Genomic DNA, 72,089 nt, shown 5'->3' on the forward strand with positions numbered 1-72,089 from the left:
TGATTTTACATAAATGAGTGAAGTGCCCTTGTACTACATAGTACATGCATAATTACTATGAGCAATGCATAGCCATGAATAAACCAAATTCTCAAACTATCATATGGATAAATTATTTGTATCGTTATTATTATTTATTTCTTACAGAAATTAAAAGCAGATAAAAGTGTCCTTTCTGGCACAGTCAGCCTCCTTGGTTCCATCAGCTGCCAGTGCCCGCTCCCCTGGGACCAGTTGCTTAATTAAAACAGGCCACCTTTTCAAAGCAGAAGGCAAAAGCTCAAGTAAAAAATGATTAAAGGAAACTCTATTTGCTTGAATGGTGCTACCAACAATATCTTAGCAGAAAATTGCATTTTTAATTGGACCGTAATGTCTGCTCATTACTCCTTTATATATTTAATGTATTATTATTATTATTATTATTATTATTATTATTATTATTATTATTATTATTATTATTAAAAACCAAGTCATAAAAGATGCCTACCTTTAAAAACATTCCCTTTCTATTACTCTGACTGGCCCAGCTTGCTATGATGCAGAATTGTAAACATGTATCTGATTCACAAGCTGCTTCCTTCTGTATGGCTACACTGCTATTTAGATGACCTTTAGTCAGAACCACAAGAGAAACAGGCAAACACCCCTGAGAAACAATTACCAGCTGCATACCTGCTTTACCCATTTTTCTTTCTCATCACACCCAAATGCAAATCACCTATTATCCTCCCAAACATGTTATATATGTATTTTATTATTACAGTTCTAGTATTTTAATGGAATATAAAGGACCATTTTGGGATAGGAATATGATTTAAAATAAAGCATATTTCTAGTAAAACCTGAATGAAACTACTCAGAACAGGGATTGAGCAGCACAGTTGGGTTGGGGAGCCTTTTTCTTGCTAGTTTCAAAGCAGTTTTATTCCTCTCAGAAAATGTGTATTTGCCTTTACCACCTGCTTCAGAATAAGGTCCTTAGAGTTTTGGTAGTACAGGGTCAAGTGGGAAATGCTGAGTACTTTTGTTCAAACATAACATGAAAGAAAAATAATTTCAAAATTACACATCACAGAGAACGCAGCACACTGGTGTTTGCATTTGCAGGCTCATCTGTCTCTGAGAAAGTAGTAGACCTTTAAGTGTTGTGTCTCAGGCAAATACATTTCAAGGTGTTAAAAACTTCCATCATCTTTTGTTAGATGCCTATGAGAGCCACACTGTGATAGATCTATATTCTAGATACATTACCCAGTAGAAAGTATTATTTTCATAGCTAAAATGCCGCCAGAACTTTGTAAATTGGTAGAAGTAAAATAAAATGGGATAGTGTGTATAAGATGCAGTGAGCAAGATAAGTCACAAGAAGCAAGGAACTTTCAGCAAAAAACAGAGACAATAAAAAAAAACCCTTCACAGTGTGAATAACCCATTGAAAGGGTGAGAATTAAGAACTGGTTCACAGTCTTGAATCTCATGAATATTCCCTTCACTGTACCAAGTTACTGACAGCAATTACAAAGACCCATGCCATTATAACTGCCCCAAGAACCGCTTTGTAGTGTTCTGCATAATCATTAACAATGTTTGGTAAGGGTATCAGAGAACCATCTCTTCATTGAACTATACACAGCCAACTTTAACCCACTGGAGAACAAATGCCAATGCAGTGCTTCCTTTGAGCACACAACCAAGATCAGCAACTTGGCACAAACATGACTCATATCAAGTTTACATGACCCTACACTCCAAGCAGTAGTGTTGTAACAAGATGATCCACTGGGGACCATGTACTGTAAAGTAAATACTGAATAACCATACAATGAGCCTGAAAACGAAAGAAAAATAAGTATCACAATGGCCACTAAAGCACAATATGTTCCCATTATTTAAAAAAAAAATGTTATCAGTATGTTCATATTGTGTTCCTATGAAATTATATAGATGTCATGAACCTGCAGTTATTTTAAGTGTAACGTTTAAGCTGAGCTTGACACCACATACCAGTACTTTACATATTAAAGGATGTGTTAAATCCAGTCTTGAAGAAGTTGAGAAGAACCCAAATAAACATTCTGTTTATCTCAAGGGAGTCACATGCCACTTTTTACAAATGTGAGAGCTTTATTTATGATTAACACCAACAGACGTGAATTGCCTTGGGATGTTTCTCTGGAGTCTACATTCTGCTCTAATGGTTAGAACTCTTTGAAAAAAGGCTGTAACATAATTGTGTACAAGAGAGTGTGCACATTATGTATCATGCTATGTAAAATCATATATAAGGCTGTAAAAATACAGTTCCTTCATGTTTGACATTCATATATGAAAAGAGCCTAATTGACAAGGGTTTTTTTGTTCCTCATCTGGAGAAGACAGATATATTTGCCCAATAATCTTTCAAACAAATTCTCCCTTTAGGCTTCTAAAGGGATTGCTGCACATTCAATTTATTCTGAAAGAAAAAAAAAAAATGACTTTAATGGAATATTTTTTAAAAACATGCTAAAAAAAAAAAAAAAACCTTGCGGGAGAATTACCGTTCCTGTTCTCCATTGTGTTTCTCAGTGCTTTTAATGCCATGATGACTTGGAAACATTTTAGTGGCTTTTCATGCTCTTAGGGTTCATAGCATTACTCATTGGCACAGTCTGGAAAGCAAAATCCTCATAAAGGGACATCATCTACATTTTCTGAATAGTTAATTTCTTAAGTGTTTAATATCCTGTTGTGCATGCTAATAAGCAGAAGAGCAGATCTGACACATTTTGATAAAGATCCTAACAAACACCATGAATAATTTCGGAGAACAGACTTTCACACAGATTTATAGCAACAACTTCCCTGACAGAATGAAAGGTGATTTTGTAAGTTTTCAAATCAGTTTCTGGGTTCTCTAGGTTATACCATCTTCACAGCTTTGAATTTCGATAATGTATGTGTGTGTGTGTGTGTGTGTGTGTGTGTGTGTGTGTGTATATATATATATATATATATATATATATATATATATATATATATATATATATATATATATATATATATAGTAATATAGCAGGGAGGGGGTTAAAATCCTTCCCTGCAGAAAACATCTGAGAATGCACATTGGGTGAATGGGCTAATTGTTTTATTGTTTAGTAATCCCCTGCACCTGGTGTTAATTGTAAATTAGAGCCAGGTGCAGGGTATTTAAAGAATGCAGCCAGTCTGTTCAGGGCTGCTGAGGGAAGGAACAGAAAGTGTGCTCTTGTTCCGAGCAGTCAGAGTGAGGTACTGTGTTAAACTGTGTGGTTTTCTGGTTTTGGGGTACAGGTAAACAGCTTAGCTGTCTGGGGTGTTAGTAAGAGGAATCCTGACTGTATAGTTAGTGCGCCAAGAAGGAGCTAGGTGTTTGTTTGTTTTGTTTATTTTTGTTTGTGTTCATTAAAAGTGCGCGTCAGCATTATGAAAATCCATTTCTGTGTCCTGGGTCTGTCTTAAAGGGGCAACGAACCACGAGAGTGCGAGGATCTTTCACTATATATATATATATATATATATATATATATATATATATATATATATATATATATATATATATACACACACTGAACAAAAATATAAACGCAACATGCAACAATTTCATTTTACTGAGTTACAATTCATAGAAGGAAATCAGTCAATTAAAATAAATTCATTAGGCCCTAATCTACGGATTTCACACGACCAGGAATACAGATATGCATCTGTTGATCACAGATACCTTAAACAAAAAAAGGTAGGGACGTGGATCAGACAATCTGGTGTGACCACCATTTGCTTCATGCAGCGCAACACATCTCCTTTGCATAGTTGATCAGGCTGTTGAATGTGGCCTGTGGAATGTTGTCCCACTCCTCTTCAATGGCTGTGTGAAGTTGATGGATATTGGCGGGAACTGGAACACGCTGTCATACACGTCGATCCAGAGCATCCCAAACATGCTCAATGGGTGACATGTCTGGTGAGTATGCAGGCCATGGAAGAATAGGGACATTTTCAGCTTCTAGGAATTGTGTACAGATCCTTGAGACATGGGGCTGTGCATTATCATGCTGAAAAATGAGGTGATGGCAGCGGAAGAATGGCACGACAATGGGCCTCAGGATCTTGTCACGGTATCTCTGTGCATTCAAACTGCCATCGGTAAAATGCAATTGTGTTCGTTATGCCTGCCCATACCATAACCCCACTGCCACCATTGGGCACGCTGTTCATAACGTTGACATCAGCAAACCACTTGCCCACATGACGCCATACACGCTGTCTACCATCTACCCGGTACAGTTGAAACAGGGATTCATCCTTGAAAAGCACACTTCTCCAGCATACCAGTGGCCATCGAAGGTGAGCATTTGCCCACAGAAGTCGATTATGACACTGAACTGCAATCAGGTCAAGACCCTGGTGAGGTCAACGAGTTTCATCAGCTGTCCGGGTGGCTGGTCTCAGACGATCCCGCAGGTGAAGAAGCCGGATGTAGAGGCCCTAGGCTGGCATGGTTACACGTGGTCTGCGGTTGTGAGGCCGGTTGGACATACTGCCAAATTCTTTAAAACGACGTTGGAGGTGGCTTATGTTAGAGAAATGAACATTTAATTCTCTGGCAACACCTCTGGTGGACATTCCTGCAGTCAGCATGCCAATTGCAAGCTACCTCAAAACTTGAGACATCTGTGGCATTGTGCAGTGTGACAAAACTGCACATTTTAGAGTGGCCTTTTATTGTCCCCAGCAAGGTGCACCTGTGTAATGATCATGCTGTTTAATCATGTTCTTGATATGCCACACCTGTCAGGTGGATGGATTATCTTGGCAAAGGAGAAATGCTCACTAACAGGGATGTAAACAAATTGGTGTACAAAATTTGAGAGAAAAAGCTTTTTGTGTGTATGGAAAATTTCTGGGATCTTTTATTTCAGCTCATGAAACATGGGACCAACACTGTACATGTTGCGTTTATATTTTTGTTCAGTGTATATATATATATATATATATATATATATATATATATATATATATATATATATATAGATATATATATAGATATATATATAGATAGATAGATAGATAGATAGATAGATAGATAATAAAACCACTTTTGAAACTTGGAAAAAAAAAATTAAGACCAGTAATTCTGGTAATTGACGATCTTTACTGCTAGAAATGTATTCACGTGCCACTTACTCTACGTGAATAAATACTAGAAATCATAATTTAAATTAAAAAAAAAAAAAAAAAAAAAAAAAAAAAACAAGGTTGACATGTCTGAGGGCAAATGGCTGGGCCAGGTTGCACTAGAATCCCATTCAACATAGAGATGAGCCCCAGTGGTTTATGTCTTAAATTGAAATTATAGAAATATATTTAAAACAAAAATGTACTCAAGTAAATGTAGATGTTTTACTCTTAAATAATTGGTATATTGCTCAGATGCTTAATCTTGCCTCTTCTATTAAATATGACTTTGCTTAATCAATAATTTTAAAACAATTGTTATATCATCATAATGAAAGGCAATCAAACTATAATAAAATATACTTTATTGAGGGTCGGTAATAAAGTGTCACCTCTAAAATGAGCTCCCTTCCAATCAATGCATTCTTGACAGAGCCTAGTCAGCCTCCTGATAGCACACTGTGAACGCACTGATCCAAGCCGGCTGTAATATTCTAGCTTGTTCTGCATTGGAGATCTTTTGAAGGGAGATCAGCTAGTACAGTGACAGAGGTCCAAGACAGATTAACTCACTTGACCTAATCGCGGAATGAGTCTGGGCATTTTCAAGACAAGAATTATTTCTTTCTTTTTTCTTTTTTAAATAATACATCTAGTTAGGAACAGAGTGGAGTTCCAGAGTGGCTCATAGATTGTGCATGTGAAGTGCAGGGTGTGTTTTAAATCCTTCTCTTGCTGTGTTTTAAGTGCTTGTAGCAGCATAGCACCAGGGATGAGAGACTCAGAGAAAGAAGCTGCAATTAAAGTGCTGTTGAGCACGATTAATAAAATAAAAGGTTCAAACAAAACAATACCATATAAACACTGTTGTCAGGCTGGGAATTCGCCTTCACAACACACATACAACACACAACGCACAACGCACAGTTTAAACTCACCTTCTCCTTCACCAGACAAAGGATTTCTCCATCCTTATATGCATGTGGCCACTCCTCAATTACCTATTTGGGAATGGCCACATCTGTGACTGTAGGGCAGGAACAGATTTAACCCCATCCCTGCCAACCTTACATTCCCACACACACTATATTTACAGCAGCAGGTTCCTGCATTGGCTTTCAGAGAGGGATAATCTAGGACTGATTGTCTCACTGTGCCACATCATTCACTGCTTAGGTTTGTGGTTGAAAAGAGAAGTCTTAATCATAAGTACAGCATATCCTAATTACAATTTGATAGGACCTCCTTTGATATTATCACAAAATACTGAAGAAAAACAGAAATCCAATCCAATTGTATTCCTGTCTCATTATTGCTGTGTACCTGTGGACCACATTCTGCTTCAGCTTCTATATATATTACATAAAATGCATACAGTATATGTTATATGTTATAGTGTCACACAACAAATCACAAAGCCTTTTACTCCCAACTGTCAACATTGAAGGTTATTGAAACAATGACTAAACTACAAGAAAATCTTAAATGAAACTCCTTACCACTTTAAAACAAAAGTGAAGCAACAAAGAATATTCAGCCAATAATATAAAGTTATCAGCCCACTTCCTTTATCATGTAAATTTTATAAGCATATGCGCCTGGTCCCACAGATGTCTGGAGCATTTTTTACTAGACAAATAACAACCAACTACAAACTGCACCATTTATGTTTTCAACCCTTTTTATTACCCCTGCAATAGAATTATTATCTGCACCATACTGTGTACACATCAATCAAATTCACAGCAGTATTGTTATATAGAGATTTTAATTTTGGTTGAAAATATTACAGTATACAAGTTTTTTTTTTTTTTTTTTTTATCATTAAAGAGTTTAATACAAGTGAAAAATACAGCATTTAATAGCTTCATATATATATATATATTATATATATATATATATATATATATATATATATATATATATATATATATATATATTTACAAATACTGTATATGGCAGCTTAACATAGTCCTTTATAAAGATGATGTATATCATGTTCATGCTGCAAACAATCTGGTTATGATGTCCTGTTATGTTGTATGGATGTTTACAGGCTTCTAATGAGAAATATACTTCCTGAGCCATTTCTGGGATCTGAGCTGAAACCAAACTGGCAACTGATAAGAGCTGAAGGGACGAAATTACTTTTCTACCCTGCTTTTACACATGACCACCGTCAATACCAATCTACCTGGTTATATCTATGCAGCTCATAGGAAGCTTCTATTCAACCAGCACAGTTCCTTTTTGATAAAGAAAGATGGAAATCATGTCTACAATACATAAGCCAGGCATTCTGGAATTTCTGAAGGTACTGTACCCTATTCTAACATCTTCCTTTACTAAAAAAAAAAAAATCACAGTTGGGCAGAAAATGTAACAGAGCTGTGAATGACACAAAAACAAATTTGGATGCTTGGTTCATTACGAAGAGATTACAGACATGTTCTTGAACAATTGTGTCAAGCTATTTATATACTATATTATTCTAGTACTTTAAAAGTAGCCAGACTGGTTTACAACTTCTGTTTGTGAGAAGGCTCTGGGAACTTAAAGAAAGTAGACCCAAAAAAGAGCTTTACACAGTTCCCACTGTTGATAGTAAAAGCATCTAACTCACCTTCAAGAAACATATGTATGTGTTCAGACACAATTAAAATAATTATTCGTTAAGACCCACTTGTATAAACACACCCACACATCAGAAAAGACCGATCACAGGAGAAAAACATGCATGTCTGTGACTACATTAAAAAGATGATTGCTAAGGTATCGTTTTGCTGAAGTAGCAATCTATATATATATATATATATATATATATATATATATATATATATATATATATATATATATAATATATGATAATATTTTGACACATCAGGTAATTCATTAATTAGAGTGCCGATTTATATAGATTGTACCGATATTATAGAAAATGAGTTTTCAATGTTTTGTATTCTTTATTGGAGATAGCAATGGGAGTGCTGTAGGACAGAATCTGTAACAGTCGTGTATCACACAACACTGCCCGTTACACAAGTCATGTCTTAAACAATTTGGGCAAAAAAAAATAGGCACATGCACAGATGTTCTTAAAAACAAACGACGGCAAAAGGTGTTGAATATGAGGACTGCATTAGGAGCTCTTCTGAATGCTGACGATAGGCACAATTCAGTCATCTTTGCTAAAATCTGCAGTTGTATTATTGTGCCACTTTGTGCTGCTGTTGTGAATACATACAATTTAGGGCCCTACTATAAAAATAAATAAATAAATAAATAAGTTTATATAATTAAATTCAAATTATTTGAAAAATAAGAACATCCCTCTTAAAATAAATTGAAAACAGGTTTCTGAACAGCATACTTCACTGAAAGTTCAATACGAAAATTAACCTGGTTGTTTTCATTACAAAAATGGATCAGAGTCAGTAGTTTCCATACAATTACTATTTGCCTTGTAACTGAAAACATTACAGGAAGGGAACTGAATTTTACCACCACTTACAACTTACAATTGTGTCATAGTTTTCCATAGGATAGGATTTACAGTTCCTTTTCATTGATTACTGGAGAGTGGGGGGTCTTGGTTTGGCTTGATTGAGAATAGGTCCGTTGATTGGTCCACAGTACAAAACTTCCTCAATAAAATCCCAATGTCTCAATGAAGCTGCTAAGCATTTATAAGCTTCTTTGAATACAGACAGCATTTCATTTCCTCACAGCAGTTTGTCATGAAGTTTGGTCCATTGAAAACTAAAGGTTTTTGTAAGGCTTAATAAAACTCTCCCTGTTTTTGACACACTTGACATGTAAAAATGCTCTCCTCGCTTGTTTCACTTGATCACATCCTCATTTATTTGAGTTTTTTCCTCAAGGTTTTTTCGTGTTCCTCCTGAGTTTGTCGCTGAGCTGCTGAATGAGTTCTGCTAGTTCCCCCGTCGCCTGGGATTTCTCCTCCAGAAGCTCGTAGCGCAGGCTGGAGATGTCTTGTTTAATCTCCTTGAGCTCACCTGAAATTCAAGAGCACAATGAGTTCAGCAGGAAACAGGGTGGAGGAAACAGAAAGCTGGGCCCCAAAAGATCTGTGATTTAAGTGGAAGTCGTGACAATCTTCTATCATGATAGCTAAAGAGGAATTCAGAACATCGTCAGGCTCCAAACTTAAAGGGATAGAGTGGAAGTAATAGGGAGCTAATGCAGTGTTTTTTCAACCAAACCATTTGATGGCCAAACGGTACAACTCTTGACTGCACAATTGAAGGTAACATAACAGGAAGCAGTAGTGTACTAAGTTTTATCATATATTAGATTTTCTGCTAGCTTTCAGGAAATTGGACCACTGACTCATAGTGACTCTACACTGCCTTCCAACAAGTAGTGGAACTGATGACCTAATGCTGAACCACTGAGGTTACCCCAGCCACCCCTTACTCACTGACTATCTTGGTATCCCTCAATAGATAACCGGCAAATACAGGCATATTGAGCAAATGCTATACATTTTGTAGCATGTGAATTAAAGAAATGTTTAATGATGGTTTACTGACATACCCAATATATATATATATATATATATATATATATATATATATATATATATATATATATATATATATATATATTTGCAGTGATTGAAGGCTGAATGCTCTACATCTTTCTTTCTGTGTTGGATCATCTGTCTAAAAACATTTTGGGAGGATAATGAATATACATGTGTCTCTGGCATGTGTGTGTTATGGGGTCTTCCTCATTTGCATGATAAAAGTCCAGTACCTCAATTTAGTGGTACGGAACTCTATAATAATATGTAAGGATCTGATTAAATGATCAAAACAGCGGTGGATATCAAAACCGGCACCCTTTAAGTCTGCAATCCTCATATTAGTGTTTAACCCTTCTTAGCATTATTTATAAAATGCCTAGGAAGTGTAGAGCATTCTGATTGGCTGCTGACTTCCCAATCCCATATGGTTAAAAGAGTACAACCAGTGCTTCAGATCTCATTTAATTCCACTCAGGAAAGTAACAGTTCCATATCCATACACGAGGAGCCATTTTAGAAGAGCAATAACATAATTTTATAAGCGCAATAACATGAGTTCTATCTGTTCAATCCATACCTTCTTGAAATATAATGGGAAGACGTTCTCAATAAAGCAGGGTTATGAGTTTTAGGGTGGTGGTTTAGATAAGTAAAACTCCTTACAAATGTGTATTTCTGTATTAGTAAGGGAACAAGCACACTTACACTTGACCTAGTCATGGCTCTGGTACAAACTAACATTTACCTTCATTGACTTCATCATTCTCTTTGTCGACCTGAGCCTTCAGTACATAGCGTTTGATGAGCCTCTTCATTATTTTCTTTCAAGAAGAAAAGAGGAGTGTAAAAAGTTACCGACAAGCCCAAATCTGCTGATAAAGAACTGCAGTTTCCATGTCTGTGTGAAACTGATACGACTGTTTGAACCCCACCTCACAATAATGTTTGACAATCTTCCATACAGCATAGTGTACTATAGTAAAATGTGAAAAAATCTTTCGCTAATTGAAATCTATGTAAGCACATCATCTTTAGTGACTTGCAGGCTTTCATTTCAATAACCTTTTTATAAAAAATGCATAAAATATAAAAAGCGACCCATGTTACTGACCTGATAGCGGGTTGGATTTTTGATGGGTTTTCTTATGTCAGAGCCATCTGTAGTTCGAATGCTAGCTCTATAACGATCTGGCTGAATATAAAACAGCATGCACACAGTTTATTAGGATTTACTTTTTTTTTAAATGTTCTTTATTTCTATTACTGTTTTAATTAGCGACAGCCGGATATGATTAAAAAAACAAACAAACAAACAAAAAAATCACATCATCAAGTGCTCAAATGATTGAACTGTGCTTAGTCATGTTGACATGGGGCCTTGGCGGGCTTTTATCAGACAGTAGATGCTGGTACGTGACAGCATTAACATAAATAAATTAATCTGTGCAAGTGTCTGCTTTTTCATTGTGACTTGCCGTAATTAAAAATCGATTCGCATCTATTGGTCAACAAATACTAAACAAAGACACAATTGGTCCAGATTTATTTTATTATCCACCAAAACCAGCCAATCAATACTTTGCACCAACAAAAGTAACCAATCCTGTACCCTCAACTGCCAAATCAGCCAATCGCAGCCTGTCAGTTGGACAGGAGGTCAGCATGTTTCAACAACAACAAACTGAGACATGGACAATTCAAGAATATTGCCCCATTAAGATATCTGACACTGTCCAAATAAACTAAAAGCAGCTCAGACCATTAAAAAAGTGATTTAATTATTTTTTATCCAATTATGTACGTGCTCCTAAAACTGAAACTCCTAAAACGCTTCTCAGTGGTTCAGTATATGTTTAAACTAAGTCTAGGTTTTAAAGTGTTTTTTTTTTAAAGAAAATAATAAGACAAAGGTTTTTCTAATAGTGATTGTGCTCTCTCGATGAAGGCTCTACCATGTGGTAGTTGACCTTGTCTTTCGTTACCACCCTCACCTTGGGACGCATAACTCCGCTCACAGTCAACTACCACACGGTAGAGCCTTTACTGACAGCCACTACCACTTAAATAATGTACCTAGCTTATGTGCTGTTATTAATTCCATACAGAATCACAAAGTCTTCAGAGTAAATCAGTTTTTCTATTGGAAATGGGAAATGGAAAATGGACGAGTAGGCCTCCGCCTGTAAACCCAATTAATTATCTTTTATTAAAGTATAGTCTCTGTGGTAGAACAGACACATGAAAGTTTTAAATTGGAAAGTTAAATACCTTCAGATCTGGACTAGAGCGATCCCTGAGATGTACCATTCTGAAATCGAGCAACTGAAAAAAATGTTTTGAAAGGGTGGCATTTCTTCCATCTAAGATGAGATAGATGCTTTAAGGCCCATAGTCCCTAACGATGCAGGCTGCATTGTGATGTCCCTTACTGGATTTGATACACTGATATGTCATGTACAGTACAGCGGTACTAACTTTTATCTGGGAGTTGAGCATTCCCATTTCCACTTCACTGTCACACTTCTTGGCCTTGGCCTTGCAGAGCCAGATGAGGCAGGACTTGATGCGCAGGATGAGATAGTAGAACGATTTAGGGCTGGGCATCAGATTGAAGGGAGCAGGTAATGTCCTGCCCTCATCGTAGTAGGACAGCCAGAGCTTTGCACGAGCAAATTTCCACTCGACATCCGCGTCTTCCTGTGGAAAAGAGGAAATGGTAGACTAGAGATAGAACAGAGAGCTAACATGATGTTTAGTTTCCATCAGAAGAGCTCTTTAGTGATCATAATGCTTTTATAACTAACATACTGCTGATAATCCTGTTAAGGAATGGGGAAATGGTTTAAACTTACAATAAATGGGCTATTTGGCTTACCTCTATCTCCTGATAGGAGTTGTTGATCATAGCAATCAGCATGTTGAGTAGGACCACCACCATAGTTACATTGTAGACACCATACAGCACATAACCGATGTTCTCTATAAACTTGTGGTCGTACTTTAGAACAACAGAAATCACCTCAGACAAGCCAAAGATGGACCAGAATAAAGTTTTAAAACTTTCTTCAACGCTGTAATAAAAAAGAGAAAAAGAAAAAACAACAAAAAATGTAAATAAAATAATATGAAACATTATAACATTATAATATTATAATATTATAATTATAACTGGGATAGTCTAACCTATCTGTGCTGGAGAAGTTCTGTAAATCAATCCGTACAGCATCTCCTTTATATCATATACAGTACTGTGCAAAAGTTTTAGGCAGGTGTGAAAAAATGCTGTAAAGTAAGAATGCTTACAAAACAGCATCAATTCTTCTAGGTACACTTGCACACAGTTTTTGAAGGAACTCGGCAGGTAGGTTGGCCCAAACATTTTGGAGCACTAACCACAGTTCTTGTGTGGATTTAGGCAGCATTAGTTGCTTCTCTCTCTTCATATAATCCCAGACAGACTCGATGATGTTGAGATCAGGGCTCTGTGGGGGCCATACCATCACTTCCAGGACTCCTTGTTTTTCTTTACGCTGAAGATAGTTCTTATTGACTTTCGTTGTATGTTTGGGGTTGTTGTCATGTTGTAGAATAAATTTGGGGCCAATCAGATGCCTCCCTGATGGTACTGCATGATGAATAAGTGTCTGCCTGTACTTCTCAGCATTGAGGAGACCATTAATTCTGACCAAATCCCCAACTCCATTTGTAGAAATGCAGCCCCAAACTTGCAAGGAACCTCCACCATGCTTCATTGTTGCCTGCATACATTCATTTGTGTACTGCTCTCCAGTCCTTCGGCGAACAAACTGCCTTCTGCTACAGCCAAATATTTCAAAATTTGACTCATCAGTCCAGAGCACCTGCTGCCATTTTTCTGCACCCCAGTTCTTGTGTTTTCATGCATAGTTGAGTCGCTTGGCCTTGTTTCCAAGTCGGAGGTATGGCTTTTTGGCCACAAGTATTCCATGAAGGCCACTTCTGACCAGACTTCTCCAGACAGTAGATGGGTGTACCAGGGTCCCACTGTTTTCTGCCAATTTTGAGCTGATGGCACTGCTGGACATCTTCCGATTGCGAATGGAAGTAAGCATGATGTGTCTTTCATCTGCCGCAGTAAGTTTCCTTGGCTGACCACTGCGTCAACGGTCCTCAATGTTGCCCGTTTCTTTGTGCTTCTTCAAAAGAGCTTGGACAGCACATCTGGAAACCCCTGTCTCCGTTGAAATTTCTGCCTGTGAGAGACCTTGCTGATGCAGTATAACTACCTTGTGTCTTGTTGCTGTGCTCAGACTTGCCGTGGTGTATGACTTTTGACAGTAAACTGTCTTCAGCAACCTTACCTTGTTAGCTGAGTTTGGCTGTTCCTCACCCAGTTTTATTCCTCCTACACATGCTATTTCTGTTTCAGTTAATGATTGTGTTTCAGCCTACATATTGAATTTATGATCATTAACACCTGTTTGGTATAATTGTTTAATCATACACCTGACTATATGCCTACAAAATCCCTGACTTTGTGCAAGTGCACCTAGAAGAATTGATGCTGTTTTGAAGGCAAAGGGTGGTCACACCAAATATTGATTTGATGTAGATTTTTCTTCTGTTCACTCACTTTGCATTTAGTTAATTGATAAATATAATCTATTAACGTGTCTATTTTTGAAAGCATTCTTACTTTACAGCATTTTTTCACACCTTCCTAAAACTTTTGCACAGTACTGTGTGTGTGTGTATGTATCTCTCTCTCTCTCTCTCTCTCTCTCTCTCTCTCTCTCTCTCTCTCTCTCTCTCTCTCTCCTCTCTATATATATATCTATAATATATATAATATATATAGATTAATCTCTCAAGAGAGGGGATGGGGCTGGCAGTGTTGATGCTATGAATGCTGTTCAATCCAGGGTCTGCTCCAAGTTCAAAGCTAGGTAAGGGTAGATTTAGATAATAATGATAACTTTGTATGTGAGCACCAGAACTTGGAACCACTCAGAACGGCTGTAAACCCCATATACAAGGGAAATGTAAAAAAGCAAGTAAAATTAAACTTGAAACGACTTACTCTTGAATGATAATATTATTAGTAATAATACAAAGGGGCTTCCTAGTGGCGCATTTGGTAAAGGCACTCTGCCCAGAGACCACCAGTTGGAATCCAAGCCATGTCACTGCCGACAGTGGACGGGAGTTCCCAACGGGCGGCGTACAACTAGCCAAGCACTGCCCAGGCAGGGTAGGGGTTAGCTCAGCTGGGGAGACCTTGGCTCATCGCACACCGGCGACCCCTGTGGCTGGCCGGGCACCTGCAGGCTGGCCTGTACACAATTCGGAACTGCATGGTCCTCCAAAGCTGTAAGTTTTGGATATGGCTGCATGGCAGGCTTGCTGAACGAAAAAAGCGGACGGCTGACGGCACTTGTTTCGGGGGACGCGAGTGCTCGTCTTCATCTCTCCCAAGTTGGTTTGAGGGTTGCAGCAAAGAACCAGGTTGAATAATAATTGGACATTCCAAAATTGGGAGAAAAATTGGAAAATGGATACAATAAATAAATAAATAAATAAATAAATAAAATAAAAATAATAATAATAATAATAATAATAATAATAATAATAATAATAATAATAATAATGAGAGGCAAGATGTGTACTACGCTTGTCGGGACCTATTGCAATAGTGACGTCATAATATAAAAAAATAAATTTATTACAGTAAATATTTTGTCATAAGTAATTTGTTAATGACACTTGGTGTAAACAGAAAGCACAATGGAGTGAGGGAAGACATGAACAAACAAAAACAAAGTCACAGGTGTTTATGTCTTTACTCACAAACTGATTTGTGTTGCGATACTCACACAGAACCACCCACTTTGAACAATTGAGTATTTTCTCTATCCACCAGACTCTTGCAAAAAGCTTGTACATGCGTTGACATGTCATGTCACCCAAAAGTTGTTGTTGTTGTTATTATTATTATTATTATTATTATTATTATTATTATTATTATTTATTATTATTATTATTATTATTATTAATGGGAACATATATTGTGTATGTTTAAAAGTAATGTATCTGAAAGTGAATTACATTAATGAGTTAAAGTACATTTAAACAGTACTGTACCTGGCTTCAACAACAAGCGTATGTCAATACATATGGTCACCACTGTATACTGTCAAGCCTCTAGAGGCCTACTTTGTTGAATTACAAATTCACAGCTAAAAGAATAATCATATTATTCTGTGACACATTCCCAAGAGATCCCTTTCATGAGGTAAAGTTCACAGAAAGCTCCACTGTGTACTGGTTATAACTCATCTCTTTGGTTCCATTTTGTGAATAGTACTGCTCATAGAAATGGCTTCAATCACAGCCAATCTGCCGGATATGAATAGATGATCAGAACAATGCTTCATTCTTTGGCAAGTCTGCAAAATATTAAAACATTAATTGATGGCTTCCCATCAATGGGTTTATCCTGGAATATTAATCCCAAATTAACTTTAGTGCTTTAAATCAAAGCTAAAAGCACAGGAATTTATTACTAATATGAATCCCTGCTGCCCACCTCCCCAAATGATGTACTATGAGTGTTTGCTGAGAGGGACACCTTATTATAATAATTTATCACCATTTATTTATATATAGTATAATATTACTCTTAAATATTAATATACACATTTGTTTATATTGATTTTAGATATCAATATAAATATGTAATGATAAATTTATACTAAATTATAATCATAACTGTATATAATTTTCAATTGTACATTCTAAATTTATTAAAATATAATATTTATTTTCTTATCATATATAGGTAAAATTATATTTATTATCTATTTATTAACATACATGTATATGTTAATATTTTAAGTATTACTATAATGTTATTATATTATTTTTATTATTATATATATTAATGTGTCATTCTTATTATATTTAATGGTTAATACTTTATATTGCTAAAAAAACTAATAAATATCAATATTATAAATAAAATTAATTTTAAATATTTTTTTAAGTTATTAATTTAAATATTTTATTTATATAAACTATAAATATTATTGTGTTTATATGTTTAACTATATTTAAATTTTTATTATTAAAAAATACTTTATATATATAATTATAATATAAATATAGTTTATTAGAATAATAATTATAATATTTATTAATATATTTTTTAAATTTTATATAATATATTAAATAATAATTAGTTATTAAATATTATTTTATTAGTATAATATATGTTTATATTTTTAATTTATTTTTAAATTTGATTTTTTCTATTATTAAATATGTATAATTTAATTATTATAAAACTTAATAATAGTTATTTCAATTAAATTAATACTTTATTAAATATATATTTTAATAATAGTGTATTTATCTATATTAATGAAATTACGGATACTACATATCAATTTTTTGACTTTGATTTACTACAAAATGCATCAATTTTGTATTTACATAACCTTTTTTTTTTTTTTTTTTTTTTTTTTAAATCTGTATGGGAATTGTCTGGAAGTTGTGCTATGTGGGGTTACATTTATGGGCTAACGTTAGGGTTCAGATTAATGTTAGGGTTCAGATTAATGTCAGGGTTCAGATTAATGTTAACTACCACCGCTACGTAAGGTTCTTCCCCTGCTGTCAATAAAATATATACTGTGTGCAACTTCAGGACTGTTGTCATCCCACAATATGCTAATTAGAATTTATTCCACTGGTATTTTTGCTTTTTATTAGTTATTAAATAGTGCATGACACTTTAAGATATACCACGCACAATCATCTCAATTTTTCTCCCGCAATACTGGCTAAATCACCACCGCTTAGTAAATGAGGCCCACAATGTTTTGGAACCATGTATAAGTATCAGTAAGTCATTATCTGTAACAAATTAAGGGCAATATTGCGAACAAAGTCAAATAATTATTTTCAAAGATGAATATATACATATGTATTTTGAAATGGTATAAAACTGTCAAGAAAATACTTCTAATATTACACCTTTCCTGCAACTGAGTGGTTCACTAGCACTACATTGTATTAACTGCGTAATTACTACCACTGGAAATGCTGTTACACAGTAACTACAACAAGCAGAGGTGGTTGAGCAGCTGGACATCAGGATCTGAAGCTGTTCTTACTACAGCTGTGCTCATTTCAATTTATTTCCCACCTTTGTCGGCAACTTTTGGTATGTATTTTAATACATTATATTAATAAAAACAAAAAAAAGGATCACTGGACTATTACGAATCAAAAGATACACAGGCACAATACCACCCTCTGCTGGTAGATATGTGACTGCTCAATGATTTCCAGTTTCCAGAGTATTTAGTAAATTAGTGTGCTCTGGGCTTAATTCCTGCACCCTACGTTGCTTCAGCTGGCACATTTGTGAAAAGACGTGTATCGTATCAAAGTAACATTACTAGTTTTGTACCAGTTTTAATTTTACTATCACAGAAACAGAGCACATTTCCATTGGGAAATGAGTCCAGCCCGTGCTGTGACTCACGTTGTGAAGGCAGGGTTATATTTCGCTCCGAGATAGTAGGAGTAGAGGTTGAACATCCCGATCATGAAAGCCACGAACACCATGATGAAGATGACCATGAACTTGAAGATATCTTTAACCGTCCTGCCCAGGGAGATCTGCAGCGGGCCGAAGCTCTCGTTGGCGGGCAGGATGTAAGCGATGCGTGAGAAGCTCAGCACCACCGCAACGGCGTACAATCCCTCCGAGATGATCTGGGGGTCTGACGGGAGCCACTTGATCCTGGCTGAAACACAGAAAACAATTTGAAGAACAATCACATATCATGCACGCTGTGTTTAATTAAGAAAACAGATTTTAAAGAACAACTTAAAACATTTTTTTTTTTTTTAACAACACAACAATATGATTTGGCAATACTGTTGTAAATACAGCTGCAGGAAACCCTGAGGACATTGACGATATTGTTTGACAGCTTGACCACAAGATGGCACTGTTAACAAACGTATTAGGCCAAATAATGCACAGATGCTTTCCACTGTATTGGGTAGGTTCCCCGGAGTATTGTAAACGAGAAGACTAGTTAGCCGGTAGCGTAGGTCGGTGATCTGGGTCGCACGAGTAGCGGTGACTGGGATATCGCTGCCAAGTGCAGCACCTTTTCTTTGTAGTTTTATTACTGTTTTATTTTCCCTTTTTCTTTTTGCCTTCTATTTTTTAATTATTGTTTGAAGCACCTGCGAGTGCTCCTGCACACTGAACTGTTTACCATCGCTTGGTATTCCCGTGGTTCTGTTTACCATAGCTGGTAAGCAGACCACGGACCAACAGCGCCCTCTGCGGGCTAAAGAAACAAAAAGCACCCCTGAAAATAAAACTGAGCACCTGTGTGGCGTTGCCAAGTCCAACTGTCTGTCTCCCGTGTCAGTGAATTACCTACCACCCTTCCACACGTGGTGTTAGCTGTGGGATTCACTGGCATTGCCCCAAGCAGTGCATCCACAGAAGGAGCAGACTAGCAATGGATGCCATACAGTTCGCCGCTATGATGGACCTCCTGCACTAGACTCTCACTGTTGCGGTGCAAGTGGTGGCTAGACCAGCAGCTCCAGACCCCCAGTTGCAACGCCCAATAAAAATGACGGCTGAGGATCGACCAGAAGCCTACTTAGAGGTGTTTGAGGCCATGGCGACCTCGGCCAGGTAGGCTCCAGCACAATGGACTAGCTACCTGCTGCCTCAGCTCACAAGAGAGGCTCAAGCAGCGGCGACGCTGTCCCCGGAGAGCATGATGGATTATCCCACGCTGAAGACCGTCATCCTTAATCGTGTGGGGGCCACACCAGAGGGGTATAGGAAGAAATTCCGGGAGGAGCAGTTTGCGGCAGGGGAGCACCCATGAGCCATTGCCCACCGCCTGAAAGATTATGCCCTAGGTTGGCTGAACCCGGGCGTGAACACCAAAGCCAGGTTGGTGGAGATCATTGTGGAGGAGTGCTTCCTGGAGTGTCTAGCCCCAGGACCTCAGCTGTGGGTCCAGCGACAGGCATCGGATACTCTGGACCGGGTGGTTGAATTAGCTGAGCAGTACCAGGCAGCGGAGCCAACGTCTGCGAGACTGCCGGGGAGGAGTGCGGCTACCGTATCGTCCCCTCAACTGGCCCCAGAGAAGGCGAAGAGACTGGGGAAAGGGGTAGTCCAGGATTTGGTCGGGGGGTGTCGGCGGGAGCTGCCAGCACGGGAGCTGGGGCAGGGTGGGGATACCCACTGGTTGCTGCAGTGTCGGACCGGGGTCTCGCATGGACACCTTATCGGTTGAGCCCCTTTTATGGCTCCAGTTTTCCCACCTGTTGCCAAAGCTTCGAGGACAGAAACCAGCCCACCGAGGTGTTGGACGTGGAGGGAGGTGAGTCACTTCGCCCAGGACTGCACCGTGATGGAGTGTGACCTCGGCCGACCTGGCTGACTGGTCGGTTCCTACAACCAAAACCCAGGTATGCTCTTTCTTGGGACTAACAGGCTATTATAGGAAGTTCATCCCGAGCTTCGCTACGCTCGCTGCTCCCTTGACAGACCTCACCCGGAAGGCTGCCCCAAATACAGTTCAGTAGATGGAGTTGTGCCAGAGGGCCTTTCTCGCCTTGAAGCGGAGGCTGTGTAGTAAGCCAGTGCTATGCAGCCCGGATTTTGGTAAGAGATTCACCCTGCAGACGGATGCATCAGAGACAGGTCTCAGGGCAGTGTTGTCTCAGGAGGTTCGGGGAAGCGAGCACCCAGTCCTGTACATCTGCAGGAAGCTCCTTCCCCGCGAGAACACTTATGGCACCATCGAGATGGAGTGTCTCGCAGTAAAATGGGCAGTTGAGTCACTCTGGTACTACCTCCTGGGGTGACACTTCACCCTAGTTACAGATCATGGTCCTTTAGCATGGCTTCACCGAATGAAAGATAGCAACGCCAGAATCACACGGTGGTACTTGGCCTTGCAGCCCTATGCCTTCAGGGTAGTCCACCGAGCAGGAAAGCCGCATCAAAATGCAGACTTTCTCTCGGGAAGGCATGGGGGTGCAGGATTTTCGAATTAACCAGTGGTGTCATTCTGAGGGGAAGGATATGTAGCAGGGGCAGATCTGTGCTGACTCTGTTGGCGTGTTCACAGTGCTGCAGGAAGAGGGCAGCAGTTGTCCAACAACCGCATGTGAGTCATGGCAGTGACACGGGGAGGTGGGAAAGTGGGTGTGTGTACTTTCCACCTCTCTGAATGGCTGGGAGGCGGGTCTTGGGGAGATTGTTAGCCCTATAAGATAACGCTCTACTGTTTCCTCAGGTCTGCCCTTTTAGACGCACCGAGAGTGCAGAAGCGCTGGTCCAGGACCGAGAATCAGCCGGGAGAAAAAGAAACTGAGAGTTTCACAGCGAGACAGTGAAAGCAGGGAACCCTTGGGCAGACCCCGGAGTATTGTAACAGAGCAGGCTAGTTAGCTGGTAGTGTAGGTCGGTGATCCGGGTCGCATGAGTAGCTGCGACCAGGATATCGCTGCCAAGTGCAGCACCTTTTCTTTGTAGTTTTATTACTGTTTTATTTTCCATGTTTCTTTGTGCCTTCTATTTTTGAATTATTGTTTGAAGTACCTGCAAGTGCACCTGCACCTTGAACTGTTTACCATCGCTTGGTATTCCTGTGGTTCTGTTTACCATAGCTGGTAAGCAGACCACAGACCAATAGCGCCCTCTGCGGGCTAAAGAAACAAAAAGCACCCCTGAAAATAAACTGGGCACCTGTGTGGTGTTGCCAAGTCCAACTATCTGTCTCCCATGTCAGTGAATTACCCACTACCCTTCACCCTTCCACACCTTTGTAAATCTCTTTTATACAGATGTGTATCGCTTTTCAGTAGATCTATAGTAACATGCTTAACCATAACAGTATTGTGTCACATGGCACAGCACTGCCTGTTACAGTACTTGCTATTCTAAGTTGTGATTGCCACTCACGGTACTCAATCATTTTTTTTGCTAATGGAAGCCATCATTGGGGGATCAATGGTTATAACTAAGCGACTGGCAACACCTGCATTTAAATGTATTTAAATCTGGGTTTGGATTCTGCACAACTCCCAGGATGCCCCCAAAACTAAATTGTTCACCTCCATCTGTTTTGCTCTTGCTATAATTTTAAATTATTAACATACAAAGTTACAGCCAGTATGGTAAACATGCTAAAATAGTCCACGCTGTGTTTAATTCAAATAACAGGATGAGACTGCATTAAGCAAACCCTTAGAAGGTTACGCTAACGCTACAGCCCCTGTGGCAATGGGCAAGTGCTGCATGAAAATCACAGTTCTAGCTCTCACCGTACGTGAAGTATGCCACCTCGGCTGGCAGAGTGACGTTGCTGATGTCAGGGTTCTTCACGTAGTTATCCACATACAGCTGGGCCTCAGAGGCTTTCAGAAAGGCCATTAGCCTGGCAGTGAAGGAAGCCACGAAGATGGAAAGCATGCCAAAGTCCAGCACGTTCCAGAGGTGCATGACATACTCCCGGGGCCCCTCCGCCCAGATCTCCTTACACTCCGACCAGATCATCCCTGCAGAGAGAAGGGCAGCACTTGGGTATCTGCCATGCCTCACACACCGGGAGTCAGACTCCGTATCACTGCTGGACATGCTGTCCTCACAATACAGACAAGAGAGCCCAGGTGAATCGGAGGCATTAACTTGGCAGGAAACGCACTAAGACACTGAAAAATACTTTTTGCCAACACTTATCATTGTGATGCATTAAGATTCTTTTAACACTATTGCTTTCCGAATTGTCATTATTATACACATCTAATAAAGTTATTGGAATTAGACTTTTCTTTTATTGGTGTAACACTAAGTTTGACATTGTAAGAGCAATTAAACAGATTAGAGACATCTGAAGCATTCTGATGAAGAACCACATATACAGTAGTAAGCACACTTTGAGATATCCATTTTTTTTCAAATTTGAAGTGATTGAAGTTCAATTACATGAATAATATTGAACTTGTCTGTACGCATAGCTCTCCACTAGATGCACAGACAAAAATAGTTATTTTAGAACCAGATTCACAATCTTTCCTAAAATTACACATATATGCTTTTTCATCTCAGTGGTTCATGTTGTGTCACCTTTTTTTCTTTTAGAAACAAAATCATGCCAATAACATAAAAAAAAAAAAAGTTTGACAATCAAGAAAGTTTTGATCTTAATGATGCTGTTATCATTCAAATAGGCCTATTAATACATTATTGTACTAAATCTCCCATATTCATAATTCGCCATGAAGCAGTCAATACTTTTAGATGTTAAATCCTGAAGGTGAGCGCAGTCATAAAGCCTGCTTTCAACTCGCTTTGATTGCAATTCAAAGTCAGCAATTACAAGACTTCAGTACAGGGGCTCATTTCTTAGGAACACTGCTGTGTCTGAAAGTTATTTCCAATCAAGGTTCCAGTAGCAATCACAGTGCCTCTGGAAACCAAAAAAGCAGGATTTAGAATTAAAATGATCTTGTAATGTATGGCTCTTTGCACCTGAGAATCAGTCAATTGAATGGAACATTATCAAGGAAAATCATCCCAGAGGAGTGGGCCAGTAGGTGCCTAGGTAGAGTAGGTCTGGATCAATCGCTTGAATGGACGTCGGGTGTAGTAGTCGCTAGAGGCGCTAATCAAGCGATGTTGAAATAATAGTAACAGTTTAATAGTAACACAGTTAAGTTTACGGGTTGAGCTTACGTAAGTTCTAGACATTAGATTTAGGGTTAGAAGGTAGATCCAGGGGTTAGGAGGCTAGTAGAAACCTACTGGCCGATTTTGCTTGATAACGTCCTATTGAATCGATTGATTCTAATCAGATCGGCTGCTCTTTTAGACAAAAAGGTTGGAGAGCTCTGCTTTATTCCACATGGTTGTGTGAAAAGGATACTTGTCTCTAGAGATATAATTATTGGAACGAATTAGATTAATTTAATTTAGTTAAAAAAATCTAATCGTATTTTTATGAATAAGAAGTCGAGCTGATGACGTATAATTAATCCATGACGACGTACTCTTTTAATGTTTTGTTATCCATAGTGTATTTATTAATCCCACCATAAATATATTGGATATATATATATATATATATATATATATATATATATATATATATATATATATATACATACATATACATACAGTGCCTTGCAAAAGTATTCAGACCCCTGACCAATTCTCTCATATTACTGAATTACAAATGGTACAATGAAATTTCGTTTTGTTCGATATTTTATTTTAAAACACTTAAACTCGAAATCAATTATTGTAAGGTGACATTGGTTTTATATTAGGAAATATTTTTAAGAAAAATAAAAAACTGAAATATCTTGCTTGCATAAGTATTCAGCCCCCACACATTAATATTTGGTAGAGCCACCTTTCACTGCAATAACAGCTTTAAGTCTTTTGGGGTAAGTATGTACCAGCTTTGCACACAGTGTCGGAGTGATTTTGGCCCATTCTTCTTGGCAGATTTGCTCCAGGTTGTTCAGGTTGGTTGGATGACGCTTGTGGACCACAATTTTCAAATAGTGCCACAGATTCTCAATGGGATTGAGATCAGGACTTTGACTGGGCCACTGTAGAACATTCACCTTTTTGTCCCTGGGCCACTCCAATGTTTTTTTGGCCTTGTGCTTGGGATCATTGTCCTGCTGAAAGGTGAATTTCCTCCCAAGCTTCAGTTTTTTAGCGGACTGAAGCAGATTCTCTTCCAGTATTTTCCTGTATTTTGCTCCATCCATTCTTCCTTCAATTGTAACAAGATGCCCAGTCCCTGCTGATGAGAAGCATCCCCACAGCATGATGCTGCCACCACCATACTTCACTGAAGGGATGGTGTGTCTTGAGGCATGGGCAGTGTTAGGTTTGCGCCACACATAGAGTTTTGGCCAAAAAGCTCTATCTTGGTCTCATCTGACCACAAAACCTTTTCCCACCTCGCAGCTGGGTCACTGTCATGCTTTCTGGCAAACTCCAGACGTGCTTTTAGATGGTACTTTTTGAGTAACGGCTTCTTTCTTGCCACCCTCCCATACAGGCCAGTGTTATGCAGAGCTCTTGATATGGTTGACTGGTGCACCATTACTCCACTCCCAGCCACTGAACTCCGTAGCTCCTTCAAAGTGATTTTTGGCCTCTCTGTGGCTTCTCTCACAAGTCTCCTTCTTGTTTGAGTGCTGGGTTTTGAGGGACGGCCTTTTCTTGGCAGTGCCTGGGTGGTGTGATGCAGCTTCCACTTCTTGATCATTGATCCAACTGTGCTCATTGGAATATCCAAACACTTGGATATTATTTTGTACCCTTTCCCTAATCTATGCATTTGTATTACTTTATCTCTAACTTCTGTAGAATGCTCTTTGGTCTTCATTTTCCTTAAGATTCACAGCCTTACCAATGATCCTTCAACAGTGGGGTTTTTATCCAGAAAATGTGACAGCAACTTTAATGGTTCACAGGTGGAGGCCAATGGTAAGGTAATTGTGTCCTCGTTATGGCAATTTCTTTCATCGGTGCAAACTGAGAGCTTCCACGGCACAAGGTTTGAATACTTATGCAAGCAAGATGCTTCAGTTTTTTATTTTTCTTAAAAATATTTCCCAACGTAATACCAATGTCACCTTACAATAATTGAGTTTGAGTTTAAGTGTTTTAAAATAAAATATCAAACAGAAGGAAATTTGAATGTACCATTTGTAATTTATTAATATGAGAGAATTGGTCAGGGGTCTGAATACTTTTGCAAGGCACTGTAGCTATGTATATATATATATATCTTATATATAATATATATATATAATTATATATATATATATAATATATATATATACATATATCTATATTGCACATTTTAGAAATTTTTTAAAAGTTCAACAGTTACAAAAATATTTTTATTAGATTTTTATTTTGTTTTTTAATGGAGTTTGTCATTAAAGAATCCCAGAAAATGTAAACTAAGATTTGTAACACATTTTGCAACACAAAAAGAAAACCTTTGTATTCCACTTCAGAAAGCATCCCTGTGAGAATACGACGGCCATCCGTTTCAGAAAACCATACTCACCTAACACCCAGTTCATGATCAGCATCTCAGTCCAGGAAAACTGGGTGGTCTTCACCCTGAAGATTTGTCTAGGGTGGTCGGTGATGGTTTCATTGGGCAGGTTCTTCACGCCTTCAAACCGGTCCGAAGCATTGATAACTAACAGCCCAAGGAAGATGGTGAAGGAAACAGCATGGGCGACAAACTTCATAAATGGGCTTCGCAGGATTTGTCCCAACTGTAAAGTAAAAGCTTTATTTGGTTTTGTGAATCTTCAATTTATACCTTAAGCAGCCAATCATTGTGGCGGATAATAATAAAACAGGTGCTATTTTATAGGAAAGCTAATGGAGCATTCATGAACACACAATAAATTACATTTATCTTATCCCTGTATGCACACTCCATATTGAGATTTATATGTGTAGCTTTTGTTAGAAAGCCTTAGTGTGTATCATCACAATTGACACTTTCACTTAAGAGGACTTGTGAGCCTTGACAGATAAGGAGAAATGAGATGGCACATGCAGAATGATAAATATGAACAAAACAGTCAAACTTATCATTATTACCTTCTAGTTCATTTTGAGGCAACGGTTATTTACAGGCTTGCCATCAATTATTTGATTATTGTGTGTTTCAGCACAAGAGCTGCTAACATGTGAATGAATAGCTGTGAAAGACTGTTTAAGGGCACACACATCTCAGTGTCAAGCTCTGTAGTGAGCGCAGCCCTGCAGTTTCCAACTTTCTGGTATGGTTTTTGTAACCAGTTTGTGTAGAAATGCTGAAGAAACCGTAGAGGGAAACAGCGGGGAACAGAAACAGCATCGTAAAACAGTTCTATTTATCTTTTCATCAATCAAAATGCTTGAAGTTCTTGATGATTGATTTCTGAATTTATGACAGTGTCGGAAATGATAGTGACATCGATAGCTTATCATAGCTTGCACTTTTGAGCACCTGTGTCCGGCCTATTACATCTGCTGTTATTTCAAATATGATGCCCCATCTTCTATAGATGATATTTTTGCTTGTCTCACATTTACCCTGGTTGATCTTTGTATGCTGATAATATGGTACCAAAGTGGCACTTGTACTTTTCAGAAACAGGAGAACATGTTCTGTCGGTATAAGTGCTTTCAGGACAACCCTCCAATCAGAATCTTGGCAGCAGACAATAAGCAGACAGCAATTTTATTATAAGGGCAGTCACCATAATACTGTGGGCAAACCTGCTACTCGTTTAATCCTTCAGTTCTAGCTGTAATGCAGATCTTTACAGGCAGTTATTATATACTCCTACTTCCTGGGAGTACAAAAAAATCTGTAGTGTTAAATAGAGAAGGTGGTGAAGTAATTATTAGTCAATTCATTTGACTGACTTTACACTGATTGAAAGCTGTTAATATTCATTTCAAAGTGTCAGAATATAAACCAGTCCCCTTCCAGCAATAAAATGTATTTAAGATGCAAGTGAACACCCACTACCACAAATATTATAAAACATATCACTAAGTGCTCTCAAAGAAGCATTAGCTGTGCTGCGGAAACTTTGCTGCTGCCTCACTAGGGGGCGCTCTCAACCTAGATCAAAAACTATGAAACCAATTGTCACGTGAACTTGTGGACTGGAAGATGCAGCAGCATGTCAATATGTTATCAATACCTTTAAATACACATGCTCACAAAGAAAAATGTAAATGAAAGATGTTCATGCCCTGTGCTCTTGTAAAGGGATCTTCTTCATGCAGATACATGCCAATGTGAGATTGCATGCCCCTTCTTTGTCATAGTCATGAGCCGGGGACCTCCTGGTTACAAGCCCTTTTCTTTAACCACTGGACCACACAGCCTCCCACAAGGTAAATACTAGCACTAGATTTTTATGACTAGCACCACAAATAAGGCCATTAAAATAAAGGCACAAATCCAGTCCCTGAGTGTAAGGGTTAGAGGCAGTGCTTTGGTATTTCTTCCCTATGTATTAGCGAATCCCACAGGAAAAAAAAAAGTTAGCAAATGTTGTTGCTGAAATACAGTACAAACACAAGCCTCTGTCTAAATCTCCAGAGCATGTCTGAGTGCAGTGAAGAGTGCAGTCGAAATAATAAAGAGGCTTCATTTAGAGCAGTTATTATGGGCTCTGCTTCTTCTTTTCAGATTTCTACCTAGGTTGTATTAAAGTATGACAGGCAATGCTGGGGGCTGCAAATGTGCCACAACTCTCTATATAACACTCCTGTACAACCACTATGACCACTTTGAGGCTCATCAGTCAATGAGCTATCCTGATTCATGGGTTAAGTACAACACTCAATATAGTATATTTTCCACACACATGTGGAACAAATAAATGTATAACATGTACTTGGTTCAATGTCTACTATTGCATTGCTTATTTGCACATATCCTTCAAAGGAGTGCTAAGCAATTCTATTTCTAGTATTAACAGCATTATAATCCATGTAATATAATCCAGAAGTACCCTATTCTGAATATCTTGTGTGTGTGTGTGTGTGTGTGTGTGTGTGTGTGTGTGTGTGTGTGTGTGTGTGTGTATATATATAGCTAACTCTTTGCTGTATCTATAGCTAGAATGTGTGTATTTATCTTTCCTTTTTAACAAATACAAGACACTGCCTTGCACATCACAGTGCAGTTGAATTAAATCATGAACATCTTTCTGTAGCCCTACCTCCTCTGTAGCTGTTAGAATATCATACTCTGAACTGAACATCTGCAATCATGTTTTCTGAAAGCAAATATCCTTCTGGAATTTTCATCATTTAAAAGACAAGTTCTATCAGCATTCATAGATTCTGAAGGAAGATCCTGATCCATATACTGTATAAAACTAATGGTTCATACCCCAGAGATTAGCATCTTTAATGTTTGCAAAACACATGGTACTATACCACACCACTGCTTTCTAAAATGCATCATAAACATAAGCAAGGTTGCTTGAATGCAATATTAATGAGAAGAATAGTGATCAGAAGCTTTACAGATGCATAACATGTATACATCCCTACAACCCAGGCTTTGGGAAGTGTCACAGTAGATCATCGAGTTAGCAAGGAGATGCAGGGAAAACACTATGGAGGTTGTTCAATTGATTTAAATGCAGGCAGACCCTGAGAATAATCTTTTTACATCTTCTGTTTTTGGAATGTACATTATACAAAGCATTCATTTCAACACCAGAATATTAAACTAGACAAGTGCATGTAAATAATTTATTTGGAAAGAAAAGCTGCAGGTAATACACAAGTGTGTGTTATACAAGTGTTATTAATATACAGAACATTATGTCACTATTACCTGTAATATATTATATGAAATTCCACTTTGAAAGAAAGTTTCATGGTCAAAAGAGATAAATTTTTTTATATACTGTTGCATCATAATGTCAGAATGTAAGTTATAGTTTATATGGGCAAGATTATGTTCTATACATATAGAAAATGAATAATAATACTTATAATAATAGTAGTTAGAAACCTCAGAACTTTATTCTACCAATCAGGAAGCCCATTGCAAAATGAACTTACAAGTCTGGATTCTAGTGCTTAATTAATATGTAGTCAACTACTCTTTGTTGAGCTGTACGTTTCCGTACAGTACTATAGAAAATAAACAATTATATATGTATGCACCTGAAGAAGCCTGTACCTTGCTGCAGGGCATGATCCAGTACGCGATGGCCAGGAATGGGAGCCCAGTGGTGACTCCGAGCACTGTCAAGCACTTCACTCCCATGGACTGCTGCCTTAACCCAGAGAGGTTCTCATACCATATAGTGAGCAGCTGTTGCTGGCAGTTAGGATGGGCAACAAACTGAAACAAAGAAAGCAATTATAACAACAGGCTCAAAACAATACCTTTTGAAATACAAACCAGAAGGGTCCATTGACTTGAAAGAAGATATTTTGTTAAATATATGAAAGGCTGGTATCACTTTTACAGTGCATGAATAGACATGTAATTGCATTGTAATACCATGTTATTTACCAATGGTTTTACTTGATAACTACTGTGTAACACAGTAGGCAACAGCATGGTTGAACTCAGCTGTTCATTCATTATCAAGCCCTTATGACAACAAACAAATATAGTTTTCTGTAGTTACTAATGAAAAAAATACTGTAAAATCCTTTTTTGTGATCTTTATTTTAGCTACTTTCACGAATATAACGGATGCTTAAGTGTTTGGTTTTTTATAGGTATTTATGGCAGTGATTGTGTTACAAGTTAAATTAAGTGCCACATTTTTATTGTATCCAAATGCTCACAGGACATAGCTAACACAGCACAAGACTGAAAGTGAAAACACCACATCACTTTATAAATGTTTACACAAATCAAAACCCTGTTCATTCCATACAAAAAGCAAGCAAAGAGGCTATTAATAGTATGTTGAACACTGGAAACACATCACATAATGTAAAGTGTTTACTGACACAAGTACAAAACACAAATAAAACATGTTAATTTGAAACACAGTAAATGCATTATATACTGCACTAGCTTTTGTAGTTCTGGAGGTCAAAAGCAAACCACAAAAACACCAAGGGATTAGAAGAAAACATGAATACATTGAAGTATAACCCCACACATTGGTGCTGTAGCCATATGCATGCATGTTAGCAGCATTGCACGTTAGTACAGTAGACTCCACTTATAGGAACACCTCCTAAGAGAACACTTCAATTACAGGAACACCCTTTTGGTGAAACTGATTGTTCCCATTGTAAATATTCCAGCTAAAGGAACAGGAACTTCACTTAAAAGAACACCTTCTTGGCACCGATAGCGATTCGTTCACAATGGATACAGTACTGTTTTTAACCTGATAACTCGTCATTATCAAACTTAAATTCAAACGGTTATTCCGTCTTCACTACAAAATGGCACGAAATGATGAAACGAGCTTGTTTCTCTTACTACAAAAAGTTGTTTGAGGTCTTGTAAAAAACCTGACACAAGTTGCCAAACAATTTGATGTTTCCAGTTGCTTCACCATTCTGTTAAGTAATGTGCATTTCTCGTATATTGCTGCTGCATTTTTTAGGGTTGCTCTGTTAATTTAGTTTGACAGTTTATTAAAGTTAGTTTGTCTGTTACTTTATTATTATAGTTTTTTAACATGCATTTGCATATTTATTTTATTTGACTTCAGTTATATTCATACTGTATGTTGATGCAATGTGATTCATATTTATTGATTGATTCATATTGTGTCTGGTGGCTAACTCCATCTTACAAAACACTTTGGCTATAAGAACACTTTGTTGCTTCTCAAGATGTTTTCTCTTAGCTGGAGACTACAGTACTGCATGATCTGAATTATGTTGCTTTTTCAGGATTGAGCACAGCAATTGCACATTTATACAAGTTTCATTTTCAATTTTATTAGTGTTGTATAATAAATTATTATTAGTGTTAATATTAGTATTATTGTATTGATGCTTTATTTCTTTACCTGCCTGTTTTGACACAATGTGTAAAGCATGATTCACATGGTACTAAAAACCAGGTGTCCTCAGAGTTGGTGAAAAGCGGAGGATGTCTATTAACCTCCCAGATGTGGATTAGTTTTCATCATGGAAAGTCAGTAAATTCGAAAAGAAATGAGATACTGTGGCCAGAAAAGCCTCATTTGTGCATGAATTGTAAACAATGAACTGGGTGTAAAAATCTAATTTCATTGTACCTTCTTCTCCAAAGGCTAGATAACAATTTCCTCGCTTGAGTGATATGTATTTCCATATATCTTCAAAAGCACCGTTAATCAAAGCATCCATTTTTTTAACAGTCGCAAATTATATTTTGTATTTTTGTCCATCCCTTGTTTATGCACGTAGTGTTTTACTGAACTGAAACATCACAGGACATATCATATCAATTTTAATATTATATTATGGTTTATTGTGAAGGCTGGTATTGCTTTGAGGCGAATAACCCAGAAATGCTGTATCAATTCTAACATAACACTAACATGGTCGATTCACACAGGACTAAAAAGACACAGTGCTCCATACCATTAAATGCTTAAAAAGGCGACCAAATGCCTGGCTGACATTAGAGAATGAGCATATGAAGTAAAATCATTGTTAATTGCTGGTTGTTTTATTTGAAAACTGTGGATGCGACTGGAAAACTTTTAGGATTTAATTGACTTTTCTATTAAAAATAAACCTCACGATCATAATCCTCAGAAATCACTGCTGAGAGGAACACATTCCCTTGGGTGCCAGAAGCTGCCATGAGTGATATAATAGAAGCCATTTCCATATCAAATACCCTCTGGTTACACTGTCGTGAATTCCTCCTGGAGTGCCACATTCAGTACTGCCAACGTGGAAATGTGCTATTATAGATTTTTGCAAGAAGATTTTAAAATGTATGATTAAAAAAGCTGAATGTAACTTTCTGTGGTAACAAATTCGGAAAATTTGCATTTTGTGCCATACAACTTCCCATTAAAGGAACCCTCTTCAATCTACAAAAAATGATGGGAAAAGGGAAATTTCAGTGTAGTGTACTGTATACAATTCTACATGGCATTTGCATTTCACAGGCATGTCAGCAGTTTTTTTTTTTTTTTTTTTAGGAATGAAAGAAAGATCCACTGTATATTATTCTGAAGAAATATCAATATTTCTCATTGCTTTATTATTTTCTTCTATTTTTGGTCCATCACAGGCATAATTCTTAATATTTCTTGTCTCTCTAGTTCCTTTCAGGTATAAAATATCTTTAAACAAAGAGGAGCAAAACCAATTTTAATGTGAACCTCTGCATGCAAAATTAGGATCATGATATTAAAAACATAAAGCAAATATATTGCATAATATATAGTGTTGCCAGTGGTTGACTTATGGGACACCCTGTTGTGGAACAAGTTAGTACAGTACATCCACCAATTGAATCTGCAAGTTAAATAGGGCTTCCCTTGTTCTGGTGGGGGGGTCCTCATTCCTGTCTATACAGTCCTGCTTGCCTGATCAGGAATGTTAGGAATCAAAGAACAGAGATAGTAGACTTTCATCACTATCCAATCCTGAGCTTCTCTAAAACAACAAACCCACGTATCTAGGCACAGGCCAGAAACCAATTCACAATAGCTTCCAGTAGGCATCCATTATTTTGGATTCTTATGCTATACCTTTTGATTTCTGCAGTATGGTTGACATGCAACAATCTAACTGTCACACCGGCAATAAACCATATATATGGTCAGAGGCATTAAATCAGCATCCATTAACCTTTTGCATGCAGCTCTAAAGGAATTGTATATTGCCATATCGGCAAGAAATGTAACAAACTGTACATTTGGGAAACTAAACGGCATTTAGCAGACCACTTTGTGAAACATTTACAAAGCATTCGAATGAACATCACTGCATTTCCACTAAGGAAACAAATAATTGCAGAATATGCTCACTGAGTACTGCAAATTTGTAAGAATCCTTACAAATGACTGCAGCCATTTCATTCTGCCCCCAACCCCACTCCCCCCCTCCAACACACACTCCAAGTGCCAGTGTGGAAATGATAATGAATGAATCTGTAATTAACTGGTAAACATTATGAACGATGTTGCTTGTTTATAAGCATTCTATATATATACGTGTTTTCAAGCTCCTGGTGCACAGCTGCTTTTTTTATTTTTATTTTTATTCTACTGATTAGAAAGTGCTTTACAGAGCAGGCATGTTTCTATGTTGTGGTTTAAAGGCATGACAACTTAAAAAAAGGAAACATCAAATCAAATTAAATGTAAATGACAAAACAACCAGTTTGCAGATGCACATTTATCATTATTTGGAAGCTTTTACTCTCCTTCAAAGCTCTCATTCTTACAAGAAAACTGCTTTCGATAAAAACTAATTAATATTGTTAACCCACCATTACCAGCCAAATCTAATATCAAGACTCATCTATCTTCACAGGGCTGTGCCACCTACACACAGCAAGCGCGTAGAACAATCCACCATTGAAGAGCACACACACGTGGATATGTTTACTTTTCTTTCTAGTCAATACAAGGCTGTGTATGTCCAGGGGAAAGACAAATGCTAAACCACCAAATACAGAAATACTGCTTCTTGATTATCCCTTATCACTGAAAAAATGCAGAACTAATCATTATATATTGTAAACCTTGGTTGAAATGTTGCAATTAGTCAGTCACTGGGATTACCAGTAAATGAAAATATGGAAAGACAACTACTGTGGCACCATTGTTCCAATGCATATATCAGTTTAGTTATTTTAATGTAATAACTGAGGTTGGAACAAAGACCTGGACTTGAACTGCTGATGCTGCCTTCCTCTGACTATAACTTGATCATCCATTGCACCTTATTAAAACTATATTGCTTTGTTTGGCATCTATTTCTTGCTAACTTTGTAACACTATTTGTAACAAAGAAAAGGATCATTGCCTAATAGAAGCATTCACAGTGAGAAGCTACATTTTTTATTTATTATTGGTTCAAATACCAGTAGCAATATATAAGAGATCACAGAAAAATAATAACTTTTAAGAAAATAGTCCATTGATACAGCACACCTTTTTCACTTCGTATTTGATAGCCAGTTTTACTCTGGTGAGGCATGGCCTGTGGTGATCTGTCAGAGGAACCAAATCAACGTCTCCGTTTAAAATGGCTTCCACTTCCTCCGTGTCTCTGCACAGGTCAAGAACTCCAACAACGAAGTCCTTACATTGCATAGATAGCTTCCGGTATTCATTCTAGAAGAGCCAAATAAAGACATCAAAACAGCAGTTAAACACATACATTACATATAACCTTTGAAATAATACATTGTAACAAAGTGCCCGCCCCTGTGTATATTATCTGCTATGTGTTGCGTGTGGTGTGTTTAAATGTTGGTGTATAGACATTGGTACACGGGATATAAACGGGTCTGTGTAACACGAGTGTTTAAAAATGTATATGTGTATTTAGGCACGAGGATTGCACAGCACTTCACGTGCAAGTAAAATGTAGTAATATGTGAGCACGGGGAATTGCACTTTATTAATTCACGTGCTGGGATTCAAGTGAATAATTAATTGGTAATTGAATCCCAGCACAATAGTATATATAGATGCACGTTGTCACATACGGGGGTTGGGTGTTCGGTGAGCGGAGAACGGGATTGGAGACGGAGGAAATAAGTAGTAGTAGTAGTAGTAGTAGTAGTAGTAGTAGTAATAATAATAATAACAAAGTATCTGCTCACCGTGTTTGTCAGTGTCTGTCCGTGCACCGTTTTGTTAAGTTTAGTCTGTTTTTTTGTTTGTCTATTTATTTTGGCGTAGAGTGCCGGGTCCTGTGTTTTCGTGTTTGTTTAAACCTTTTATTTTGTAATAAACCGGCGCCAACAGGCGTCTTCATCATTTAATTTCATCCGTCCTGTGTTATGTGTATTTCATTCCTTTTCCTGGTTCTGACGCCGCCCACTTCGGCCGTCTTTGTGACACGTGGTGTCCTGCGTGGGATTTAACAGCGCCTCCAAGCGTCAGACCAGGAGAGGTTTTTTTTTGTGTGGGAGAAAAAAAAAAAAGGGGCGTCTTTGGATACAAAAAAAAAAAAAGAAAGAAATGGGGAGAAGCAGGAAAGACGATAGAGGTGAGGGACAGGGAGGAGGAGTGCCGCCTAAGGGCCAGACATCCCCGGCGATGTAACCAGTCCTTGCCGGGGTGCCTCCTCTGCAACCAGGACCATCTCTTTGCCAATTGTCCCTTCCGCTGCCCCTACCAGGAGGGAGAGGAGGAACTGCCACAGAAGAGGAAGGCAGAGGACCCACCACTGTCTCCAGAGCCGCACCAGTCTCCTGCAAGCGAGGGAGAGCCGCACCAGTCCCCTGTAACAAGGGGAGACTACATGCCGCTCCCACCTCCACCACCAGGAGACTACACGCCGCTCCCACCTCCACGGGCAGGAGCAGAGCAGCAGGAGCTGCCTCTGCCTCCGCCACCTCCACGGGCAGGAGCAGAGCAGCAGGAGCTGCCTCTGCCTCCGCCACCTCCACGGGCAGGAGCAGAGCAGCAGGAGCTGCCTCTGCTGGTGGAGGAGGCAGAGGGTGAATGCCTGCTGGATCCCCGTCCCCCAGCAGAGGGTGAATGCCTGCTGGGTCCCCGTCCACCAGCAGAGGGTGAATGCCTGCTGGTATCACTTCCCCCACCAGCAGAGGGTGAATGCCTGCTGGTATCACTTCCCCCACCATCACGAGGAGAGGAGCTGGAGCTTCCTCTGCCTCCACCTCCATCAGGGGGAGAGGAGCAGGAGCTGCCTCTCCCTGCACCAGAAGGGCCAGGACTAGATGCTGGCGGTCCTCAGCAGCCCTTGCATAGGCTGCTGAGGGAAGCACGGGGAAGAACCTCCCGGCTGCAGCGGCCGAAAAGAGGGCCAACACCCGCACCCCAGCTTGTCCTGACTGCCAGCCTCGCTTCGCCCAAGGATGCCAGCCTCGCTTCGCCCAAGGATGCCAGCCTCGCTTCGCCCAAGGATGCCAGCCTCGCTTCGCCCAAGGATGCCAGCCTCGCTTCGCCCAAGGATGCCTCTGCATCGCCTGGGGTTGCCCGCCGCTCTGCATCGCCTGGGGTTGCCCGCCGCTCCGCATCGCCAGCCGGAAGTACTGTGGCCGGAACCCCACGAAGGGGAGCTGCCGGCCACGAAGAAGGGGGAGGAGGTCTGGAGACCGCCAACCCCAGCAGCAGTTTCGCTGCCGGAGATCGTGGGGGAGGTCCGGAGACCTGCTCCCTCTGCAGTTTCTTCCCTGCAGGAAGAACGGTGGTTGAAGCCCCACCAAGGGGAGCTGCCGGCGCCGAAGAAGGGGGAAGGTCAGGAGACCACACCCCAAGCAGCCTTTCCGCTGCTAGGACTACCCTGGCAGGAGAATGCTACCCCGCTGACAGCATTACGACCTGTGGGCCCCTGGAAGCCTCTGGTCCTGGCCAAGGACTTTGGGCGGGACTTTTGGGCTTTTAAGGGGGGAGGTGGCCATTGAGGCCATGTGTGCTTTGCACAGGAGGGGGTATATGTAACAAAGTGCCCGCCCCTGTGTATATTATCTGTTATGTGTTGCGTGTGGTGTGTTTAAATGTTGGTGTATAGACATTGGTACACGGGATATAAACGGGTCTGTGTAACACGAGTGTTTAAAAATGTATATGTGTATTTAGGCACGAGGATTGCACAGCACTTCACGTGCAAGTAAAATGTAGTAATATGTGAGCACGGGGAATTGCACTTTATTAATTCACGTGCTGGGATTCAAGTGAATAATTAATTGGTAATTGAATCCCAGCACAATATAGATGCACGTTGTCACATACTGTTGGTTGGGTGTTCGGTGAGCGGAGAACAGGATTGGAGACGGAGGAAAGAAGTATAGTAGTAGTAATAATAATAATAATAATAATAATAATAATAACAAAGTATCTGCTCACCGTGTTTGTCAGTGTCTGTCCGTGCACCGTTTTGTTAAGTTTAGTCTGTTTTTTTGTTTGTCTATTTATTTTGGCGTAGAGTGCCGGGTCCTGTGTTTTCGTGTTTGTTTAAACCTTTTATTTTGTAATAAACCGGCGCCAACAGGCGTCTTCATCATTTAATTTCATCTGTCCTGTGTTATGTGTATTTCATTCCTTTTCCTGGTTCTGACGCCGCCCACTTGGCCGTCTTTGTGACATACATGTTCAAGAGAAATATGGCTCATTTCAACTTGACTGCTCCCTAAATAAACTGTGTCTTTCTGCTTTGGGGCAATAGCACATAGAGGTACTATACAAACAATGAAGACTGCCAATCCATTGCAGTTCCATGGTACCATAGCATGATCTTTAGTATCAGAACCACTGAGCAGAACTGCTTCTCATGTAATACTGATGTCAGCTCATGGTTTTACTTGTAATAATGACATCAGCTCATGGTGTTGGGTAGTTACTTTCAAAAAGTAGCCTGTTACAGATAACTGATTACAGTGGCTCCTGGGTAATACATTACATAATGTTACAGTAATCCAAGTGGATTACAAGGATTGCTTTTAGGATTATGTCTGCTTTTTTTTTTTTTTTATTGAAGTGCAATCCAACAATCCAAAATACTAATCACTAAAAACTGTCATTGGACTACAGAGCAACAGTAATTAGTAGTTACTGATTTCAGCAATTTGATTATCGCACTGTGTTCCTTGACACTGCATACTGTATGTCCAGTATATCTAATGTCTTATCAGTGGACATTTAATCATTGCAATTCATAGCGCAAGAACAGGGACCAGGCAAAGGTGGAAGGACAAACCAGTCTAAAGGTTTGTGTCTTTCTAATGGGAATATAACATTGCTGCCCTACATGTTTAGGGTTTTTATTAAACATTATACACACCATATAGAGTGATATATATATATATATTACTAGATCTGAGAATCTTGACAAATATCCATATCCATTTGCTAAATTTTGGATGCTTTAAGGAAAGCAGTGGAGCTAGCTCACGCAAAGCACCACATTCATGTCATTTCTTGATCAAAGACCCTTTGGTAAACATGAGAGAATTTGTGACTGGGGATCTCTAGCTCTGTACAAGAAACCCAATGTTTCTACATTATATTTGCTGTACACTGTCTGTCATATTCTGTAATGATGGAAGTTGACAGCCAGTCAAACAGCTGTTGTTTTTTTTTCCAAATCTGTCCAAATGTTGTAGGATTAAAAATAAAAACAACAACATTGCAAGAAATCCTTTTAAATTTCAATTCAAAACTCCTTGTAGGCTGTCAGTGAAACATAAACTAATATAATTATTAAAAGTGAAATCTAGTGTCTGAAGCGCTAATGCCCTCATAAGATGAAGAGCTGATCTTGTCTAAAACTATGGCATCTCATCATTAGCTTATAGTTTCCATCGATCACCTTTCATTATTACATAGCCTTTTTCTTCAACAATTATAAAAATATGGGCTTTGGTTGGCCTCATATACAACCAATGAATCACACCACAAACCAATTCTGGTAGCTAATATTTGAAAAAAATGAATTGGAAACACTGGGAAAATCCTTTAAATGTGGAAATCATTTTGGGGTAATATTAATTCCAGAAACCCAGCACTCCAGTTAATACATTTAACTCCATTGGGCATTTGCTATATATAAACTGCAAAGTTCAATATGTTAATAACAGCATGGCAGTCCTCTCCAGCTGCAGTAGACATATGTATAAGCAATGTGACCAATACAAGGAATTTATCCCATTTAAGTCTGATAACACACACATTTGAAACAAGGCGGACCATTTTTCTAAAGCATGATTGCTATGTTTTAGATATAATTTCATAAGACATAAACTTCTGGGACCTCTTTAACTATACAGTTTTAATAGCTCCATTTCTTGGTCTAACACAAGACAAGAAATTGCAGTTCTGTAGCATGGCCTTTAGAAGACATTTAGAAGTTTCTCTTCTATCTGTGGGTGAGGGACTGACAGATGTGCTCTAGATGTGAAAAAATGTACTGTATTAAAATTAGTAGTATAGTCTTTCTGATTTTGATATTGGTCAAATGTACTACTGGGACAGAGACAGAATAATTCTTGGTGAGACATCTCCCTCCTGACCTGTGAGGGCGCTGTGTAAAGGGAACAGAGTGCCCTGGACTGGATGGCCAGAGAATTAATTCCCAGGGTTAGGTGGAAGTCAGCCATCTAGAAAGGGGGTGGAGCTACGGTACACTAAATCATCGACCCGGAAGGGAAACAATGTGGTAGACGCGGATTTTGCAATCGTTAACCAAGGGGTCATGATTGACGGTATATAAAGGGACGTAGCGAGGTGAGCTGTTCCTTATTTGTGGTTAGCGCTAAACCTGAAGGAGACCTGTATTGTAATCGTGAGTGCTTTGTTTGTTTTGTCATGTCTAAAAACTGCTTGTTTGTAGTTATTAGACAGCTAACACGATCCGGAGCTGTCACTAAAGGTCAGCACCAAACCCGGACAACATTGCATTTGTGTCACAATTAACTATTTGCACCACGAGCACTATAGCACTCACTGTGAATTGATTGTGATCGTGCTTTTGTTATGTGTGGGTGTTTATATATTGGGACTATTATTTTCGGGGGCCATTCCATGGATTAAACAGAGCAATACACAAACCATTGTGTATTGTCTGTTATCATTATTGTTTACTGTTTCGTCATCAGACTTTGGATTACAAAAATAAACCTCCATTTCACCAGTACTTTGTTGTCTGTTATTGTCTTGAGCACTGCATCACCCCTACACCTGCACTCTGCAACTACTGCACCACAGTTACCCAGAAAATTATGTTTCACAGCAGATGTGCAAGACACCACTGCAACAGAATGGCTGGTTATCTCCTTCACTCCCTGTGAAATTATTCCATGTATGTTGCTATACAGATTGGATGTTTCTTATCTCTGGCAGCACATTTTAAAGCTGATGGCTAATTGTAACTGCTCTCCCAGCAAGCCTCTCTAGTTTGTGCTTTTGAGGGAATTCAGACAACACTTTCGCAACAGGCAGATAAAAGCGACATTTTTGAAATAGCTAGGCTATCAAATCACTAACCTCAACTAGTGAAGGCCTAGGAGTAGAAGAGTTAATGTGCATGAATACAGAGTGGTCTGAGTAAAAATGTAATTATTTATAATTATTTCCATTTTAGTTTTCAATCTAGATTCCAAATGCCCTCCATGAAATTGGAATATGCAAATAAGCTTGAGGAAATGCAGAGTATTTTTTTTATTGATACTAAATAATATTTTGGTAACATTTCATTACTGATCTCTAAGTACATTTTAATTGCACCATAAACAACAATAATTACACATACTGTATATTTGTGTAGTTATGATGCAAAATAAAATACACATTTTTAAAAGTTGGCTGCTGCTAGTAACTGGTTATATACCTATGGAACTGCACGTAAAAATAACAGTGCAGTTAGGCTTTTATTGTAAAATGTTATCAATGTCTTTTTATATACAAAATACAACAACTCAAAAAGAATACATTCTTAAATGACAAATAACTCTTTATGTTTGTTCTTTATGTTGACCTAAACACCATAACATTACTAGTTCACTTTATATTTTCATGACAGGGGATGTAATGAAATGTGTGACCTCGGTTCTATCTCTAAAAACATGAGGGATGTTTTGTAATTATGAAATAATGGTATTGTGATTGCTTGTAATTAAATATTGTCTCATGTGGAATCTTTTCAATTTACAGCTTTTTAATAACAGAAACAAGTTAGAGGAGTTGTAATGAGGATTTTGATGACTTGGGTCTGATGAATAAGTTCCCATATTTAAAAAAAAAAGATAGCTGACCCTCAACAGGGTTAGGTGGAAAAGGCTTTATATTATTTATCACACAGCAGCCTTGGTTCACAGTTTGTGCATTGGGTTCACCGGTGGCAACTGAGATGTGGTCTTGATCGTTGTATATTTTATTATGATTTGTATTTATTTGCCAATCAGAATTTTGGAGAGCACTTCTTTGGAGTTATAATTTGGTGAGGAATGTTTGGGAGTTATAACTTTAATTTCCCCAGGACCTAAGTGGAATTTAGAATTTAAGGCTAGAACAGTTTCTAAATATCAAACTTTATTTATTGTATTAAAATGTGTTTTAACATCTGGAAGTGATGAACTGTCGTCCACAACACAGGCCTTTAGGTAGTGACTTAGAATTGAATTAAGGTTTCAAAGAAAACATGTCAGGATTTTCTGATGCAGTTCTAAAAGGCGCTAGATGACCAACAATGCATTAGCTCTATGTTACATTTAATTGAGAAGTACAGCAGTAAACTACTCCAAGAGGAAAAGCTGGAATGTTTCATTTAAAAATGTCAGATGTTATCTTGGATATTCACTACAAAGTATATGACATGATGTGATAAAGACAAAACTGCTTTGCTACTATAAAAATACCTTCTTTGAAAAGGTATATATTTTCAAGTTTATGGTTTACTTTCCTACCTTAAACTCTGTCTCTATATTAGCTAATCTGGCCAGCTCGTTGCTGAGCTCTAGAGCAGTGAGGACAGGGTCTTCACTGGATAGAGACAGGTAAGCAGCACTGGCCAGACCCTTATAAGCATTCATTCTGGAGCGGGAATGGCTGAAGGAGTCCTTTCGCTGCTTCTCCGTGCATTGGTAACACTTGCAGAAGTAATCGTGGGGCTTCTCAATGCGAGCCCCCTTCAGCAGGAGAATGTGCACAACCTCATACTCCTGGCAGTGGGAGGCTAGAATAATGGGCGTGATGTCATGGGAGAAGCGAGTTCCGTCTTCATCGTAGGCATAGAAGTCATCATCTCGGAGCTCCTGCTCCAGTGGGCTGAGGGTGAGTCGAAGGCCCCCAGCAAAGGCCGGGTGACTAAGTATGGCTTCCACAATCCTGACATAGCCTTTACTAATGGCCAGCAAAAGGGCATCCCCCACCCGTGCCAGATTGTCCTTTTTCAAGAGGAGCTCTGTCACCTCCAAGTGTTCATTCCCTACTGCCAGCTGCAAGGAATTCTGGCCCATGTAGTCCACGCAATTGAAATTCAGGGTCTTGGACTCCTCCAGCATCTTACGCACCACAGGGATGTTGCCATATTCAGCAGAATCCAGGAACCGTTCCTCTTCTGGGGTGAGGCTGGTCCCTTTCTCATTAAACATGTAGGCTGGCCCCCGAACTGCCTGCCGTCTACCCTTCTCCCGGAGTGTTGTGTGCCGCCTCTGCATGTTTTGACCACTGCTGCTCTCAAGCCTATAAAATAGAGAATTCAAATTGTGAACAACAGTTTGAAAGCACAATACAATTCATTAATTTGAATTGTGTTTCATGTCATAAATCTTACATGGACCTGATGTGATACAAATATTATCTTATTATGTTTTTTGTACATTATGAAATCATTCATTTTCTTTCTTCAGATGGGTTTTAATTGACTCCATCATGTCCTTGCCCTGAAGCAGCTTCCTGCTGTTTTTTTTTGACCATCAATGTCCATATGTTCCACATTGATGAGTTTAATCATCCTCACCCTTATTTGCATATCCCTAATGAGGACACTTCAGCTGTGCTTGTCCCTTATTATCAATGTGTTTTATGTATCATTGTCTTCAAAAGAGCTGCAATGTCATTAAAAAGCAAGCAGCACTGATTCACGATTATTAGGGTACCCATATAGCTCCACTTTTACTCACAAATTGGAACAGTTTCTTTTTTCTTTTCAACCTTTTACCTGCCTCTTCCTTTCAGAGGACAATTATCAGAATACATGGTTTTGTATGTGAACTGAACTGTTATCAGCAGGATTGTCAACAGCAAGAACAATGCTGCATTTAAAACGCAGCTCAATTAAAAGAAAAAGATTATCACGGCCCTTCAAAAATGAGAAAATAAATTTGCAAACGTGAGATGAATAAAGTACAAAGGTTGCTTTCTTTTTTTTAAGCGAATGACATTTTAGCCAAGCTTATCAACTTATTTTGCCACTTCATCATAACAATGAGTTTTTCCTATTAAAATATGGTCAAATTAAATTTCCAGGTGATTAATTATAATAGTTTTTTTATGCTAGTGGTTATTTGCAGCTGGGTATTTGAAGATTTGAATGCCTTTATTCATACTGTTGTGACAAAACACCTCGTGCAGATGTAATTGCCTTATATGATTCCCATTAAATAGCAGATTCGCTAACGCAATACTGATATGAAAAAGAATAGTCTTGTACTGGTTAAGCTGCAGGAAATGTCCCTTGATCATGTTTAATTGTGTTTGGTGGCTGTTCACTACATTATGCCATGGCCTTGTATGCAGCTCTCGCAGCCCGCCGGGTACCACACGGAATAACCTACTGTACTACAGTACTTTCCCTTTCCTCTTGTTCCTTCCGCTTTCCGCCCTTGTGTCTTGTGCCGTCAAAACGATTGGTTTGAAACGTTTGTGTCAACACCCTCACCCCATCCCCTGTCCGTCTCAGCGTTCCCCCCATCATATTTTTTTCCACCCGAAAGACTCTCGACCAGACGCTCTCGTACTTTTTTGTTTTCTCTCCTTTTTTGTTTTTCTTGGGCTTGGGCGGATTTTAGGGTTTAACCAGGTCCGGCGGATTGCAACGGACAAATCGCGCCACAATTGTTTTTTCCATATGAATTATTGGTAAGCAGTACCTTTTTTGTTTAAATTTCCCAAAGACCATTTTAATCTGAGGCTCATCTAATACAGAGAAGTGCAGAATGAGTCATGCACTCAGGAGCTTGCTGGTTCAAATCCTGGTCATGCTAACTTGATGTTCAGTCCTCCTGATTAGTACGTGGGTTGCAGCACTAAGGAAACATTTGAACTGGGCGTTTCAAATTTGGTAGAAAAACAACATTTGGGATAATATGGGATAATGTTTATCAAAGAACCTAAATAATGAGAAATTATAATGTTATTTTTGTTTTGTTTTGTTGACAGGTAATGATTAGACACATATTATAGCCCGTATTGTGAATTGACCAAGAATAAAAAAAACAAACATCTTTGACTTTGAATCTGTATAAAACACATTTCTTAGGTTTTCAGATTACAAAAAAAAAAACAAACAAAAAAATCTGTAAATGTAGAAAATGTTTTACAGTGTGTTTTCTTTTCTCTAATTAGACAACAGTTGAATGGATTGGAACTAAATATTGTTGGAAGCTGGCAGTCTACAGTAACCTCAGACAATTACCATTTCATGTTCACTACGTGCACAGCGATGAACACATCTAAATGAAGAAAGGGAAATATGGTGTATTTTACCCACACAGAACCAAGGTCAGTTTTAATGTTATCTTCAAGGGTAGAGGTAAATGATCAAATAAAGTGGGAAAATTAATCTAATGAAGTCCTACAGCCTTTAACACTATGCAACTTCAAATCATGCCATTTATTTCTATTTAAAAATGCATGAGGAAGTGAATATGATTTTTGTTATAGATAAATGAATATGGGTATCGAAGAATAATACTTAAATTACCAAGTCTCTTCAAAGTAAGACAGGCTGTTGAAAAAAGCTGAGCATACAGGGGAAGAATCGTGAAATAGCTGCTAAGTTTAAATAATATTATAGCTATCTGCTGTCATCTCTTTTTGATACACACCTGTGGCAGGGGGAGTACCATCAAACAGGATAACCGGCACGGTTCCAAGGATGGCGAATGAATAGATATGATAAATAGGCTATTAAAGTAATGCCTGTGAAAAAGAATGAGTTCTCATTGATGTGCAATGTGGATATTTTATTTGTTTTGTCATTGACAGCCAATGTGTTTCCTGAAGAATGCAAATGGTGCAGGAAAGCATGGTAAAGCATTCATTCGATTATCTTGTGAGAAATATAAACACCCAGTTACTGCTGGATGCTTATTTCAAACACCTTCTGTAAAAACGTATGCTGTCAACAAGGACATCTGCTTGGCAAAATCAAGATTTGTATACTGTGTTAATCAACATTCCTTGGACTATGGTTATAGGTACTATGGTTATGGTAATATGGTATTAAGGAGTCTGAAAATGTAATTTCACTGATGCATCTAATTACAATCAGCTTTACTTAACTGCTAGCGTAACAGACAGTGTTGTGTGATTCACTGCCTTTATGGATTCTGTCCCGCGGGTAAGATGACACAAGGTTAAAAGCCCCATAACCATGAATGAAGACGAACCCGGCTCTTTTGCATAGCAGATAAGCCGTTCTCTTGCAGTGTGCAAGGTTGCCAGTTCACGCCCAGCCTCCACCCTGTTACATTACTGTATGACCTAAAAGTGCTGAGGAGATTTTGAAAACTTTCAAATGCCTGTCTATTTTTACTAAAACCACTTACTCACAGATTCCATTATTAGGTTAGGGGATGGATGGAATCTTCTTAGATTGATGAACATGAAATAATTAATGATAACACATGTAATATAATTATTGTTTGCATTAATGTTACACAATACAAATTACTATCAAGGTTAACATCTAACCTAGACACCCAGTTTATAAATTGTCATCAAAAGAACAAGCTTTCTTTTTTGGTACTGTTTCTAACACATTGACTTGCTTGCTTCTTTCCCAATAAATGGAAGTCAGCTATAATCACGCCAATTTAGAATGAAGCAATACTGTTGCTAGCACTGTGGATGCTAGAAAGCTGTTGATTGCTATGTGAATCACTTTGTACAGGGCAATCAACCCTGTAGCCATACCCAGTTACTAGGTCATGAAAGCAAGATGCATTTAACAGTTGTCACACAGTTTTAATCTTTTTGATCTGGTAGAGCCCAACACATCTGCTAACTGTATTGTCAGTCCCTATTGTTTTCTTTATAAAAATATAAAAAATAAAACAAATACAAAAATAATTGCATGCAGTTTTTCTTTCTTTTTTTTAACTGGTTCTAACTTACGCTCGTTTTCTACCACTTGCATACTGCATGGTAAAAAGTGTGGTTTCTTTTGTCTCTTCTGTTATAAGGCTGTGCCACCATCAATTCCTGTCCGTACCTCTGGCGATAGTTGAACCAAGTGACAGTGTCTGTAATTGACGGGTAATCTTCTTATCAGAGATTTTCTCACTGAGATTGTAAGCTGTCACATCAAACCATTATCGATGATGTGAACACAATCTAATGTGTTTACGCTGTTATATAAGAAACAATGTTTTGTGCGAATCGAAGGTGAGTATACACTCTGTACAGTAAGAGTCACACACACAACAGAATCTAAGCAAAACTTATAAACTTACAGTCTGGATTGTGTAAACCTACAGTATGCAATACACTACCCAGTTGTTGCACAACATTTGAAGAGGCCGAATATTTTTTGAGTATGTAGCTCAAACTGAATTGTCTTCTTTTTATTTTACTGTCTCCTTACCTTTTTATGATGCAATTACTAAATATTGTGTTATTTATTTATTTATTTTTTTCAGTGTTTGTTCAGGTGCTGTTCTATGTAATGTAGGCTGGATCAGCCAGTGTTTTTATACAAGTACAAATCAGCGCCATCTAGTGATTGTCCACTTAGACTTGTCTTTCCTTTTGCTTTGCTGGCAATACGCAACAGTGCTCTAGAGGGTGCTGGTGCCCACGAATATAGAGAGTTGGATTATCTAGCCTTCGGTACATACTGCATGTCTGTAGAACTGAAAAACATCTCTGGAACTCATAGTCAAAGGACCATAGCAAAAATTGTGCTTAAGAAAAAATATAAGGACATGTCATTTGAAGCTACTTAATCTAAGACAGCAAGGACACAGACTTGATTGATAGGTCCAGGTGATGATCACAAAGTCAATGTATCTTTATTTTCAATTCTTATTATAGTAAATGTCCTGATAAATATATACAGTGCCTTGCAAAAGTATTCAGACCCCTGACCAATTCTGTCATATTACTGAATTACAAATGGTACATTGAAATTTCATTCTGTTCAATATTTTATTTTAAAACACTTAAACTCAAAATGAATTATTGTAAGGTGACATTGGTTTTATGTTTGGAAATAATTTTAAGAAAAATAAAAAACTGAAATATCTTGCTTGCATAAGTATTCAACCCCCACACATTAATATTTGGTAGAGCCACCTTTCACTGCAATAACAGCTTTAAGTCTTTTGGGGTAAGTATGTACCAGCTTTGCACACAGTATCGGAGTGATTTTGGCCCATTCTTCTTGGCAGATTTGCTCCAGGTTGTTCAGGTTGGTTGGACGACACTTGTGGACCGCAATTTTCAAATAGTGCCACAGATTCTCAATGGGATTGAGATCAGGACTTTGACTGGGCCACTGTAGAACATTCAGCTTTTTGTCCCTGGGCCACTCCAATGTTTTTTTGGCCTTGTGCTTGGGATCATTGTCCTGCTGAAAGGTGAATTTCCTCCCAAGCTTCAGTTTTTTAGCGGACTGAAGCAGATTCTCTTCCAGTATTTTCCTGTATTTTGCTCCATCCATTCTTCCTTCAATTGTAACAAGATGCCCAGTCCCTGCTGATGAGAAGCATCCCCACAGCATGATGCTGCCACCACCATACTTCACTGTAGGGATGGTGTGTCTTGAGGCATGGGCAGTGTTAGTTTTGCGCCACCATTAGCACTTTGAGTTTTGTCCAAAAAGCTCTCTCTTGGTCTCATCTAACCACAAAACCTTTTCCCACATCGCAGCTGGTCACTCTCATGCTTTCTGGTAAACTGCAGATGTGCTTTGAGATGGTACTTTTTGAGTAACGGCTCCTTTCTTGCCACCCTCCCATGCAGGCCAGTGTTATGCAGAGCTCTTGATATGGTTGACTGGTGCACCATTACTCCACTCCCAGCCATTGAACTCTGTAGCTCCTTCAAAGTTATTGTTGGCCTCTCTGTGGCTTCTCTCACAAGTCTCCTTGTTTGAGCACTGAGTTTTGAGGGACGGCCTTTTCTTGGCAGTGCCTGGGTGGTGTGATGCAGCTTCCACTTCCTGATTATTGATCCAACTGTGCTCACTGGGATTTCCAAACACTTGGATATTATTTTGTACCCTTTCCCTAATCTATGCATTTGTACTACTTTATCTCTAACTTCTGTAGAATGCTCTTTGGTCTTCATTTTCCTTAAGATTCACAGCCTTACCAATGATCCTTCAACAGTGGGGTTTTTATCCAGAAAATGTGACAGCAACTTTAATGGTTCACAGGTGGAGGCCAATGGTAAGGTAATTGTGTCCTCGTTAGGGCAATTTCTTTCACCGGTGCAAACTGGGAGCTTCCACAGCACAGGGGTTGAATACTTATGCAAGCAAAATATTTCAGTTTTTTTTATTTTTCTTAAAAATATTCCCCAACATAAAACCAATGTCACCTTACAATAATTGATTTTGAGTTTCAGTGTTTAAAAATAAAATATCAAACAGAACGAAATTTCAATGTACCATTTGTAATTCGGTAATATGAGAGAATTGGTCAGGGGTCTGAATACTTTTGCAAGGCACTGTATATATATTGAAGGTTGAGTGGGTTTCTGAAGGAGCTCAGCAGGATGACAAATGAGCATCTGGCAGTCTCTCACACTGAGAGATGCATTTGCACAGCCTGTGTTCCCAAATTCAAAGGGTGGCAAGAAGTGAAATAATCTTTCTGTTGTGATGAGCAATGTAATTACTGGAATCAAATAAAAAAGTAGTGACTGTGATATTACTGTGCCAGCTCTCTGGTGGCTATAGATATAATATACTTTTAACCTCATCTCAACTTTGGTAAGTAAAGTAAAATAATCTCGCACTGCACTTTTTTTTATTCATCCAAACACGCTCCCTACATCTCTTCTCAACACGAGTTTATCCCGTAATTACTATCCACAGGTGCTGCAGACCCTGGGCACTTTTAAAATGCCCACTGCTATTCTGCTACATGCAGCTGCTGTACCCTCTAGCAGTATCATGTTAAGTCCTCGTCAGTTGTATGGTGGCATTCTTGCTGGGCTGGCTACTCTAAAATTCTGCATAGGTGGGTATTTCAGTCCAGATGATCCATGTATAGTACTTGCAAGACATTTCTCAATAATGCGATTTAGAATTCATACTTTTTTGAGCTACTAGTTTTTCCATTTTTTTAAGATGAATTTTTCGTAAACATTATTTTTACTTATTTATGAAGAATCTATAATAAAATGCGCAATAACAGGCACTTCCTCAAGGTGCCTGGAAAAGCCCTAGCTCATCCCTTTAAGGATAACCAACACCAAAGTGCCTTGCAAACTCTGCTCCTTTACAGTGGATATTTCTTTCATGGTAGGTGTAGCATTAAATGGAACTGAATAATTAATACAGTAATCCACCGCATATCTGACTGCGGTGGGACCAGAGTCAGGGGGGATATATAAAAATTCCGATGAATGAATCCTGTTTTAAATATACACAGCGATAACAATTACTATATTCACACAATTATTGTTTTGAGATTCAGCTTTTATTGGGGAACTCCCCTAAATCTCTTGTTTAGAAAGATACAGGGTATTAATGCTTGTGACAGGGTGTCTGTCTGCCATGTGGGTGCATGCATTCACTGCTCATTGACAGGCAGGAGAAGTTGATACGTCCCGCAGGCGAACAAGATTTATTTACATATCAACAAAGTGAACAGCTCACATGACACTACAGCAATGGCAGCGCATGGAGCACATACAACACAGTATACAAAAACTTTGGTAGGATCTGCAATATCTGAACTAATATTCTCTGTTCAAAAATAAACTAATGTTGCTGAAGAGGTTGATAGAGGTGGATAAATGGTTAGAGCGGATATGTGACAAGTGGCTATGCAACGGATAACTGCATATGTAAACACAGATATAGATGTTGCTCAAACTCCTGTCTTCCTCCTGCCCTGTTACAGTTTCCTGTACTAATGTTGCCATGGGGGACATTTCCAAAGTACTGTAGATAAGCATTCAAGATATCACATTCTGTACAAATGGTAAGTTAAGAATGAAAGAAGCCAATGGCACATGACAACACTTTCAAAAAGACCTAACAAAAACATCACTGACATTAACACTTGTTCTGAGTGTTTTTAAACCTTGCTCCTTATTATTGTTTTACTGATTTTCCCCACTTTCGTTTTTGAAAGCCATGTGATGCTGTGTTCTTTCAAATGCACGGACTCTGACCATGGTAAAGCACTGAAGCAAGTGCAAACTGGTCTGCTTCCTCACAATCAGCCTTGAAGAGTCTTTTTCAGATGAAATGGTGGCTGGACTAATTAGTAAGCAAGACAGATAATGATCTAAGCAATACATGATCACAAAAATGCACATTATAGGATATTAAACAGGTAAACAAATAAAATATGAAAAATATTAGGTGACATTAGATGATATGAAGTATCTCTTAGTAGCACAAATAATAAAATGTGAGAAAAAAAAATCAGTACACCATATAAATGTAACTAGGTGTTTGAAAGACACACTGGCTGTCTACCCACATCAACGTGTACAACCAAGATTGACATGATTAAACAAACACAGCAACAATAATAATAATTCTGCATTGAATTTGTTCAAAGAGAAACAGCTGTTGCAAAGACTGACAATTAACACATGCTTTACTTTTACATTCGGTTGTCAAGACTTTCCTTTGATTACACTAATGGGGGTCCGTCTGGAATTGAAAGGCATGCTTAGGCTATGGTATAACTGAGCAGTGTGTTTCACTGTATGCCTTTTTGGGAAGCTACATGGGATTCTACAGTATACTGCAGTCTTCCATCTGGGTGGGCTTTCCTCTTGTCGCAATTATTAATCGTACAGGAATGAAAACAAATGAACACTTAAACACAGTTTTTGCCTCCATATGCTTCTTTTTGTTGTTATTTATTTTTGGTAGGTTTGATACAGTATACACAGTTCGCATAAAAATGTATTTGTACTAAAGTTGTCTTGTCATTCTTACTTTCATTTGCATTTTAAGATATACTGTATTATGTTATGTTTCTTCTTTCTGTCTTAGTTTCACCAATCATACACTAACATTATAGACCTTGTTCCCATTTGTTTACATTCCCAAAGCATTACACCAGTTTAAGTTTAAGAATGTCATTTAAAAACCCTGTCATACCTTAGGAATCAAATGCTAATAAAATAATACAATTATATTATCATAGGAGACTTATGCTTATACAAGAAATGCTTGTATAAAGGTTTTTTTTTTAATTTTTTTTGGTTCTACAGTGTTACAGTTACCTCAATAACCGGTATTGGGACCCTAATTAATTCTATTAAGTTCTTGTTGTACATGTTAATTTTGTACATCACTGGTAGTCGGTGATTAGCCCATACTTATTTCTGCGTTTTATGTGTTAAAGACCATCAAAGTGTTTGTTAGAATAATATTTTTTCGTTGATTCGTTCAGACTCATAAACAAGACTGTTGTCATAATCGTGGACAATGTAATTACAGACATTTTTACATTATCGAATTATTATATATATATATATATATATATATATATATATATATATATATATATATATATATATATATATATATATATAATGGATTACCTAACAAACCATTATACAGTAACTAAGCTGCATTATAATGTCAATAGCCAGAAAAAGACAGCAGATAGGACACTCTCTGAGCAGCTAAAAAAAAAAAAAAAAAAAAAAAAAAAAAAAAATCAAGCTTAAAAAGGTGATAAAGAAATATTTAGACGCATCAGGCACAATAGTGCACGGAAAAACTACAGAAAGTCACCTGAACACAGAAGAGTTGTGTGCACGCAGATACAAACCCCTTTTAAAGAACATTCATCAAACAGATCGTCTAAAATTTGTGAAGAAATATGATGGTTGCCAAGAAAACCTTGTACCTATGTGATTAACGATCAGATGAATGCAGCCATGTAGCAAAACATTTATCTTCCAACCGACTAAGAAGAAGAAAACGAAGACAAAAGTTCTAGAACTGCCTCGGCAATCAGCAGTAGAAATCATTCAGATTTATCTGAAAAAAAAAAAATGCTGTAGCCAAGCTCAGTGCATTCAATCTGTCTAGCATTGTACATCCAATCTGTCTCAGCTGGAGACACTGTACACCTTTAAATAATATAGACTTGGGGTGTATTACTGATCAATGAGACAATTTGAACAGAATACAAATGTGCATGGTTCTTTGAGTTTTCACACCTTTATGCACATTTAATCAATATGTCTTCATAATAAAACAATAAGTTGTCTTTTTTACATATTGTACAGCTTATTTGTGTAACGAAGGAAGTACTATTAATTTCAAAGTATTATATTTCACACTTTCTAGAAACGAGGTTTCCCCTACTCTAAGTAACCAGTATGTTTCTATCAGCTTATTACACATTAGGTGGCGCTGGAATTCTCCACCTGAAGTCGTCAAAGGTCTCGAAACGTCAACAAATATGCTGATCACAATGTTTTTTTTTTTTTTTTTTTTTTTTTTTTTTTTAATTATTATTATTTGAATAGTATTGAGTTATCAAATACTAAATTATGATGAAAATTATGATCTTGATTGATCTATTATCTTTGTTTACTTTAAGGTTTTATTTAAGTTTTGATTGCGTTTTATTTTATTCAATTTCAGTTTGAATTATGCGTTTTGTTGGCTTCTAGCGAATACATTAATAAATATGCTGAATAGTTAATACAATACTCTTACAAAGGAATCCAAAAAAACACTTCAATTAAAATGCTACAAAAGATAATGGTTTGGAAGAGTCGATGTGTTCACACAATCAGTATTGGTGTATGAATTTACCTTTTTAATTTAGACAAATGTTTCTGGCATTTTTTCGTTTGGGGATGTGCATTTGTTTAAGTTATGTTAGTTGCTAACAAATGTAAAATGTAATACTGATTAAGAATAATAATAAAGCAATATGCTACTTACATATGCTGTCCAGTGCAATCGTTTTCGTTGTCTAAATCAGGGAAATAATCCAAGTTATGGCAGTAATAACCCCCAAAATCCTGTTCACTCTGAAAATGCTGTCCATCGTCCTGGAAAGCAGAGTAGTTTTCTTCATATCGGTGGTATTGTGCGTCGTTCTGTCCATGGTTCTGAAAGAAAGAGCCCTGCTTTTCATACTGTTCACTTCTCGGTTTATCTCCATAATTAAACGAGGCGCCGGTATTCCCACAACGTTGAATTAACTTTGCTTCCTGAGCGTGCAAAGCGTCCTCTCGATACTGCTGAGTTATGTGTAAGATCTGCCCATGTTGGTGAAAAGAGAATCTCCGTTGGTTTTGTGGAGTTGAATTGCTCTCTCCCTGTTGATTTGCTGAAGAGGTTTCAGCTCCCAGGTGCTGGAGTAATGAAATGCTCTCTGCACTTGATTCAGTTGCTGGGCTGTCGTGTCCCTGCTCAGCTTCATCGTTTATTAAACCTTCTACAGACATTGGGATTGCTCATATTAAATATGATTGGTTTTTTTGTTGTTGTTTTTTTTTTTAGTTTACTCCAAAAAGCCGTGTTTCTTTGGAGAGAGTGTAAGGGCTGCAGGACATATTGTTTGCAAACCATGTGAAAGGGTTTTTCTACATTTCTGAATTTCACATGTAGTGGGTTCTGCCACAGGTCTGTGACACAAGCCATATTGTCATTGCCTTGAGGCCAGTAATATACAAGCTTGCAAAAAGACAACGTCAGTGTCCGAATAGTCAGTTGGATGTCTTTGCCAAAGTAAAAAGTAATACCTGTCAGAGAACAACTACATAAACTTTGTGTGTGTGTGTATGTGTGTGTATATATATATATATATATATATATATATATATATATATATATAATATATATATATTTATATAATATAGATATATATATGTGTAAATAACATTATTTATTCCTTTAGGTGTTTCCGTAGTCGTTAGCAAAAAAAGTGTATCTCTCTTTAGTGTAAATTACAAAACTTGAAATACATAACCTAATGATTTAATGCAAGTGTTCTTAAAAATAGCAGTATATTAGAACTATTTAAGTAATGTGTTTCCTATTTGTTAACATTAACAGATGGCTTACTCTTTTTAGAAAAAAAAAATAGTGAAAATGGCTCATTGATGTGATAGGTATTGCACATATTTCCTATTGTGTTATTTGTTTGCAACTTGAAAATAAGTATTTGGATAAAATATTATATATATATATATATTATATATATATATATATAATCTATATATATATTATATACATATATATGTGTGTGTGTATTCCTGATAAAATTTTCATACAAGTGTTAAATTTGAATAGTAAAATATATATTTTAAACATTAAAACATATTACTTACATGTTGAGTAGAGTTAATGGGCCCTAGCACCAGGTTTCCAAAAGTTATGATGATGTAATGCCTTTTGAAGCATTTAAAATCTTTGTCCTGACTGATATGTTTAAGTCAACACTGCATCTGAATCTAGCCAAGATTGCCTTGTCAAACTTCAATCCGTTCTAAAGCATATTATGCCTCTTTTTCTCAATTTGTTTCAGAAACGTATTATTTAAAAGCTAAATATTCTATATTGAGGTTCTAAAAGCAAAAAAAAAAAAAAAAAAAAAAATATTAGTTTAGATTTCTTATTTAAGTTTTTTTTTTGTAAAATACTACTTATTCACAATAAATATATGTTAATTTCTGATCTATAAGAACAATAAGTACAAATATTTTTCCTTGTGCATAAGGGCTATGTGACCTATTAAGAGTTAAGTAAGTTTGTGCTGAGAATTCGATGCTCAAATCACTCTGGTTCCAGTATGGACCCATACATTCAATTTGCACCACTGCTTTCTTCAAAGAATCCATCTGACTTCTCAAGGGTTCTTAGAAACCTCACCATGTGAGTGCAGACCTTAACAACTTCAAAATACCAATTACTCATGTTTCAGTCTAATTACACCTTTGAATCAAAAACACTCACAGCTTTGCAACAGGAAATCTTGTGTTTATTCTCGTAAATGTATAATTATCAGTGTAGTTGAATTAGGAAAAAAAAAAATGCTTTTACAAGAAATATATCAACAAATTTATCAGCTAGTTGTCACATTTCTTTTTCTACAAACCCAGAAACAGTCTTACAAATGTGTACAAATGTATTTATTTACATATCATGCTTAACTGAAAGGCAATGTCCAGGTCTAGGGGATGAAATGTTGGTGCACTGACAGTACAAATCCAAATTGAAAATACAAACTGAATATCACTGACTCCTGGAGAAAGAAGCAAAGTCAACAGTGGAAAGATCATTCCAGTTCTAAGAATGGCCAAGTATTGTGAGAAAAAACCACGGTGAACATTAGGCTTAGAATAACTTATGTAAAACGGAGATGACGCTCCATAATTTTAAATACATGACACAGACCCTGTTATAAATTTTAAAAGCTTAGCGGCATGTTATTCACAGGATCCTATTAAATAATATGCTTTGCTTTACCCCCTCTGCACATTATACTGTAGAGCAGTACTCAACTCTGGTCCTCGAGCTCTAATCCAGTCCATGTTTTTACTTCAAGCAGGTTTTAATGTATTTAATTGAATCTGAAAGGCAATTAACTAATTTAGGATCTGGTTGGAATAAAGAACAGGACTGGAATAGATCTCGAGAACCAGAGATGAGTACCACTGCTGTAGGGGTCTACCTTATATAAGGGGTGCACATTATACAATGCATGTTAAATGAAACTGGTCTGTCATGTACAAAATTCATGAGTTTACACAACACACAGGGTGGGAGTTATATTCAGAGTTATGTGGTAAACTTCTGCTTGAATTATAGTTCTAATGGTTAGATACAAAGCTGCAAGCATTGCTTTAAAAAAAAAAATCCCTTTTTTCTCAGTTTCATGAAGTACCATGGCCTGGCTTTCAATTATGCTTAGTAACAGTATAGGATCCACTAGTTGATTGCACAGTATCATTTAATTGTCTGTAATTAAAAACTCCCTATCTATCTATCTATCTATCTATCTATCTATCTATCTATCTATCTATCTATCTATCTATCTATCTATCTATTTATCTATCTATCTATCTATCAACTGCAATAAATAGCAGCAGTAAATACTACCAAACAGGCAAGGTTAAAACACTAACAATTGCTAGTATGGCAACATTAGTACAATCTCTTGTGGCTACCGTCACACTGATGTGTGGTGTCTAGAAAAACAACCATACACTTGGTCAAAACTAGTATTAAAAGCATACAAATTAGTATGCAGTTGAAAATGTTAGACAGGAATGAAGGTTAGGAATTATATAAGTGGAATGCAACTGTTATGTGCTGAGTATGCCTTTAAGTATTTTTAACAGATCTGTTTAACATTAAACAACAGATAGCTGACAAGTAAATTAAAATGATTAGTGACATCACAGACTAGTATGTGTTGGCATACTTTTTTCAGACTGATTCTTTTTCTTTCTCTCTGTCATCTTTTGCACATTGCTTACGTCACTGAATGCTCCAGCCAGTGCGAGTTGAGGCCCATGTTCTTAGTTTTCCCCTTTTTTTTTTGGGACATGTATCCCCAAGTACCCTTTTTGTTCCTCATGAAGATGCCAAGAGAGAAGAAAGAATAATGCTCCCTGTCTCCTAAAGGCTGTGAACAGAGATTAAAGTTAAGCTTTTAGAAATATCTACACAGTCCTGATATGAGGAAACAAACAAAAAGACATTTTCAACCATCCCTGCATTTACCTTTTTGTTATTGGACAACAAACAAACCAACAAAAAATGATAACCATAGCTTTACATTGAAAATGATTATTTCTGGATTGCATTTTATTTACATGTGATCTGATGGATACAGGGAAAAAATAACGCATTTCCCAGGGTGATGTCTATGTGATAAATGAACCAGTTCTCCACTTATGTTGCTTAGAAATGGAAACAACAGCATTCAGACAGTAACAGGCTGAGTTATTACACAAAATTGTGTTGATGACAATGCTTTTAATAATACATATGCATAGGCCCACTGAAATGCAAACACCCCTTTCAAAAGAACAGTGGCAACAGAAGGACTAAACAATATTCAGCAAACTAATTTAAAATGAGAATGTGTATCAAACAATGCCACATGAAGCAATGACATATCTACTCATCTGGCACCATAGCAACAGTGTGAAGAAGGTGGGGCCAGCAGAGTTGAAAGGCCACCACATCATGAGATTTTTTTTCTGAATTAGAAAGAACGCAAAAGGGAACAAGGCTAAGACAGGCTCAGATAATGTCTGTGAGAATACTGTCTACTGCCCTCATTCACATTTATTACTTTCAAGTGCCTCCTACCTTTGAAACCTTAATGGTTTTCTTTTGAACAGTTTGTACTTACATGTCATCCCAGTTCAATACCTGAAAATAATGAAAAGCAGTAGTGGCAATGGATTCAAGGGAGTTGGCATTTCCAGTAAAGTCTGTTTGTAATCTCAGGAAGCAGGCTGGAAACAAACTAAACTATTCCATTTTAGATTCCTATGTCTCGTGAAATGACTTTGCTTTCCTTAGCTGTTCCCTCTAACATTCTAACATTTGATTTTTAAAATGTAGTCATTTTAACATAACAGTGACAGCTTTGCTATTTAGTCCATTAACTGCACAAAGTAACGCCCAAATTATGACTTATTTATTTCATAATTTTGTCAGGTCAGCCACTCCAGGACCCACAGTTTTGACTTCTGAGTTTTATCATACTGGTAACCAAAAAAAAAAGACTGTAGTTGTAAGAGTTCTCTGATGTTATCACGTTACCACATTTTGCTCTTATTTCTAAAAGAGAATGTGTTTTTAATAGGTTTCCAGTTCACATATCTAAATCAATCAGGTCACATTTGTATTATATTGTTTGAATATGTTCTTTAAATGGTGTGATTGTAGTAGATTAGTAATAGGTGACTGCTGTAGCTCTTCAGTTTCTGTGAGCATTGTGCAATTGAGGTTAAACAATATGAAATACATGTGCTTTTCCATTTAACATAATGACATGATGAAAAATGTGTTAGCTGAGTTAGTTACAAGTGGGGTTTGAAATACAAGAGGAACATTCCAATTTTGAGGAGGTCACATTTGATCAAATTTAGTAAGTTGCTATTTTCGATCATGGATCCTTTAGACCCTACAACTCACTACAACATATATCATGCACCCCAGTAGCAACATATCTGAATGTAATCGGGCTGGGGAGTTTAACATGAAGGTTACTGGGATTAGATGAACACTAGGCTCACCACCAGATGACTTACTGTATTTGACAAATGCCACGTAATGTACTGCACATAGGAGACCGGACCCTAGTTCAAAGTACACAGCCTCTCTGTAGTATTCCAGGTGTTTATCTATCACTGTTTATTGTGCCATTTCCATCTCTACCTTTATGACAGTTCTCTATCTTTGAAAGGCTTCTGCCAGTCTTGTTGTTTTTACTCTCTCCCCCTCATCTTTTGATGTTGCCTGACAATGTGTCTGAAATCTGTCACCATTTCGTCCATTGCATGTCCCTGTTCAGGAGCAATTTTACAGTGGCTTACTTTGCAGGATCAATGCTGAGCCTGATGCTCATTGATGGCTGGATGGATCCCTTGTGTGTCTGGGGCACCTCAGCTGTTTTTCTGCTTGAGTATCTCAATGGATGACGACAGTGTTGCCAGAACTGATTTTTGAGCAGTTGGGAGTTGTGTTTAAGAGTGCTGTCTGTTTGAATAGCAAATGTACAAGGTGAGAGGTTTGGAAAACTGACCCACACTCTCAGAGGTGCATGTCAAGAACAAATATTATAGCAAGCACATACAGTGACTTTGTCTGCTTTAAAAACACAACACTTACAGCTGTGTATGTAAAAAAAAAAAAAAAATCTAAAACCAAAATTTATGTTGAAGAGCACATGTTAGATAAATGCATACATACATACATACATACATGCATACATACATACATACATATATACATACACATTTTACTGTGAACAGTTAGTGATGCATACTTGACCCTGTACTGTATTGAAGCTGTTCAATTCAACTAACATTTATTTTGTCAAAATTACAATTTATTTAAAGTTTTGACAGATGATCCAAGGGCTCTCAAAGCATTTAGTACGAGATGACTCCCCAGCCTACCATTATAGCTCCAATTCAACATTCTCATTTCAAAAATCTAAGCAATTACAGAGAAGTGTTCATTATTATTAATAACAAAAGGTGACAATACCCCATTGTTGTGTTGTTATTCTCAGTGAAAGGTATCTAAGTAATAACACATTACTTATATAATAGGCATAAATATAGGCATGTTGTAATGAGACAGCTGTAAGGGTTGAAATCCTTTTTAAAGACTCAAGCCACAGGTATGTCAAGGCCATTGTATAACTAGCCTTGGCAGTAGTAGTATTTTATTTCCAAATGATACAGAAACAGAAGCATTGCTGGTTTATTATTGCATATGTATGTATGACATCCTGATAATGTAAGCTCCAATGCCGGTGTCAAAAATATTATTTTTCAATCTGTACAGTTAAATTGGTTTCCAAACCAGATATTTCATTATATTATTTTTATTCTCAAGATACTGTGCTTGCAAATCCAAATCATGAATAAGGATAGCCATGGATTTATTTACAAAATGTTATCAGGAGTGTTTCTTTGTCTAATTCTCAATCCAAACAACTAACGGGAAGAGAACTCTTCTAGTATCACTCCTGCTGCTCAGAGAAGCACACCTCACAGCAAAAAGCAATGTACTTCATAGAAAACCAATTGCAATTGAACAAAACACTCTACATTCAATTAAACCTGAAAAATAATAAAAGTCCCCTGCTGTGAAAATTGGAAACACTTTACAAATATCAAATACAAAGATTGTATTATTTCTACAGACAAAGACAGGAGCTGTGCTTAATCCATAAAAGATGGTAACTACAAAACTGTCTGGTGGAGTAGAATAGTGATGCACAGCCCTTTTAGGCAATAATGCCACAGGAGTTACTCCTGCCTTGCCAATGTCCAGTTTTATGAGTTACTGTATATTAAAAAAAAACCACTTAATTCCTCTGAGTATTATTAGTATTATTACTGCAAAAAAAAAAAAAAAATACAGTATCTTTCTGTCTTGATATGCTTCTTGGTTTTACAAGAGACGTATTCTAGAATGCTAAAAAATAAAACATATTTTTTATTGCTGGTAATAATCATGGAGAGGCATGAGGAAATTAAATTGTTTCATAATGACCTGTAAAATCTTTAATATTTAGTTCAAATCCATATGTTCATCCGATTGAGCTAATTGAAACAGATTTAGTGATTTACTTTTACTGTTTCATTGCGCTAAATGATGTTCTCATGGACAATATTTCAGCAATTAACAATAAAATAGAAATATAATTGACTAACTATTAACTAGTATTAACATGGTCTTTATTTGAGATTTGACAAGGATTCTTCTGGGCAATTAATGAACTGTGACATTTTTGCTCAAAGCAGCAAGGAGTACAGGCCAGAAAATAAAGATGAAGCCATTTTGAGTAACAACTTATATTAAGGTGCTGCTTACTAATGTTTAAAAATGTTTTATAAATATACAATATATGCATAATAACTATGATATAAAGTGTTGATAAAACATCATAGATGACAATAACCATAGGCGGAATTACAGATTTATAAAGGGTAGTTTTTAGCAAACTATTCTACTCTGGGTTTAAACATAATTCTGTTAATGGCTATTGCATGGTTATAAACCACATATAATACTTTATTAACACCCTATAACATATTTATTATGCATATATTATACATTTATAAAGCATTAATAAGCTGCCTCTTAATATAAAGCGTTACCGTATTTTTCATATACAATATCCCTTTCAGGCCACACATGTGGTCATGTCACTGAGGGTATTTTCTGCATATGGGAAAACAAAAGTTAGTCAGGTTTTGGTATTATTTTTATCAGACAGTATAAATGCACAATAAAGAATGGGCATGTTAAAGATAAAAGGCAGGGTAGAATGATATTGCAACTCACTTTATTTCATTTGATAATGGTGCATTTTTAAATGTATTTATTTATCATTCCAGTTTGTTCTGTTAAACACGTAACACATTACTTGAGGTTAAAACTCCAGCTCACACTCAGTCTCACTCTCACTCTATCCCTCTCTCTCTCTCTCTCTCTCTCTCTCTCTCTCTCTCTCTCTCTCTCTCTCTCTCTCTCGTGGAGGATTGTGGGAAGGGCTTGCAGAGAGGTGGAACGCCGGTGCGGTAGGACCGGGAAATTTAAAGAAATTAAAATTTAATTTAATTTAAATTTGAGAATATTATATCGGCGTCAAGAATGAATAAAGCGCTTGTAATATTTTTAGTGGAGGTGTCTCTGGTACACAAGCTGGTAGAGGAAGGATTTACAGTGAAAGGTGAATTTGTTCAGGTTTCCCCTCTAGTAACCCCAGTAACGAAAGTCATTATTTCTAATGTGCCTCCGTTTTTAAAAAATGAGCAATTAGAAAAGAATTTAGCTCGTTTTGGTAAACTGGTGTCCCCGATTAAGGGAATCCCGCTGAGGTGCAAAAATGACAGTTTTAGGCACGTCATGTCATTTAGAAGGCAAGCGTTTGTCTTATTAAATGATCCTAATAAAGTTATTAATGTTGCCTGGAATTTTAACGTGGAAGGGATTAATTGTGTGGTTTTTGTCAGTTCGGAGACGATGAGGTGTTTTTACTGTGGAGAACAGGGACACCAGAGGAAAGCCTGCCCAAGAAAGGAGGCTAGAGCAGAGACAGGGCAGGATCAGGGTGATGCTGGCGGGGAGGAAGCCTGAATCTCCTCCACATGAAACAGTGACAGCTGTGGCAGAGACTGGTGTAGAGGAGTCGGAGGGAGCTGCGGAGGAGCGGATTCTCGGGGGCGAGCGAGAGGACAGAGCGGAAGAGATGGAGGGGGAGCACTCTGGCTCCTCGCTTATCTCAGCCAACCCTTCAGTAAGAAAAAATTATACACGCTTGAGCAAGTAAATGATTTTATGACAGAAACAAAAGGGAAAAGGGGAGTAGAAATAGAGATTTTTTCCCTGATTTAAGGTTATTTCTCCACTCCTCTCACGTTATCACAAGGAAAGCAACAATAGAAGAATTTGATCAGCCAAAACATTATAGATTAAAAAAAATTGTTCAGAAAATTAAGAAGGATTTAACAGTTGTTCAAAATCTCTTGTTTAAAAATGGCTATGTTGTATGAAACTTCTTTTATTACTTGTTTTAGTCTGTTAGCTTCTTTAGCCATGATGGAAAAGTGAGTTTTTGTTTCTTTTAATCTAAACCGCTCTAGACAGTCTTTTAAGAGGGCGCAGCTAGTAGAGTTTTTAGAGCAGAAGCAGGCGGGGGTGGTGTTTCTGCAGGAAAAACACTCTGATCAGGAGAATGAGGAGGCGTGGCGAGCAGAGTGGAAGGGGCTGTGCGTGATGAGTACTAGTGCAGGAGTAGCCATGCTTTTTAAACCCAGCCTAGGGGCAATTTTATTAGATATGGAAGAAATAGAGAAAGGGAGGATATTAAAAGCAAGAGCTAGGCTGGGCAGTACAGTGTATGTTTTTATTAATATTTATACCCTTATAGAGGATAAAATGTTTTTGTCAACAATATACTATAAATGCAACCAGGTCACTGAACACAGCCGTGAGAGAACTGGAGTCAAAAATCCTCCTCCTAGAGGAAAGTTTAAATTCAGAATTTAAAGAAGAGAACCTGGAGAACCTAAAAGAGCAGAAACTCGCGCTGGGGAGCTTGCTGAAGGAAAAGGTGAAGGGGGAGATTGTGCGTTCCAGATTCATGGAGTTGAGAGACATGGATGCCCTCACCAGTTTCTTCTTCATCCTGGAGAGGAAGAGAGCGGACAGTAGACAGCTGTGCTGTATCAGGACTCCTGGTGGGAAAGAACTGCACACCCGGGAGGAAATCAGCAGAGAAGCGGTGCATTTTTACAAGGAACTTTATAATAAAGAACTGTGCAACCTGGAGGACACTGAGTGGCTGCACCCAGCCTCGGTGAGGAAGAGCAGATTCAGCTAGACGCACCGCTGACCCACCAGGAGATGGCCGCCGCTGTCAAGCAGCTCTCCAGCGGAAAGGTTCCCGGGATCGATGGACTACCAGCAGAATTTTATAATATCTTCTGGGATATGATGGGGGAGGATTTGCTCCAGGTTCTGAGAGAGAGCCTCAGCAACAAGGAACTGCCTCTTAGTTGCCGTAGGGCAGTGGTTACACTGCTGCCCAAGAAGGGAGACCTTTGCCAGCTTAAGAATTGGAGACCTGTGTCACTTTTATGTTCTGATTTAAAGATTTTATCAAAAACAATCGCTAATAGATTAAAAACAGTTATTGGAACTGTGGTACATATGGACCAAACATATTGTATACCGGGTCGCTCTGTTTTTGATAACTTGTTTTTTATTAGAGATTTTTTAACTGTAAATGATATTTGTGATTTTAATGTAGGAATGGTCTCCCTGGATCAAGAGAAGGCTTTCGATAGAGTCAACCACACCTACCTCTTTAAAACACTGGAGGCCTTCGGGTTCGGTCCTGTTTTTTTTTCTTATATTAGGCTATTATATTCCAACATTTTTAATATTTTAAAGATCAACAATGGGGTGAGTCAGCCCTTCCCAGTGTGCAGGGGTATAAGGCAGGGCTGCGCCCTGTCTGGCATGCTGCATTCACTGGTTATAGAGCCCCTGCTGCACCTGCTGAGGGTCAGGTTAGCTGGATGGATAGTGCCCTCCTCGCCCTCCACACCCTCCTCTGCCACAGTGGAGGTGTCTCCCTACGCAGACGATGTGACTGTGTTTGTGAGTGGGGATGCAGATGTCCAAGCACTGCAGCAGACCCTAAATGAGTTCCAGAGAGCATCTTCTGCCAGATTAAACTGGGCAAAATGTGACATCTTCCTGTCGGGCAGCTGGGATGAGGGCACCACTCCTGTCCTGCCTGAGGGGCTGGAATGGAACAGAACAGGCATTAAAGTGCTGGGGGTGCACCTCGGAACAGAGAACTACATGATGAAGAACTGGGAGGGTTTGTTGGACAGGGTGAGGGGACGGCTGCAGAGGTGGAACGGACTGCTGGCTCAACTGTCCTTCAAGGGCCGGGTGCGTTATTAATAATCTTGTGGCCTCTAGCATGTGGCACAAGCTGGTATGCCTGGACCCACCCCGGGGCCTGGTGAAGGAGGTTCAGAGAGTGCTGCTGGAGTTTTTTTGGAGCGGGAGACACAGTTTGAGGCCGTCAGTCCTAGGTGATGAGGACTCCCTAGTGATCAGGGGGGGCAGGGGCTAGTCAGCATTTTCAGCAGGGTGGCAGCCTTCAGACTGCAGGCAGTTCAGAGACACTCAGGAGGAGGCTCATTGGAAGAGGCTGTCCTGTTTCCTTTGGGGGCTGGTGTTAGGAAAACACCTGTTTTTAATTGAGAACACTAGTTTTTGTAAAACAGGACTTCCTCCTTTTTGTCAAAGTATTTTAAATGCTCGGCAGTTGGTGAGGGTGGAAAGGGATGTCGAGTCCTTGACAGGGCAGGACCTGTTTGAGGTGCCCCTATTTTTTAATCCACTCTTTCCAGTTAAGTTCCTCCAGTCAACGACTCTGTGCCAGTTTTGTAAAAGCAGGTGTAACCAGGATGGTCCACCTGTTAAACCTTGAGCTCTCCTGCTGGCTAACTGCCTCCCAGCTAACTGCACAGCTAGGCTGGCACTCAGAGAGGCTTGTAGAAAGACTTATGAATGAGTTGAGGGGCTGCCTCTCTCCGTGGCTTAAGGCAGTCCTGAGGGAGGAGCTGTCCAGAGGCACAGAGCAGAGACAGCTTTCCTTATTTTCAGGGATGGTTGTGTCACCAGCAATAGGTGAGGAAGGAGAGGGGGTGGAGAGAATGGAGGGACTTTGCTTAAATTGCAGAATGTGGAGGAAATTCTCTTTCACACAATAAATAGCAAACATATATACAAACTGTGTGTTAAAGCCACAGAGTATAGTAGGCTAAGGGGTCTGGTACTCCAAATGGAGAGCTTACTTATCTGTAGAGGAGGGGCACAGGCCTGTGTGGAGGGTGCTGTACAAGCCGCCCCTCGCTAAGAGAGTGGGGGACCTGCAGTGGAAGATTCTACACTGCGTTGTGTCCACAGGCAGGTTTCTCCATAGAGTGGACCCCAGCATCAGTGAGCAGTGCGCTTTTTGCTCAGCAGAGGAAATTGTCTTTCATGCCTACAGTGAGTGTGAGAGGCTGTGGCCACTTTTTAATTTACTGCAGGGAATCCTGAGTAATTTAGGGGTTGCTTTTAGTAAGGAGCTTTTTATTTTGGGGGTTCTATACAGTTTTAAAATGAAAAACAGGTGTGTTCTTATTAATTTTTTAATTGGACAGGCAAAATTGGCTATTTTAAAGACAAGGAAAAATCAGCTCTCTGGTTCTGGAATGACCAGTTTAGTGGTTCAGTTCAGGGAGTATTTTAAACTGGTCAATAACCTGGAGGACTTTCAGGAGAGGTGGTGTGTGGGAGACACCTTGTGTTACAGTGTTTTTATTTTGGCTTTAATCTGTTTTTAACAGGGGAAAAACACTGTTTTTTTATTGATTGTTTTATGATCCTTTTATTTTGTTTAAAATCTGTTTTTAAGGAGAACATGATGTATTTAGGGATTTTTCTGCAGATATTTCTGCTGAGGCAGTAGACTTTTGTTGTGTTTTACCTTTTTTTTAATTTTAATGGATTTCATTTGAAATATTTCAATAAAGGATCTTAAAAGTCAAAAAGTCTCTCTCTCTCTCTCTCTCTCTCTCTCTCTCTCTCTCTCTCTCTCTCTCTCTCTCTCTCTCTCTCTCTCACTCTGTCTCTCCCACATTTTCCAGTAAAATGCCTTATTTAATACAGCACATCTCTTTGGAAGCTGAAGGTCATAACACCCTCAAGGTTCTACTACATTGACTAACTCGCAGACTCCAGGTGCATTACTAGGTGATAATGGGCCTAAAATGACATGAAAGCGCAGGTGCCCAGTGAAGTACGAAATTGAAGGCACATCATCACAAACACACTCTATGCTCTGCTTGTGGTCTGTTTAGAACTGACAACATACAGCAGCCTTCTCCTTTACCAATATTTACCAACAGCTGTTTTAGTCAATCATGTTGTAATCATTCTGAGTAATTCTAATTGCAATTTTAAATACCCTTATCAGCAATCCAGCTCTTCACATATTCCTGTAAGAAAGGGGCACTTGTCAAAAGAGTGATTAAATAAACTGATCTCTCTATCTGTCCAAATTCAACTGGAATCTCGGCAGTTTTGATTGCATCTGTATGATTGCTGTCCTACATATGGCCACACATTTAATGACTACTGTAATCAGAATTTGTGCTGGTTTCACTTGGCACATCAAAAGCACTGGCATATTCAGTAATGTATATTACTATTTTTATCTTTTTATCTGTATTATCATTAACATTATTATGTTGTATCCTTTCATAACATTAAATATATGATTGTGATATGCCAAGGCAGTCACTGCTCTTGGCACCTCCTTCTTAGAGTATTCTTTTTTATATAGCAAGTACAATGTGTAAAAAAAATTCCTTGTATCATGCTCCACATCTGTTTAGCAACTTGGCATCATTTTGGAGACCAATTATGTTTTTCGATTTTAATGAATGCAAGAAAGCAAGAAAGCATTGAACTAAAATATGTTACTGCAGCTACTGCAAGTGGAAAACCCTGTTCTGTGTTTTCCAATAAAACCACAGTTAAATATGTAGTTTAAAAGGTGAGTAGCTCTAGGTTGTGAGCCGTTGAAAAATAAACTTCAAAAAGCAATTATTTTTATTTTCTTTCAAAAACTCTTAGTAATCCTTTCATATCTTTTAAATCATTGAACTGTTTAATTATTATAACCTGCTATTCCAAGAAAAAAAAAGTTTAAATTATAAAAGTTGGCTGGATATGCATGTATGTGGCATCATTTTATATACAATGTGGATCTGCGTACAACACCCACTTCAATAATCCTTGTCTTAAATTCCTTACAAAAAATATTCTTGCATGTAAGGTGCACCAGAAAAAGGTATACAATGAATATATTTTTTTAAAAGATGCAATTTTATTTGATGCCTTACTTGAAGGTACTTTACTCAAGAGGCTCATTATAAACATTGAAGGAAAGCAGACCTTACATCTTACATGCATAGAAATGTAAGATCCCAACAGAAGACCTCAATTACTGATGAGAATAAACCATGAGACAGTGAACTCTAATGACCCAGCAGACAGGATTCTTGTGTATGTTAAATGTGTTAAATACCCTTGGAATCTAATATCACTCAGCTGTGACAATATCATAGTCAATCTCTTCTCACAAAGTTGTCATAATGAATTCTGTTTTGATGTAATCAGAACAGTCAAGGTCAAATTGTTGATTTCAAAGCTATATATTATTATTGTTTTATTCAAAATCTATATATTTTTCTTTATAAATAAATTATTAAAAGGACATCTCTCTGACATACATTTTAAAAATTGGTTCAAGTGACATTAGCTTTAGAATGATAATGAGAATAATAAGTACATAAGTATCTCAGTTTTTGTTTTAATCTGCTCTGGGATGCCACATACAGAATGGTATTCTGTTAATGAGCCCAATATGGTTCAACAGCTTTGACAAGCCTATCCCCGTAGTGCTAAATTGGATTTAATTGAAAACAATTGAGACTGACCAATTTTTCAGTCTATTACAGCGGAATCAATTATGTAGCTGATTATAAATGCGTGAGAGGGGAGAGAACCAAAATAATCTAGAGAAAGGCATGGCTGCAGTGGCTTAAATAGCAGGCTGTTATATCAGAATGCAACCTTGGAAATATTTTATGTTATATATTTGTTTCATGTGGAATATGATAATTTGTGGAATACATTTTAAAGATAGCATGCATGTTAAAACAGTAAATATATATAATATATATATATATATATATATATATATATATATATATATATATTATATATATATATATATATATATATATATATATATGTATATACTAATAATATATATATATATATATATATATATATATATATATATATATATATATATATACACCTATTTATACACTTACTACTACTTACTATGAATTCAGATAAAAATGAAAAAAAAAAATTGCCAAACCAAATCATGAATGAAAAAGGTACAATTCTGATGCACTATCCTGCACTATTGCACTATTAATATGTCATTGTAGATATAACTTCTTCTAATCCTAACTTGTTGTCTACTAGCTCATATTGTGTTTTAGTAGTATAATTTGCACTTAATGTAAACTATACTGTATTTAAATATTAATCTTGCTCTGTAACCATGAACAGTACTTCCCTGTAACACCTGTAAGTTCCGTTGGATAAAAGCACCTGCCAAATACATATTATTAATAATAATAATAATAATAATAATAATAATAATAATAATAATAATAATAATAATAATAAAATGAAAAGTTTTGCCAGTCAATAATACGATTCTATTGCTGCTGGGATCTTAAGGGGACCATAAGCCCTGTGCCTTTTTTTCTGCACCCCCTTTATTTATTTATTTATTTTGCCCAACAGCTGCCACTGTTATGCATTGTGCATGAATAATAAATGACTTGGACACAAAAAAACCCAATAACATCAGTTAAGCATGGGTATTCATGTATAAAAGAAAAGGTCATATTATTTTGCTTCCCTAACCTGCTGAAATGTCAGAGCAAATGAGGTGTTCCCTGTGGAATCTCTGTTGCATAGACCAGCACATCCAGCAAACCTGCACCTCCCCCGACTGCATGACTCACTCTGCACAGCATGCGGTCAGGTCTCAACCAGGTGAGTCATTCAGGGACCCCCAGAATAAAGGTATCTGGCAAATGAGACACATTTGGAAAAACAAATTATTGTGGCATTTAATTAGCTGAAATATGTGTCTGCTTGACTTTTTGTAACAAACGTAGTCTACATTAATCAAAAGTCACAAATTCGCTGAGATTTGCCGTTACAAACACTTTAAATACACATACAAAACATTGAAAACAGAATGAAAACGGTACAAAAGATATCAGAAAATAATACAAGAGCCAAGACATTTCATGAATAATTAATAAGCACTGTCGACACAAAAGGTATTGCTACAGTCATGACAAATCAATGCAGAATGTCACTTGAGTGAGTTTGAATTTACTTTCACATAACACATATGAGGATCTCTGTGTGCTGCTCATTACTTCAGATGGGTGGTGTTAATCATTCAGTAATGCTATGATTTCTGAGTTCACTGTATCTATTCAAGTGTATTACGATGAGCTGTGAATGTGGAATAGTAAATCATGCTACAGTTGATGATCATGTAAAGTAGTTCTCTAAGGGAGCTTTACAGGTAGAAATCAGGAGTAGTCATAATTAATGGATTCATTCAAGGTAACAGATCATTATTCAAATAAATGTAACTCATACTGAAGTTTAAGAATCATACATATTAGAAAACTATTTTTTATGGAGGTTAAATGGTACAAAATACACTAGAATTTTAATACATGTTGAAATATTTCAAATGGTTATCCTTGTGATCTATTTTTACCAATATAGTCTGTTTGTTATGACATCACAGTTGTAACCAATGGCAACCAATTATTTCCACTGCAGGTGATAACATAATTTAACCTTTCCTTACTGGCAAAGAATGTTCCTAAGCAATGAATTTGATTTAAAAAAAAGTGTCCATTGGAAGCACTTTGTGTGTAACTAGACTTGAACTCAAGGCACTGCAGTAATGAACATTGTGGGCACTGATCATATGTGTTGTTAAAGCATTCACTAACAACTCTGAATCTGGATAAGGGTAAAACATAATTTCGAGAAAGACTGCAATACCTGTTGATTGTCTAATCCAGGAAAGATCCACCATACAGCATGCAAGATTCTTCTTCTGATTAAAGGAAGTTAACGCATGCCATCTAATAGCAGATGAAGAGCACCCCCTATCACCCTTCTATCTAGAAACATTCCCTTTTTCCAGTGGTCTGAATATATTATATGCTATGTTTTTCTTTCCTTTTTGTTTTCCTTTTCCATCCTTCAGTACGGTATGTATTCATTTATTATCCACCTCTAATACATTCAACTGATTTATTAACACCTCTTTGTTGTTTCTCTCTATCTACGTTTCCCTATTCTAAAAAGATGCTGCCTCAATGCCATATGTCCAATTCTAAATCTATTAAAAAATATTTCTCAAAAATCATTTCAGCTCTGTTTTTTTTTTTTTTTTTTATCACTATTGTTTCAAACAAATCATGCTTATGTTTCCAATGTTAAAGCACACATATTAACATGGTGTGTCACTCTAGCTCTGGTAATGGTTAATGACTCAAATAAATATTTTAATTTACTTAGAAAAAGACTTCTTAGCTCTGTCTGGGGCTGTAGAACATTGATAAGCATCAGCACACCATACATCAATCCTTTAATCCTTTAATCAGAAACATGAAGCCAATTATTACCCTTCGAATTTGTGACATGTCTGGTTAAGCCTGACCAAATCTCATTAGCAGGCAGACTGGAAAAATGCCCTTTTTCTGACTGTTGTCGATTGAAATTGAGTTAGGGTCCTAGAGCACATTAATAGTGATTGTGCTTAAAATTCTTATTATAACATATTTCCTAAGGAAAGCAATTATATTTAAAAAAAGCGTAGCATCTCATGGGGCCAAATGCCTATGCTTGTCTTGTTTTGATAATGATACTCTTCTGTTATCTTTTCCAAGTAATGGACTCAGGAAGCAACACTGGAGATTACTGGAGCCATATGTGTGGTCAAAAAACAATGTAGCTGGAGAAAAAAAGATCTTTGATATCCATGTGGCAGAAAAAAAGGGAGCTTGATAAACCTCAAATACAATGCTAATGAGTTACAAGCTGGTAGACAACAGAGAATACATAGCCTATGTGTGTGAAATGAAAGGTCATGCACCAGTAACCCTGGCAAAGGTATCCAATGTCAGCATCCAGAGAGAATGTGGGACTGTTAGATACCAGTTATTATGAACTTTCCTATGGTCTCTTTTCAGATTTCTTTGCAATAGAAAGCTGTTGATGGGGGCCTTTTTGAGGAATTTGAAATTGGCCTGGTTGCAATATTATTATTATTATTATTATTATTATTATTATTATTATTATTATGAATAATAATACCGAAGAAATATAATAATAATAATATAGTAGTCTCATATAATATTGTTGTTGTGTGTTTTTAAAGAGAAGTGAATACTACCGCTGCTACTACTATGACTAATACTACTACTATAAAAGGAGAGAACATTACCATTCCCTTAACAAAGATGGTCCCGGTGGCCTTCAACACATATACGGTTAAGGCTTTGCCACTTACTTTGTGGCATCTCTAACCAACTACTACTACTACTACTACTACTATATACTACTACTAATAATAATAATAATAATAATAATAATAATAATAATAATAATAATAATAATAATAATAATAATAATAATAATAATAATAATAATAATAATAATAATAAAACAATCCTGTCTGTGTGGATATCAGATTCCATACAAAAAAGAGAAAAAAAAAGAAGAAATAACTGTAAGACGTTTAATGCC

The 72,089-nt window shown here is 37.6% G+C and overlaps 1 protein-coding gene and 1 pseudogene across 1 annotated transcript; one reads left to right on the forward strand and one right to left on the reverse strand.

The window, feature by feature from the left end:
- Positions 1 to 8,538: 8,538 nt before the first annotated feature.
- Positions 8,539 to 53,713, reverse strand: LOC121324684 (short transient receptor potential channel 7-like). The gene is made up of 12 exons (XM_041266799.1): positions 53,313 to 53,713; positions 41,890 to 42,667; positions 34,448 to 34,630; positions 29,542 to 29,706; positions 25,888 to 26,104; positions 22,112 to 22,345; positions 18,276 to 18,540; positions 12,624 to 12,819; positions 12,224 to 12,445; positions 10,860 to 10,940; positions 10,494 to 10,569; positions 8,539 to 9,215 (listed from the first exon to the last, which is right to left on the reverse strand). Coding segments are annotated over exons 1-12 (2,559 nt in total). The 5' UTR covers positions 53,315 to 53,713; the 3' UTR covers positions 8,539 to 9,075.
- Positions 53,714 to 71,760: 18,047 nt separating this feature from the next.
- Positions 71,761 to 71,881, forward strand: LOC121325080 (annotated as a pseudogene).
- Positions 71,882 to 72,089: the final 208 nt, after the last annotated feature.

Source organism: Polyodon spathula, chromosome 12 (assembly GCF_017654505.1).
Source record: "Polyodon spathula isolate WHYD16114869_AA chromosome 12, ASM1765450v1, whole genome shotgun sequence".
NCBI classification, from domain to species: domain Eukaryota; kingdom Metazoa; phylum Chordata; class Actinopteri; order Acipenseriformes; family Polyodontidae; genus Polyodon; species Polyodon spathula.

Excerpts from the sequence above, each read along its gene's own strand:
- LOC121324684 (XM_041266799.1), bottom strand. Across the intron at positions 26,105-29,541 it reads GGATCATGCCCTGCAGCAAG|TTGGGACAAATCCTGCGAAG; the intron begins GTACAGGCTTCT and ends TTTACTTTACAG. Across the intron at positions 12,446-12,623 it reads ACTCCTATCAGGAGATAGAG|GAAGACGCGGATGTCGAGTG; the intron begins GTAAGCCAAATA and ends TCTTTTCCACAG.